General features: G+C 45.4%; 3 protein-coding genes across 3 annotated transcripts; 2 read left to right on the top strand and 1 right to left on the bottom strand.

The window, feature by feature from the left end:
* Positions 1–4,131: 4,131 nt before the first annotated feature.
* On the top strand, positions 4,132–5,462 carry mc2r (melanocortin 2 receptor). The gene has a single exon (XM_071395201.1). It carries the CDS (start codon positions 4,259–4,261, stop codon positions 5,174–5,176), a length of 918 nt encoding a protein of 305 aa, XP_071251302.1. The 5' UTR covers positions 4,132–4,258; the 3' UTR covers positions 5,177–5,462.
* A 7,974-nt stretch (positions 5,463–13,436) lies between these two features.
* Positions 13,437–18,902, top strand: LOC139572829 (uncharacterized protein C18orf19 homolog B-like). The gene is made up of 5 exons (XM_071395626.1): positions 13,437–13,593; positions 14,213–14,247; positions 14,404–14,878; positions 16,059–16,170; positions 17,313–18,902. Coding segments are annotated over exons 1-5 (1,164 nt in total). The 5' UTR covers positions 13,437–13,591; the 3' UTR covers positions 17,853–18,902.
* Positions 18,903–33,780: 14,878 nt separating this feature from the next.
* On the bottom strand, positions 33,781–60,095 carry ldlrad4b (low density lipoprotein receptor class A domain containing 4b). Its single transcript, XM_071395625.1, has 4 exons — positions 59,672–60,095; positions 39,790–39,944; positions 36,639–36,689; positions 33,781–34,801 (listed from the first exon to the last, which is right to left on the bottom strand). Exons 1-4 carry the CDS (start codon positions 59,766–59,768, stop codon positions 34,274–34,276), a joined length of 831 nt encoding a protein of 276 aa, XP_071251726.1. The 5' UTR covers positions 59,769–60,095; the 3' UTR covers positions 33,781–34,273.
* Positions 60,096–72,089: the final 11,994 nt, after the last annotated feature.

The raw sequence follows: 72,089 nt of genomic DNA, 5'->3' as shown, positions 1-72,089 counted from the left end.
TAGATCTAGGACATAGACTATCACCTACACTTAGACATGTAGACTGTAGTTAATACCATAGACTGTAGTTAATACCATAGACTGTAGTTAATACCATAGACTATCACCTACACTTAGACATGACAGACTGTAGTTAATACCATAGACTGTAGTTAATACCATAGACTATCACCTACACTTTGACATGACAGACTAGTTAATACCATAGACTGTAGTTAATACCATAGACTGTAGTTAATACCATAGACTATCACCTACACTTAGACATGACAGACTGTAGTTAATACCATAGACTATCACCTACACTTTGACATGACAGACTGTAGTTAATACCATAGACTGTAGTTAATACCATAGACTATCACCTACACTTTGACATGACAGACTGTAGTTAATACCATAGACTGTAGTTAATACCATAGACTATCACCTACACTTAGACATGACAGACTGTAGTTAATACCACAGACTGTAGTTAATACCACAGACTACCACCTACACTTAGACATGACAGACTGTAGTTAATACCATAGACTGTAGTTAATACCACAGACTATCACCTACACTTTGACATGTAGACTAATTATTTATGTACATTTACATAAACGTATGTTTTTCTTAACAGAATAGCTCGTGTTTTTCAGTTTTCAAATCAGTATAATTGTCTGTTTTGGTCAATGGCCTTGGTGCCCTGGCAGATGGCCTTGGTGCCCTAGCAGATGGCCTTGGTGCCCTGGCAGGTGGCCTTGGTGCCCTATCAGATGGCCTTGTGCCCTGGCAGATGGCCTTGGTGCCCTGGCAGATGGCCTTGGTGCTCTAGCAGATGGCATTGGTGCCCTATCAGATGGCCTTGGTGCCCTATCAGATGGCCTTGGTGCCCTAGCAGATGGTCTTGGTGCCCAGGCACAAGGTTTCCCAACCTCGGTCCTGGGTGCATGTTTAGTTGTTTGCCCTAGCTCTACACAGCTGATTCAAATCATCAAAGCTTGATGATGAGTTGGTGCCCTATCAGAGGCCTTAGGCCTATATATCACGATGTCAAGGCCTTAGGGCTATATATCACGGTGTCAAGGCCTTAGGCCTATATATCCCAATGTCTCGGCCTTAGGCCTATATATCACGGTGTCAAGGCCTTAGGCATATATATCACGGTGTCAAGGCCTATATATCACGATGTCAAGGCCTTAAGCCTATATATCACAGTGTCAAGGCCTATATTACACGATGTCAAGGCCTTAGGCCTATATATCCCAATGTCTCGGCCTTAGGCCTATATATCACGATGTCAAGGCCTTAGGCCTATATATCACAGTGTCAAGGCCTATATATCACGATGTCAAGGCCTTAGGCCTATATATGCCAATGTCTCGGCCTTAGGCCTATATATCACGATGTCAAGGCCTTAGGCCTATATATCACGATGTCAAGGCCTTAGGGCTATATATCACGGTGTCAAGGCCTTAGGCCTATATATCCCAATGTCTCGGCCTTAAGCCTATATATCACAGTGTCAAGGCCTATATTACACGATGTCAAGGCCTTAGGCCTATATATCCCAATGTCTCGGCCTTAGGCCTATATATCACGATGTCAAGGCCTTAGGCCTATATATCACAGTGTCAAGGCCTATATATCACGATGTCAAGGCCTTAGGCCTATATATGCCAATGTCTCGGCCTTAGGCCTATATATCACGATGTCAAGGCCTTAGGCCTATATATCACGATGTCAAGGCCTTAGGCCTATATATCACGATGTCAAGGCCTTAGGCCTATATATCACGATGTCAAGGCCTTAGGCCTATATATCACGATGTCAAGGCCTTAGGCCTATATATCACAGTGTCAAGGCCTATATATCACGATGTCAAGGCCTTAGGCCTATATATCACAATGTCAAGGCCTTAGGCCTATATATCACAAGGCCTTAGGCCTATCTATCACAAGGCCTTAGGTCTATATATCACGATGTCAAGGCATATGAACTAACAGGTTATAGAGCAAATAACGCAATTATCACAACACATAGGTTGTAAAATGATATTTTTGGGGGGTGGGGGGGCTTGGCTTCCCCACACGTGCACATACACTACATACACACACACACGTACACACACACACACAAACACACACACACACACACTATCACACTCATCATGTGTTCAATTAAATTTGATGTAATTTCTTTCATGTTTTTGTTCTCTTTCCACAGGTGGGGTCATCTCCTCTCCAGAATCATCTCCTCTCCAGAATCATCTCCTCTCTAGAATCATCTCCTCTCTAGAATCATCTCCAGAATCGTCTCCTCTCTAGAATCGTCTCCTCTCTAGAATCGTCTCCTCTCCAGAATCGTCTCCTCTCCAGAATCATCTCCTCTCTAGAATCGTCTCCTCTCTAGAATCATCTCCTCTCTACAGTACCTGGTCTACTAAGGTGATCCATCACAACCCAACCACCACCCAGCAGGTCCATGCAGAGTGCCATCACACTGAGGAGACAGTACAGCCAACTGTCTGAACCAAACCTCACTAGACATTTCCGCCAACCGTCTGAACCAAAGATGAAACATTTCAGCTAACTGTCTGAACCAAAGATCTGACACTCCTGCTCTGCTTCTGCTCCTGTTCTATTCTGAAACACCCTGTTCTGATCTGGATGTTACTCTGAAACACCCTGTTCTGATCTGATCTGGACGTTATTCTGAAACACCCTGTTCTGATCTATTCTGAAACACCCTGTTCTGTTCTGATCTGGACGTTACTCTGAAACACCCTGTTCTGTTCTGATCTGGACGTTATTCTGAAACACCCTGTTCTGTTCTGATCTGGACGTTATTCTGAAACACCTTGTTCTGTTCTGATCTGGACGTTATTCTGAAACACCCTGTTCTGTTCTGATCTGGACGTTATTCTGAAACACCCTGTTCTGTTCTGATCTGGATGTTACTCTGAAACACCCTGTTCTGATCTGATCTGGACGTTATTCTGAAACACCCTGTTCTGATCTATTCTGAAACACCCTGTTCTGTTCTGATCTGGACGTTATTCTGAAACACCCTGTTCTGTTCTGATCTGGACGTTACTCTGAAACACCCTGTTCTGATCTGGACGTTACTCTGAAACACCCTGTTCTGTTCTGGACGTTACTCTGAAACACCCTGTTCTGATCTGATCTGGACGTTACTCTGAAACACCCTGTTCTGATCTGATCTGGACGTTACTCTGAAACACCCTGTTCTGTTCTGGATGTTACTCTGAAACACCCTGTTCTGTTCTGATCTGGACGTTATTCTGAAACACCCTGTTCTGATCTGGACGTTATTCTGAAACACCCTGTTCTGATCTGATCTGGACGTTACTCTGAAACACCCTGTTCTGATCTGATCTGGACGTTACTCTGAAACACCCTGTTCTGATCTGATCTGGACGTTACTCTGAAACACCCTGTTCTGTTCTGGATGTTACTCTGAAACACCCTGTTCTGATCTGATCTGGATGTTACTCTGAAACACCCTGTTCTGATCTGGACGTTACTCTGAAACACCCTGTTGTGATCTGGACGTTACTCTGAAACACCCTGTTCTGATCTGATCTGGACGTTACTCTGAAACACCCTGTTGTGATCTGGACGTTACTCTGAAACACCCTGTTCTGATCTGATCTGGATGTTACTCTGAAACACCCTGTTCTGATCTGGACGTTACTCTGAAACACCCTGTTCTGTTCTGATCTGGACGTTACTCTGAAACACCCTGTTCTGATCTGGACGTTACTCTGAAACACCCTGTTGTGATCTGGACGTTACTCTGAAACACCCTGTTCTGCTCTGATCTGGATGTTACTCTGAAACACCCTGTTCTGATCTGGACGTTACTCTGAAACACCCTGTTCTGTTCTGATCTGGACGTTACTCTGAAACACCCTGTTCTGATCTGATCTGGATGTTACTCTGAAACACCCTGTTCTGATCTGGACGTTACTCTGAAACACCCTGTTCTGATCTGGATGTTACTCTGAAACACCCTGTTCTGATCTGATCTGGACGTTACTCTGAAACACCCTGTTCTGATCTGATCTGGACGTTATTCTGAAACACCCTGTTCTGATCTATTCTGAAACACCCTGTTCTGTTCTGATCTGGACGTTACTCTGAAACACCCTGTTCTGATCTATTCTAAAACACCCTGTTCTGATCTATTCTGAAATACCCTGATCCGATCTACTGTGGACGTTGCTCTGACACTGTCTGTGGTCTCCATAATGAATGATGGCTCAGTTCTCCCCTCCAACCACACAGACTGTCAGGTGGTGAAGGTCCCCCACCTGGCGTTCTTCGTGTTGGGTATGGTGTCTCTCAGTGAGAACCTGTTGGTGGTGGTGGCCGTGGTGCGCAACAAGAACCTCCACTCCCCGATGTACATGTTTATCTGTAGCCTGGCCACGTTCAACACCATCTCCTCCCTCTCCAAGACCTGGGAGACCCTGATGATGGTGTTCAGCGATGTCGGACACCTGGACTCCCGAGGGGACTCCGTCCGGAGGGTGGACGACATCATAGACGCACTGCTCTGCATGTCCTTTATCGGTTGTATCTGTAGCTTCCTGGCCATCGCCGTGGACCGCTACGTCACCATCTTCCACGCGCTGCGCTACCACAACATCATGACCATGAGGCGAGCCGCCGCCGCCTTGGCGGGGATCTGGGCGCTGTGCGGCGTCGCCGGGACGGTCATGGTGGCATTCTGTGATGCCACGGTCATCAAGATCCTTTTCATCGTGCTCTTCCTCATCTCGCTGCTCCTCATCCTCTTCCTCTACGTCCACATGTTCCTGCTGGCTCGGTCCCACGCCAGGAAGATTGCGGCGCTGCCCGGGAGTGCCATGCCGCACCGCAGCCTCCGGGGGGCGCTCACGCTCACCATGCTATTCGGTGTGTTTGTTGTGTGCTGGGCACCTTTCTTCCTCCATCTCCTCCTCCTCATGGTGTGTGTAGAGAACCCCTACTGTGAGTGCTACCGCTCTCTGTTCCAGCTGAATTTGGTTCTGCTGATGAGTCACGCTGTGATAGACCCGGCCATCTACGCCTTCCGCAGCGCAGAGCTACGACACACCTTCAGGAAGATGCTGCTCTGCTCAGACTCACGACTCTGCTACGAGGTCAAAGCTCTGTTCCACTGAGGGGCTTTGGCTGCACCACTCTGCTACGAGGTCAAAGCTCTGTTCCACTGAGGGGCTTTGGCTGTACCCTATTCCCTAGATAATGCACAACTTTCCACCGGAGTGTTTGACCCCGTGGGTAGGGCACTATATGGTAGGGCACTATATGGGGAATAGGGCCTTGGTTAAAGGTAGGGCACTATATGGGGAATAGGGCCTTGGTTAAAGGTAGGGCCCTATATGGGGAATAGGGCCTTGGTTAAAGGTAGTTCCCTATATGGGGAATAGGGCCTTGGTTAAAGGTAGGGCACTATATGGGGAATAGGGCCTTGGTTAAAGGTAGGGCCCTATATGGGGAATAGGGCCTTGGTTAAAGGTAGAGCACTATATGGGGAATAGGGCCTTGGTTTAAGGTAGGGCACTATATGGGGAATAGGGCCTTGGTTAAAGGTAGGGCCCTATATGGGGAATAGGGCCTTGGTTAAAGGTAGTTCCCTATATGGGGAATGGGGCCTTGGTTAAAGGTAGAGCACTATATGGGGAATAGGGCCTTGGTTTAAGGTAGGGCACTATATGGGGAATAGGGCCTTGGTTAAAGGTAGGGCCCTATATGGGGAATAGGACCTTGGTTAAAGGTAGGGCACTATATGGGGAATAGGGCCTTGGTTAAAGGTAGGGCACTATATGGGGAATAGGGCCTTGGTTAAAGGTAGAGCACTATATGGGGAATAGGGCCTTGGTTAAAGGTAGGGCACTATATGGGGAATAGGGCCTTGGTTAAAGGTAGGGCCCTATATGGGGAATAGGGCCTTGGTTAAAGGTAGAGCACTATATGGGGAATAGGGCCTTGGTTTAAGGTAGGGCACTATATGGGGAATAGGGCCTTGGTTAAAGGTAGGGCCCTATATGGGGAATAGGGCCTTGGTTAAAGGTAGGGCACTATATGGGGAATAGGGCCTTGGTTAAAGGTAGGGCACTATATGGGGAATAGGGCCTTGGTTAAAGGTAGAGCACTATATGTGGAATAGGGCCTTGGTTAAAGGTAGGGCACTATATGGGGAATTACCCCATAATGACAAAGCAAAACAGGTTTTTTGAAATGTTTGCACATTTATAACAAATAAAAAAAAGAAATACCTTATTTACATAAGTATTCAGACCCTTTGCTATGAGACTTGAAATTGAGCTCAGGTGCATTTGGAAAGCCACACCTGTCTATATAAGGTCCCGTAGTTGACAGTGCATGTCAGAGCAAAAACCATGTCAAAGAAAGTGTCCGTAGAGCTTCGAGACAGGATTGTGTTGAGGCACATGTCTGGGGAAGGGTACCAAAACATGTCTGCAGCATTGAAGGTCCCCAAGAACACAGTGTCCTCCATCATTCTTAAATGGAACAAGTTTGGAACCACCAAGACTCTTCCTAGAGCTGGCTGCCTTGCCAAACAGAGCAATCGGGGAGAAAGGCCTTGTTCAAGGAGGTGACCAAGAACCCAATGGTCACACTGACAGTGTGGAGATGGGAGAACCTTCCAGAAGGACAACCATCTCTGCAGCACTCCACCAATCAGTCCTTTATTGTAGAGTGGCCAGACGGATGCCACTCCTCAGTAAAAGGCACATGACAGCCCACTTGGAGTTTGCCAAAAGGCACCTAAAAGACTGTCTGGCTGAATAACCGATTGGCAAACCTACTGCAAATTGAGAAATCATGTGACTAAACGGAACAAAAGGAAGAAGAAACTATACTAAAAAAACAAAGACAAATTATATAAAGAATGACAGTAAAAAGCTTTGGAACACCTTAAATGAAATTTTGGGCAAAAAGTCAAACTCAACTCATTGAATTAGATGGCTCATTCATCACAAAACCCACTGATATTGCCAACTACTTGAATGATTTTTTTAATTGGCAAGATTAGCAAACTTAGGCATGACATTCGGCCAAAAGCCGAACCTCCACATCCAAGTAAAACTGACCAAAATATGAAAGACAAGCATTGTAATTTTGAATTCCGTAAAGTGAGTGTGGAAGAGGTGAAAAAACTATTGAAAAGCCACCGGGGTCTGATAACTTGGATGGAAAATTACTGAGGATAATAGCAGACGATATTGCCACTTCTATTTGCCATATCTTCAATCTAAGCTTACAAAAAAGTGTGTGCCCTCAGGTCTGGATGGAAGCAAAAGTCATTCCGCTATCCATAGCAAATCACCCTTTACTGGCTCAAATAGCCGACCAATCCGCCTGTTACCAACCCTTCGTAAACTTTTGGGAAAATGTGTGTTTGACCAGATACAATGCTATTTTACAGTAAATAAATGAACAACAGATTTACAGCACGCTGATAGGGAAGGACATTCAACATGCACACCACTTACACAAATGACTGATGATTGGCTGAGAGAAAGTGATGATAAAAGATTTTGGGAGCTGTTTTGTTAGACTTCAGTGCGGCTTTTGTCATTATCGATTATAGTCTAGCTTTACACCCCCTGCTATATTGTGGATAAAGAGTTATCTGTCTAACAGAATACAGAGAGGGTTCTTTAATGGAAGCCTCTCCAACATAATCCAGGTAGAATCAGGAATTCCCCAGGGCAGCTGTCTAGGCCACTTACTGGTAGAATCAGGAATTCCCCAGGGCAGCTGTCTAGGCCCCTTACTTTTTTCAATCTTTACTAATGACATGCTGTCTGTCTGATTAAATGTCAAGACATGATGATCTAAAGGCTTTCATAACAAAGACTACATGCAGCGGTGTATTTAACGAGACTGATAATATACTTCTTTAAAATTATTGCAGTGACTCATGGGTCGTTCCACCAAATGAGTGCCTTTTGCGTCCCTTTGATATTTCAAGTGGGAAATTGTCCACCGAATATTGAATTTTAAAAGCTTAAAATATTAAATGAAGTGGCCTTTAATATTGACCATTCAATAAATCACATTTATAAAGGCTGCTACAGTGCCAAAATGTATAATTTTTATATCTCTCTGTCAACCCTTTGTCACTTCTAGGAAGATTCTAACCCACTTAATCCTCTTTACGTGAACAGAACTCTCGTTTTAATATGGTGGAAATATTCCTTTTTTAATATAAAAAATTGTCTGGTGTTTGGCCATTGTCTGGTGTTTGGCCATTATCTGGTGTTTGGCCATTGTCTGGTGTTTGGCCATTGTCTGGTGTTTAAAGCCATTGTCTGGTGTTTGGCCATTGTCTGGTGTTTAAAGCCATTGTCTGGTGTTTGGCCATTGTCTGGTGTTAAGCCATTGTCTGGTGTTTGGCCATTATCTGGTGTTTGGCCATTATCTGGTGTTTGGCCATTGTCTGGTGTTTAAAGCCATTGTCTGGTGTTTAAAGCCATTGTCTGGTGTTTAAAGCCATTGTCTGGTGTTTGGCCATTGTCTGGTGTTAAGCCATTGTCTGGTGTTAAGCCATTGTCTGGTGTTTGGCCATTATCTGGTGTTTGGCCATTGTCTGGTGTTTAAAGCCATTGTCTGGTGTTTAAAGCCATTGTCTGATGTTTGGCCATTATCTGGTGTTTGGCCATTGTCTGGTGTTTGGCCATTGTTTGGTGTATGGCCATTGTCTGGTGTATGGCCATTGTCTGGTGTTTGGCCATTGTCTGGTGGTTGACCATTGTCTGGTGTATGGCCATTGTCTGGTGTTTGGCCATTATCTGGTGTTTGGCCATTATCTGGTGATTGGCCATTGTCTGGTGTTTGGCCATTATCTGGTGTTTGGCCATTGTCTGATGTTTGGCCATTGTCTGGTGTTAGGCCATTGTCTGGTGGTTGACCATTGTCTGGTGGTTGGCCATTGTCTGGTGTTTGGCCATTGTTAACCCTGTTACCCATAGATGGACAGGCCAGAAATGTTTAAACAATGTATTTTTTGGGGGTGAAGCTTGCATTCAGTTGCCCCTCCCTGTTGCACACAACAAACCTCCATTCCCCTGTCACAAGGGGATTGATGACTGATTTAGGATGAGATCGTCAACCCATCAATATAAAGTAGATCACTTATGATCATTCTGTTGCCATTGTCTATATTATTTAATGTCAGCTGGTAGTGCTTCACCACCTCAGCCCTGCCCCAGCCCACTGTCTATATTATTTAATGTCAGCTGGTAGTGCTTCGCCACCTCAGCCCTGCCCCAGCCCACTGTCTATATTATTTAATGCCAGCTGGTTGAGCTTCGCCACCTCAGCCCTGCCCCAGCCCACTGTCGTCATAGGGGACCATGAGAGGCAACCATTACCACAAAGTTATTCTATTCTACAGAGGGAGTTTTCACCTCATCCAATGTGCAAAAGGCTAAATAGCTCTGGTTCCCAGCTGTCCACTGTAAACCACAGAAGAGTCTCACACAATATTGGCCTTTATTTTAAGAAAGCGATACCACCATCTGTTGGTAGCACTGCAGGCTGGTAGTCTACTGTGAATAACCACATCACAGGTGTGAGTTCCACAGTTCACATATTTATTAAGGACCTGTGGTTGGACGTGGTAAAGTTGAAATGGTTATTTATTAAGGACTTGTGGTTGGACGTGGTAAAGTTGAATTGGTTATTTATTAAGGACTTGTGGTTGGACGTGGTAAAGTTGGATTGGTTATTTATTAAGGACTTGTGGTTGGACGTGGTAAAGTTGAAATGGTTATTTATTAAGGACTTGTGGTTGGACGTGGTAAAGTTGAATTGGTTATTAAGGACTTGTGGTTGGACGTGGTAAAGTTGGATTGGTTATTTATTAAGGACTTGTGGTTGGACGTGGTAAAGTTGGATTGGTTATTTATTAAGGACTTGTGGTTGGACGTGGTAAAGTTGGATTGGTTAATTATTAAGGACTTGTGGTTGGACGTGGTAAAGTTGGATTGGTTATTTATTAAGGACTTGTGGTTGGACGTGGTAAAGTTGGATTGGTTAATTATTAAGGACTTGTGGTTGGACGTGGTAAAGGTGGATTGGTTAATTATTAAGGACCTGTGGTTGGACGTGGTAAAGTTGGATTGGTTAATTATTAAGGACTTGTGGTTGGACGTGGTAAAGGTGGATTGGTTAATTATTAAGGACCTGTGGTTGGACGTGGTAAAGTTGGATTGGTTAATTATTAAGGACTTGTGGTTGGACGTGGTAAAGGTGGATTGGTTATTAAGGACCTGTGGTTGGACGTGGTAAAGTTGGATTGGTTAATTATTAAGGACCTGTGGTTGGACGTGGTAAAGGTGGATTGGTTATTTATTAAGGACTTGTGGTTGGACGTGGTAAAGGTGGATTGGTTATTAAGGACCTGTGGTTGGACGTGGTAAAGTTGGATTGGTTAATTATTAAGGACCTGTGGTTGGACGTGGTAAAGGTGGATTGGTTATTTATTAAGGACTTGTGGTTGGACGTGGTAAAGGTGGATTGGTTATTAAGGACCTGTGGTTGGACGTGGTAAAGTTGGATTGGTTATTTATTAAGGACTTGTGGTTGGACGTGGTAAAGTTGGATTGGTTAATTATTAAGGACTTGTGGTTGGACGTGGTAAAGGTGGATTGGTTATTAAGGACCTGTGGTTGGACGTGGTAAAGTTGGATTGGTTAATTATTAAGGACCTGTGGTTGGACGTGGTAAAGGTGGATTGGTTATTTATTAAGGACTTGTGGTTGGACGTGGTAAAGGTGGATTGGTTATTAAGGACCTGTGGTTGGACGTGGTAAAGTTGGATTGGTTAATTATTAAGGACCTGTGGTTGGACGTGGTAAAGGTGGATTGGTTATTTATTAAGGACTTGTGGTTGGACGTGGTAAAGGTGGATTGGTTATTAAGGACCTGTGGTTGGACGTGGTAAAGTTGGATTGGTTATTTATTAAGGACTTGTGGTTGGACGTGGTAAAGTTGGATTGGTTATTTATTAAGGACTTGTGGTTGGACGTGGTAAAGTTGGATTGGTTATTTATTAAGGACTTGTGGTTGGACGTGGTAAAGTTGGATTGGTTATTTATTAAGGACTAGTGGTTGGATGTGGTAAAGTTGGATTGGTTATTTATTAAGGACTTGTGGTTCGGCGTGGTAAAGGTGGTGTGTGGTTCTGCAACAGGGCAGACATGATAAGCAGGTTGCAGGTAAAGGTGAAGGTAAAGGTGACAAGGATAAATCTATTAAACCAATACATCTCAAATAAGGAAAATAAGGAAATTACGTGACATCTCAACGTAATGATTAACTAAAATATACATGAAAATAGGAAACAAACGACCTCTTAACTTGGAAGCAAACAACAAAGACTTACAAAACTACACCACTGAGTATAACAGGGTAAATCTGCAACTATAGCTACACATCTTCCTTTAGACTTTTCCTTTGTCTAATGGCTGGAAGGCCTCATCATAAATAGTATTTAGTGGGTTACCTCTCTCTCTGCTGGACATAATACATTCCTATGGGATTTTAACTCAGCACAGCCAGAAGAGGACTGGCCACCCCTCATAGCCTGGTTCCTCTCTTGGTTTCTTCCTAGGTTCTGGCCTTTCTAGGGAGTTTTTCCTAGCCACCGTGCTTCTACACCTGCATTGCTTGCTGTTTGGGGTTTTAGGCTGGGTTTCTGTACAGCACTTTGAGATATCAGCTGATGTAATAAGGGCTTTATAAATACATTTGATTTGATTTGACCTAAAGTGACGTGTACAGGGCAGGTTTCCTGTAATTTGTATTAAAATTTACACAAAAAAATATGTCATTATATGTCATTGCAATCTGTAAACTTCAGGGAACACCAATGTGTATATATATATTACTTTTTAGAGTGTTTACGTGTAAACTATTGGAACTAGCCACGAAAACATTTACAAAAAGCAGTAATTTGGCACTCGCTTTCACCATTTTCTACTAAACGTTTAAAGGATATGTATATATGGCATTTTGGGGCCTTTTGATCATTTTTTTTTACATGACCCCCTCAAACATTTAAAGTCATCATTGGGCCGTATGTACCAATTATGTGTGGAGATATGGCCAAGTGAATCTAGTCCAATATGACCCCCTGCAGCTGAATGGCCGCCATATTGGAAATGGCCGCCAGGGGGTAATGGACTAAATCTGTGATGGCACTACAGCCAAAAAATACTTCCTTTAGACATGCCCCAGCTGTGTGTGAAATGTGGTGGCTCTATCAGAAAGTCCACAATTCTTTCCGTAGCTGCTAGACTATGGTCAAAATGACCTCAATATGACCCCCGTAAGGTCTTCCCAGACAGCACACATACATCTCGCCGACGTCGGCTCGATGTATACATTATACATTGGGCTGATGTAGTATGGAGAGCGTTGGCACATTGGCAAGATGACGTCACCATTAGATCATATTTGCCCTTCAGCCGCTGTTTGGTCGACGCACGTCAAAGCTGCTAAGTTATACTGGTGTAACAGTATAACTTTACGTCGTCCCCTCGCCCCGACACGGGCGCGAACCAGGGACCCTCTGCACACATCAACAACTGACACCCACGAAGCGTCGTTACCCATCGCTCCACAAAAGCCGCGGCCTTTGCAGAGCAAGGGGCAACACTACATCTAGGTTTCAGAGCAAGTGACGTAACTGATTGAAACGCTACTAGCACGTACCCGCTAACTAGCTAGCCATTTCACATCCGTTACACTGGCAATAATTTAAAAAAACAATATGCTTTACATTCAGCAGACACCACTTACATTAGTGAGTGCATACATTTATGTACTTTTTATTTGTTCATACTTCACCCCCGTGGGAATCAAACCCACAACCTTGGTATTACAAGCACCATGCGCTACCACCTGAGATACAGGGGACTATACCTAGACTATAAGTGATTTTGTTTGTGGGTAAAATGAAGAGAGACCATTCAAGTTAATGTCAAGTTTATTCGGCTTTTGCTATACCATCAAGTTGTTTTAAAAGATCTGCAGCACAGAGACGAGAGAAACAAGGAACAGAGAAACATCACATTGAATATAAGAGAGAATGTGCAGTTAGTTCCATAAAGACGGACTTAAGGTTTTATTACAGACTAAGTGCAGTGAATATGTGATGACTATATTTACAAAATAAAAAGGTAACATTTGAGTGTTAGTGTACCAAGTTTGATACTTGCAACAGAAAGTGGAACGATCTTTGGGTATATTTGGTTGTTATCCGCTGGACTAGAGGTTTGTATCTCTTTCATAGAAATGGAAATTCTGACCGAAAGGTTTTAGGCATTTCGGGAAGTGTTGTTTTTACCCAGTTTACAGACACCAAATCTCGCGACAAATGAACTAGGAATCCCATGATGCATTGCGCGGCCCGAGGACACGCGGATCCCCTCTATCTCTGCTGTAAGGTCTTCTACTGACCGGACGGTCATTCTATGTACTTATGGCTCATACAACTACAGAAAACACTTTTGACTGGATCAAACACCTCTTGAATTTCAATGTATGTATTCCGTTACGTGTGAGCTTTGTCACGTAGTTTTACAACTTCCCGAAAAATGTAAACAACTACTTTGCCAAGTGTCGGCTAGCTAACTTAGCTAGCAAGCAAAACAACCCGAGTTGGCTTTCTGTCAGAATCAGGCATTAGCCAGACAACTAACGTTAGCTAACCATATCTAAAACTGGCCCGTGTTTACACTGGGTTGTTCTGGAAGCTTTATAAGTGAAGGAAGTTTGCCGTCCTCCAGACCCCCCCCCAATGTCAACCACACAGAAGCCACTGCGTATGTGACAGCTAGCCAGACAGCTAGCTCTAGAAAGATAACTAGATGTTTTGCAAGTTCTGTAGTGAACCTTTGCACATGTAACTTGGCTAGATAGCCACTTAGCTAGCTGACTAGCTACTTACTATAGTTGGCTTGCTAGCTATTTTTTTTATTTGCCTTGTTAGCTATATATCCGAACATGGCTGTGTGTAGCTAGTAAACGTAGTTAAACCAGAACTTTGGTTGTTTTGCTGAGAATCATCCACAGTAGTGTCCACTGGATTAGTCTGTTGTGGCTAACTTCTGTGCTTAGATTGTGTTTATAATATTTTTATTTGGACGTTTTCATTTCAGGTGCTGGATTAATGGTTGTCCTACTCTAGTTGGAGGTATGTTTTGGTATTATGTCTTATCATACCATCAGATACGTTTCTTCACTCTGATTATAACGTTTCCTAACTTAATATATACTTATCAACATAAATGATTACTCCTCTTGTAATTGATAGTCATTTGTAAACTCTGATGATGTGTGCTGTCTGCAGCCTCTGTGGTCAAACGTCTCAGGGAGGAGGAGATGCATCGTGTTCTGTCCCAGGGTGCATTGCGGCAGATGGCCTACGTGCGGTCCGTGGTCGTGGGCCTGTCGGTGTGTGAGGCTCGCCTGGCCGTGTCGGTGTGTATTGTAGGCCGCCTGCCCACCGGGCCCGTCCAGCGTTGGGTCAGTACCTCAGCCTTTAACAGGGCAGTGGAACGGCCCAAGCTCCAACCGGAGGACCAGGACCCACCCGGCCTGGCTGGAACAGAGCCCGTCTACGGGGCAGACTCCTCCAAGCTGCCTGTGGAGGCCCTGCCGGAGGCCCCGCCGGAGGCCCCAGAGATAGACCCTCTGCAGGACAAGTCCATTGGTCTGGTCCAGAGATTCAAGAAGACCTTTAAGCAGTACGGGAAGGTGATGATACCTGTCCATCTCCTGACCTCCAGCGTCTGGTTCGGGACCTTCTACTACGCTGCTATGCAGTGAGTCACCTGTCTGGTCTAATCTCCCTGGGGATTCCATTATATGTGGGGCTAGGACAGTCAATTAGTCTGACATAATGTGGGGCTAGGACAGTCAATTAGTCTGACATAATGTGGCGCTAGGACAGTCAATTAGTCTGACATAATGTGGGGCTAGGACAGTCAATTAGTCTGACAATGTGGGGCTAGGACAGTCAATTAGTCTGACAATGTGGGGCTAGGACAGTCAATTAGTCTGACATAATGTGGGGCTAGGACATTCAATTAGTCTGACATAATGTGGGGCGATGACAGTCAATTAGTCTGACAATGTGGGGCTAGGACAGTCAATTAGTCTGACATAATGTGGGGCTAGGACAGTCAATTAGTCTGACATAATGTGGGGCTAGGACAGTCAATTAGTCTGACATAATGTGGGGCTAGGACAGTCAATTAGTCTGACATAATGTGGCGCTAGGACAGTCAATTAGTCTGACATAATGTGGGGCTAGGACAGTCAATTAGTCTGACAATGTGGGGCTAGGACAGTCAATTAGTCTGACAATGTGGGGCTAGGACAGTCAATTAGTCTGACAATGTGGGGCTAGGACAGTCAATTAGTCTGACATAATGTGGGGCGATGACAGTCAATTAGTCTGACATAATGTGGGGCGATGACAGTCAATTAGTCTGACATAATGTGGGGCTAGGACAGTCAATTAGTCTGACATAATGTGGGGCTAGGACAGTCAATTAGTCTGACATAATGTGGGGCTAGGACAGTCAATTAGTCTGACATAATGTGGGGCGATGACAGTCAATTAGTCTGACATAATGTGGGGCGATGACAGTCAATTAGTCTGACAATGTGGGGCTAGGACAGTCAATTAGTCTGACAATGTGGGGCTAGGACAGTCAATTAGTCTGACAATGTGGGGCGATGACAGTCAATTAGTCTGACATAATGTGGCGCTAGGACAGTCAATTAGTCTGACATAATGTGGAGCGATGACAGTCAATTAGTCTGACTTGTTTTTTCCCCAGTCGAACGTCTGTCTGCCACGGTCATGTGACTCACTGTTTTATAGAAGCTAACCGTTTTGGTGAGCAGGGTGGTGTACCTAATAAACTGGCCACTGAGTGTTTCACGGGAAGGCGCAGTATCTGGCCTTAGTTAATAACCTCACTGTGTATTTCACAGGGGAGTGAATGTGGTGCCTTTTCTGGAGTTTATTGGTTTACCAGAGAAGATTGTTGGTCTGCTGAATCACTCTTCTGGTGGCTACGCCCTCACTGCCTACGCCATGTACAAGGTAAGATAACTCACTGCCTACGCCATGTACAAGGTAAGATAACTCACTGCCTACGCCTTGTACAAGGTAAGATAACTCACTGCCTACGCCATGTACAAGGTAAGATAACTCACTGCCTACGCCATGTACAAGGTAAGATAACTCACTGCCTACGCCATGTACAAGGTAAGATAGCTCACTGCCTACGCCATGTACAAGGTAAGATAACTCACTGCCTACGCCATGTACAAGGTAAGATAACTCACGGACTATGACTTGTACAAGGTAAGATAACTCACTGCCTACGCCATGTACAAGGTAAGATAGCTCACTGCCTACGCCATGTACAAGGTAAGATAACTCACTGCCTACGCCTTGTACATGGTAAGAATACTCACTGCCTACGCCTTGTACAAGGTAAGATAACTCACTGCCTACGCCTTGTACAAGGTAAGATAACTCACTGCCTACGCCATGTACAAGGTAAGATAACTCACTGCCTACGCCTTGTACAAGGTAAGATAACTCACTGCCTACGCCATGTACAAGGTAAGATAACTCACTGCCTACGCCATGTACAAGGTAAGATAACTCACTGCCTACGCCATGTACAAGGTAAGATAACTCACTGCCTACGCCATGTACAAGGTAAGATAACTCACTGCCTACGCCTTGTACATGGTAAGAATACTCACTGCCTACGCCTTGTACAAGGTAAGATAACTCACTGCCTACGCCTTGTACAAGGTAAGATAACTCACTGCCTACGCCATGTACAAGGTAAGATAACTCACGGACTATGACTTGTACAAGGTAAGATAACTCACTGCCTACGCCATGTACAAGGTAAGATAACTCACGGACTATGACTTGTACAAGATAAGATAACTCACTGCCTACGCCTTGTACAAGGTAAGATAACTCACTGCCTACGCCATGTACAAGGTAAGATAACTCACGGACTATGACTTGTATAAGATAACTCACTGCCTACGCCTTGTACAAGGTAAGAATACTCACGGACTATGACTTGTACAAGGTAAAAGGACTTGTACATACGACGCCCTGTTCAGGGTGAGCAGAAATACTCAGATTGCAACATCAGCTTCAATTCACTTGTCTCTACTGAATTTGATGGCTTTCTTTATCCTGATTTCCTTCAGATTGCAACACCTGCCAGATACACAGTGACTCTGGGTGGGACGTCCTTCTCAGTGCAGTACCTCCGTAAACACGGCTACTTCTCTACCCCGCCGCCTGTCAAAGACTACCTGCAGGACCGGATGGAAGAGACCAGGGAGAAACTCACAGAGAAAATGGAGGAGACTAAGGAACTGTTCTCTGAAAAAATGGAGGAAACTAAAGAACTACTCTCGGGGAAAATGGAAGATACGAAAGAACGATTGTCTGGTATTTCCGAAAAGATGGAGGAGACGAAAGAACGTCTCTCTGGAAAGATGGAGGAGACGAAAGAACGTTTCTCTGGAAAGATGGAGGAGACGAAAGAACGTTTCTCTGGAAAGGTGGAGGAGACGAAAGAACGTCTCTCTGGAAAGATGGAGGAGACGAAAGAACGTTTCTCTGGAAAGATGGGGGAGACGAAAGAACGTTTCTCTGGAAAGATGGGGGAGACTAAAGACATGTTCTCTGATAAACTACAGGAAACCAAAGACAAAGTATCTTACCGAAAGAAGCTAGATTAGTCTTGTTTACAAGTGGTTGTGAATAAACACACGTTTGGTGTCTTCAATGTGGTTGGGGTCAAAGACAGAATTAAGGCACGTATTATGAACCTGTTGAGAGACGAATGAGTCCAGACACTGTCCTTCTGCCATCCTGACTGCCCCAGCTAGTACCATTATACCTGCTATAAGGAGGAGGCATTTCTCAGTTCTATTAGAATACACTGAGGAGCATTTATGAATTCTGGGTATGAAACAAACTTCCTGTTCAATTCAACATCGTCCATCAAAGCCTCATTGAGGCTGTAACTGCTTGTGTGTCTTTCAATCACGTTTTCTAATGTCTTTTTTTATCCAATACCCAAAGTTTAATATATTGTGTATTATTTTTGTGTTCCTAATGTCTAATCAACTGAGAATTGTGCCTATAATAGGAAGTGTGATTAGAGAAGTCGGTTGATTGGTTCCTTAAAGGGATTCTTCTGGATGTTGGCAATGAGGCCCTTTATCTACTTCCACAGAGTCAGATGTTGACAATGAGGCCCTTTATCTACTTCCACAGAGTCAGATGTTGGTAATGAGGCCCTTTATCTACTTCCACAGAGTCAGATGTTGACAATGAGGCCCTTTATCTACTTCCACAGAGTCAGATGTTGACAATGAGGCCCTTTATCTACTTCCACAGAGTCAGATGTTGGTAATGAGGCCCTTTATCTACTTCCACAGAGTCAGATGTTGACAATGAGGCCCTTTATCTACTTCCACAGAGTCAGATGTTGACAATGAGGCCCTTTATCTACTGCCACAGAGTCAGATGTTGACAATGAGGCCCTTTATCTACTTCCACAGAGTCAGATGAACTCATGGCCAAAATCCAGAAGTATCCTTCTAAGTTGCTCCGTGGATATTACAGAAATATAAAGCCGAAATGCAATAGAATGAAAACCCACAGTCTGAACAGAGGGGTGTTGGGTACTGTAGTACCAGTTATTGGACTGTTACTGTCATTTAAAATCATGTCTGGTATGATCACAATTTACAATAAAGCAGAATATTGAGCTTCTAAACATCGTTCAGGTTCCTGTCTTCATTCCATGTTCTGAGTACTGTACTATGGAACGGTTCACTCCAAAATCATGTTTGGAATTGAAAGCCCAACAACTGATTACCAGCAGCCTTGATAAAGGCTAAAGCTGTCGCTTTCAAGGCGAGAGACACTAATCCCTGACGCTTATTAGAAATCCTGCTACGCCGTCAAACAGTCAAGACGTCAATACAGGACGAAGATCGGAAGCATACCATGCCGGCTCTGACGCTCGTCGGATGTGGCAGGGCTTACAAACTATCACAGATTACAGAGGGAAACAGCTGCGAGCTGCCCAGTGACGCGAGCCTACCATACGAGCTAAATCCGCATTGAGGAAAGCAACACTGAACCATACATGAGAGCACCAGCTGTTCCGAACGACTGTGTGATCTTGCTCACCATAGCCAATGTGAGTAAGACCTTGGAACAGGTTAACATTCACAAGGCCGCGCTAACATCTGGCAAGTGTCTTCACTGACCTCTCCCTGACCCAGTCTGTAATACATACGTTTCAAGCAGACCACCATAGTACCTGTGCCCAAGAACGCCAAGGTATCGCGTCTAAATGATTATCATCCCGTAGCACTCACATCTGTAGCCATAAAATGCTTTGAAAGGCTGGTCATGGCTCACATCCACACCATCATCCCAGACACCCCGGACGCACTCCAATTTGCATACCGCCCCAACAGATCCACATAGGATGCAATCTATTGCTGTCCACACTGCCCTTTTCCACCTGGACAAGAGAAACCCCTACGAGAGAATGTTGTTCATTGACTACAGCTCAGCATTCAACACCATAGTGCCCTCCAAGCTCATTACTAAGCTCAGGACCCTGTGACTGAACACCTCCATCTGCAACTGGATCCTGGACTTCCTGACGGGCCGCCCTCAGGTGGTGAGGGTAGGCACCAACACATCGGCCACGCTGACCCCCAACACAGGGGTGTGTGCTTAGTCCCCTCCTGTACTCCCTGTTCACCCTTGACTGCGTGGCCGCGCACGACTCCAACACAATTATTACGTTTGCGGACGACACAACGGTGGTAGGCCTGATCACCGACAACGAGGAGACAGCCTATAGGGAGGAGGTCAGAGACATGGCAGTGTGGTGCCAGGACAACAACCTCTTCCTCAACGTCAGCAACGTCAGCAAGACAACCGCTGACCGTGGACTACAGGAAATGGAAGGCCAAGTCCGCCCCCATCCACATCGACAAGGCTGTAGTAGAGCGGGTCGAGAGCTTCAAGTGTATATAGCCATGTTATTACCTCGTACCCCTGCACATTGACTCAGTACTGGTACCCAGTGTATATAGCCATGTTATCATTGACTCTGTTCTGGTACCCAGTGTATATAGCCAAGTTATCATTACTCAGTATTGGTACCCAGTGTATATAGCCATGTTATTACCTGGTACCCCTGCCCATTGACCCAGTACTGGTACCCAGTGTATATAGCCATGTTATCATTGACCCAGTACTGGTACCCAGTGTATATAGCCATGTTATCATTGACTCAGAACTGGTATCCCTTGTATATAGCCATGTTATTACCTGGTACCCCTGCCCATTGACCCAGTACTGGTACCCAGTGTATATAGCCATGTTATCATTGACCCAGTACTGGTACCCAGTGTATATAGCCATGTTATCATTGACTCAGAACTGGTATCCCTTGTATATAGCCATGTTATTACCTGGTACCCCTGCCCATTGACCCAGTACTGGTACCCAGTGTATATAGCCATGTTATCATTGACCCAGTACTGTTACCCAGTGTATATAGCCATGTTATCATTGACTCAGAGAATTAATAACATGAGCAATAAATAAACACTATGTTCCTTCTCTGCGTTGTTGGAAAAGGACCCGCCAGGAAGCATTTCACTGTTAGTCTCCAGCTGTTGTTTACCAAGCATGTGACCAATAACATTTGATTTGATATAGTTCATGCAGAGTGTGGGATATACTGAAGAAGTGGCTGAGGTAAGGAATAACCATTGACGTATTTACACACCTGGAGACATTTACTGAGGAAACAGGTGCAACCTTGACTGCTGCTGCTGCAAACCAAGGTTGATATTTTCTCATTACAGTATTTTAAAGTTGCATTATAAAAATCACTTCCAGACACATTAGTGGTTGACTTTTAAAGTCGTATTAATCTGCAGTTTGACCACGTCATATAAATCGAAGCGTCACATCTTGGACTACAACAGCGCTTGGAGATACATTTTGCCATTTTCTGTAAAAGTATTGCGATAACAGACCTTAGGCCTAAAACCTAGTACATCACAAGAGCAACAACACAAAGAGGCAAACTAGCTTTACCTCTATTCGTGTATATATATACATATATATTTGTATATTTGTGACTATATACATATATATTTGTATATTTGTGACTATATACATATATATTTGTATATTTGTGACTATATACAGGTATATATATGACCCCGAGACGGGGTCATAATGTAAATAAATCAGATATTACAAAACCCAAGATGGGAGCAGTCCTGTCTGGTGACTGTCTGACTGTTCAGACAGGATTCAACACTAAAAACAGCTACTGACTGTTCAGACAGGATTCAACACTAAAAACAGCTTCTGTCTAACTGTCTGACTCTTCAGACAGGATTCAACATTACAAACAGCTACTGTCTGTCTGTCTAACTGTTCAGACAGGATTCAACATTTAAAACAGCTACTGTCTGTCTGTCTAACTGTTCAGACAGGATTCAACATTACAAACAGCTGCTGTCTGTCTGTCTAACTGTTCAGACAGGATTCAACATTAAAAACAGCTACTGTCTGTCTGTCTGTCTGTTCAGACAGGATTCAACATTAAAAACAGCTTCTGTCTAACTCTTCAGGCAGGATTCAACATTACAAACAGCTTCTGTCTGTCTAACTGTCCAGACAGGATTCAACATTAAAAACAGCTTCTGTCTAACTGTTCAGACAGGATTCAACATTACAAACAGCTTCTGTCTGTCTGTCTAACTGTCCAGACAGGACTCAACATTAAAAACAGCTTCTGTCTAACTGTTCAGACAGGATTCAACATTACAAACAGCTACTGTGTGTCTGTCTAACTGTTCAGACAGGATTCAACAATAAAAACAGCTACTGTCTGTCTAACTGTTCAGACAGGATTCAACATGACAAACAGCTACTGTCTGTCTGTCTAACTGTCCAGACAGGATTCAACATTACAAACAGCTACTGTCTGTCTGTCTAACTGTCCAGACAGGATTCAACATTTAAAACAGCTACTGTCTGTCTGTTCAGACAGGATTCAACATTACAAACAGCTACTGTCTGTCTGTTCAGACAGGATTCAACATTACAAACAGCTACTGTCTGTCTGTTCAGACAGGATTCAACATTACAAACAGCTACTGTCTGGTGACTGTCTAACTGTTCAGACAGGATTCAACATTACAAACAGCTACTGTCTAACTGTCCAGACAGGATTCAACATTACAAACAGCTACTGTCTGGTGACTGTCTAACTGTTCAGACAGGATTCAACATTACAAACAGCTACTGTCTGTCTGTCTAACTGTTCAGACAGGATTCAACATTACAAACAGCTACTGTCTAACTGTCCAGACAGGATTCAACATTACAAACAGCTACTGTGTGTCAGTGTGACAGACTCTGTCGACTGGGAAAAGGAGTGGACTGCAGGAGATCAGTGCACAGCCCGACGTTAGTTCTTCAACCTAGTGCAACGTAGAAAGTCTACAGTCTGTGGCTTGAACAAGAATTACAATGAATAGATCATCTGTGAAAACAACGTTTGCCACTCATCTGGTGCTTTTGAAAATGGTATTGTTATGAACATGACCTGTAATTCAGAATGGCCATGCTCAACGGTTATCGTACAGTGGAGTCTTAGTACAGGAATAATGGAAGCATGGCCATGCTTAACGGGTATCGTACAGTGGAGTCTTAGTACAGGAATAATGGAAGCATGGCCATGCGTAACGGGTATCGTACAGTGGAGTCTTAGTACAGGAATAATGGAAGCAGTTAAACATGACTTGTGGTCCACTACTGTGGGCCACATTCACATAATAACAGAAAATGACAGTTTGTTGAGCGGTATCATCCACTCAGTGTACTTTCACCTGGTTATCACCTGGTTATCACTTTCCATATCATCACCTGGTTATCACCTGTCATAATATCACCTGTCATATCATCACCTGGTTATTACCTTTCATAACATCACCTGGTTATCACCTGTCATAACATCACTTGGTTATCACCTTTCATAATATCACCTGGTTATCACCTGTCATATCACCTGGTTATTACCTTTCATAACATCACCTGGTTATCACCTGTCATAACATCACTTGGTTATCACCTTTCATAACATCACCTGGTTATCACCTGTCATAACATCACCTGGTTATCACCTTTCATAACATCACCTGGTTATCACCTTTCATAACATCACCTGGTTATCACCTTTCATAACATCACCTGGTTATCACCTTTCATATCATCACCTGGTTATCACCTTTCATAACATCACCTGGTTATCACCTTTCATAACATCGTCTGGTTATCACCTTTGATATCATCACCTGGTTATCACCTTTCATAACATCACCTGGTTATCACCTTTCATAACATCACCTGGTTATCACCTTTCATAACATCACCTGGTTATCACCTGTCATATCATCACCCAGTTATCACCTTTCATAACATCACCTGGTTATCACCTGTCATAATATCACCTGGTTATCACCTTTCATAACATCACCTGGTTATCACCTTTCATAACATCGTCTGGTTATCACCTTTGATATCATCACCTGGTTATCACCTTTCATAACATCACCTGATTATCACCTTTCATATATCACCTGGTTATCACCTTTCATAACATCACTTGGTTAACATCACCTGGTTATCACCTTTCATAACATCACTTGGTTAACATCACCTGGTTATCACCTTTCATAACATCGTCTGGTTATCACCTTTCATAACATCGTCTGGTTATCACCTGTCATAACATCACCTGGTTATCACCTTTCATAACATCGTCTGGTTATCACCTTTGATATCATCACCTGGTTATCACCTTTCATAACATCACCTGATTATCACCTTTCATATATCACCTGGTTATCACCTTTCATAACATCACTTGGTTAACATCACCTGGTTATCACCTTTCATAACATCACTTGGTTAACATCACCTGGTTATCACCTTTCATAACATCGTCTGGTTATCACCTGTCATAACATCACCTGGTTATCACCTTTCATAACATCGTCTGGTTATCACCTGTCATAACATCACCTGGTTATCACCTTTCATAACATCGTCTGGTTATCACCTTTGATATCATCACCTGGTTAACATCACCTGGTTATCACCTTTCATAACATCGCCTGGTTATCACCTTTCATAACATCACCTGGTTATCACCTTCCATAACATCACCTGGTTATCACCTTTCATAACATCACCTGGTTATCACCTTTCATAACATCCCCTTTCATAACATCACCTGGTTATCACCTTCCATAACATCGCCTGGTTATCACCTTTCATATCATCACCTGGTTATCACCTTCCATATCATCACCTGGTTATCACTTTCCATCACATCACCTGGTTATCACCTTTCATAACATCACCTGGTTATCACCTTCCATAACATCACCTGGTTATCACCTTTCATAACATCACCTGGTTATCACCTTCCATATCATCACCTGGTTATCACTTTCCATCACATCACCTGGTTATCACCTTTCATAACATCACCTGGTTATCACCTGTCATAACATCACCTGGTTATCACCTTTCATAACATCACCTGGTTATCACCTGTCATAACATCACTGTCCTCCACAGGAATGAATGACCACTTTGTTCTGGCTGGTTTCTATTTATTAAAACGCTTTCAAATAAAGTATCACTTCTCAAATCCTCATTGTGTTCAAATACTCTACAGTTGTCAATGCCTCTACTGAGAGCGATTCTACATTTCAAAATAACTCCATTAAAAATGGCCTCTGTAAGACTTAAACCAAAACTCTGACTTGAGATAACAATGCACCAAACTAAAATCTTTGACCATATCCTTTCCTGGTTGACAGGCTCTGCTTACTTACACAACAGTGCAGCATCTTGGTGTTATTATTATCTCTGGTCAGTGTGGTTGACAGGCTCTGCTTCTTTACACAAATCAAATCAAATCAAATGTATTTATAAAGCCCTTCTTACATCAGCTGATATCTCAAAGTGCTGTACAGGAACCCAGCCTAAAACCCCAAACAGCAAGCAATGCAGGTGTAGAAGCACGGTGGCTAGGAAAAACTCCCTAGACAGGCTAAAACCTAGGAAGAAACCTAGAGAGGAACCAGGCTATGAGGGGTGGCCAGTTCTCTTCTGGCTGTGCCGGGTGGAGATTATAACAGAACATGGCCAAGATGTTCAAATGTTCATAGATGACCAGCAGGGTCAAATAATAATAATCCCAGTAGTTGTCGAGGGTGCAACAAGTCAGCACCTCAGGAGTAAATGTCACAACAGTGTAGCATCTTGGTGTCATTATTATCTCAGTGTCAGCCTGGGCTGACGTGCTACACTAGAGAATGTCCTGTCAGAGAGGTGATGCTGAGCATGTAGTTTAACGCAGAGACACACAACTGAACCTAGTCGTCTAAATCTGTTGCAGTTGTTGACTGTAGAGAAGCACTACGACACCAGTCAATCTATTTGATGTGCAAAGCTCATTGAATAAAACGCGGAAAGATCACCTTTGTCCAACAGCCTCTTCTGTGAGTTATATTCTCTGTTATAGAAGTGTCTCTTATATAACTATATTTACATTTGTTAATCATGGTAAATACTAGTAACAAAAAAAACAGCAGTTGACCGATATCTGAATAATACCAAACTCTGTTTTGTTGAAGATAAACTATAACAGGGATTAATATTCTGTTAAACCCTTTCCTTCATCCAGAATGATGTCATCCTGTATCATAACAGACTATTAGTTACAGGAAAATATTATAAGTAGTCATTTGTATTCATTTTGCATTTTCGTATTTAAGCATTACTTTACAAACCTTTTTCTTGTTCATTAAAAGGAGCACATTTGATGCTGCCTTAAAATGTTGATATAATCTAGACATTATATTGACAATGTTTTCTGTGGTTTTCTACCACTGGGCAGGATATGTAATATATTACAGTTATATACAGCACCTTACTAACAAAGACAGACTAGTGAAAAAGCACCATTGCAAGTGAGGCACAACAAAGGTGGGAGCTTTTGAGTGTCTGCTCATAACATGACATTAGGGTTCCTATGTCTGCTCATAACATGACATTAGGGTTCCTATGTCTTCTCAACAAGGACATTAGGGGTTCCTATGTCTGTTCATAACATGACATTAGGGTTCCTATGTCTTCTCAATAAGGACACTAGGGGGTCCTATGTCTGTTCATAACAGGTCATTAGGTTTCCTTTGTCTGCTCCTAACATGACATTAGGGTTCCTATGTCTTCTCAACAAGGACATTAGGGGTCCTATGACTGTTCATAACATGACATTAGGGTTCCTATGCCTGCTTAAACATGACATTAGGCACCTTATTTATATTATAGCTGGTTACTGTGTGGTAGTGGGACTGATAGATACTAGGCTGGGTTCTACAGGGTAGCTGGTTACTGTGTGGTAGTGGGACTGATAGATACTAGGCTGGGTTCTACAGGGTAGTTGGTTACTGTGTGGTAGTGGGACTGATAGATACTAGGCTGGGTTCTACAGGGTAGTTGGTTACTGTGTGGTAGTGGGACCGATAGACACTAGGCTGGGTTCTACAGGGTAGCTGGTTACTGTGTGGTAGTGGGACTGATAGATACTAGGCTGGGTTCTACAGGGTAGCTGGTTATTGTGTGGTAGTGGGACCGATATATACTAGGCTGGGTTCTACAGGGTAGTTGGTTACTGTGTGGTAGTGAGACTGATAGATACTAGGCTGGGTTCTACAGGGTAGTTGGTTACTGTGTGGTAGTGGGACCGATAGATACTAGGCTGGGTTCTACAGGGTAGTTGGTTACTGTGTGGTAGTGGGACCGATAGATACTAGGCTGGGTTCTACAGGGTAGCTGGTTACTGTGTGGTAGTGGGACCGATAGATACTAGGCTGGGTTCTACAGGGTAGTTGGTTACTGTGTGGTAGTGGGACTGATAGATACTAGGCTGGGTTCTACAGGGTAGTTGGTTACTGTGTGGTAGTGGGACTGATAGACACTAGGCTGGGTTCTACAGGGTAGCTGGTTACTGTGTGGTAGTGGGATTGATAGATACTAGGCTGGGTTCTACAGGGTAGTTGGTTACTGTGTGGTAGTGGGACTGATAGATACTAGGCTGGGTTCTACAGGGTAGTTGGTTACTGTGTGGTAGTGGGACTGATAGATACTAGGCTGGGTTCTACAGGGTAGTTGGTTACTGTGTGGTAGTGGGACTGATAGATACTAGGCTGGGTTCTACAGGGTAGTTGGTTACTGTGTGGTAGTGGGACCGATAGATACTAGGCTGGGTTCTACAGGGTAGTTGGTTACTGTGTGGTAGTGGGACTGATAGATACTAGGCTGGGTTCTACAGGGTAGTTGGTTACTGTGTGGTAGTGGGACTGATAGATACTAGGCTGGGTTCTACAGGGTAGCTGGTTACTGTGTGGTAGTGGGACCGATAGATACTAGGCTGGGTTCTACAGGGTAGTTGGTTACTGTGTGGTAGTGGGACTGATAGATACTAGGCTGGGTTCTACAGGGTAGCTGGTTACTGTGTGGTAGTGGGACTGATAGATACTAGGCTGGGTTCTACAGGGTAGCTGGTTACTGTGTGGTAGTGGGACTGATAGATACTAGGCTGGGTTCTACAGGGTAGCTGGTTATTGTGTGGTAGTGGGACCGATAGATACTAGGCTGGGTTCTACAGGGTAGCTGGTTACTGTGTGGTAGTGGGACTGATAGATACTAGGCTGGGTTCTACAGGGTAGTTGGTTACTGTGTGGTAGTGGGACTGATAGATACTAGGCTGGGTTCTACAGGGTAGTTGGTTACTGTGTGGTAGTGGGACCGATAGATACTAGGCTGGGTTCTACAGGGTAGTTGGTTACTGTGTGGTAGTGGGACCGATAGATACTAGGCTGGGTTCTACAGGGTAGTTGGTTACTGTGTGGTAGTGGGACTGATAGATACTAGGCTGGGTTCTACAGGGTAGTTGGTTACTGTGTGGTAGTGGGACCGATAGATACTAGGCTGGGTTCTACAGGGTAGTTGGTTACTGTGTGGTAGTGGGACCGATAGACACTAGGCTGGGTTCTACAGGGTAGTTGGTTACTGTGTGGTAGTGGGACTGATAGATACTAGGCTGGGTTCTACAGGGTAGCTGGTTACTGTGTGGTAGTGGGACTGATAGATACTAGGCTGGGTTCTACAGGGTAGTTGGTTACTGTGTGGTAGTGGGACTGATAGACACTAGGCTGGGTTCTACAGGGTAGTTGGTTACTGTGTGGTAGTGGGACTGATAGATACTAGGCTGGGTTCTACAGGGTAGCTGGTTACTGTGTGGTAGTGGGACTGATAGATACTAGGCTGGGTTCTACAGGGTAGTTGGTTACTGTGTGGTAGTGGGACCGATAGATACTAGGCTGGGTTCTACAGGGTAGTTGGTTACTGTGTGGTAGTGGGACCGATAGATACTAGGCTGGGTTCTACAGGGTAGTTGGTTACTGTGTGGTAGTGGGACCGATAGACACTAGGCTGGGTTCTACAGGGTAGTTGGTTACTGTGTGGTAGTGGGACCGATAGATACTAGGCTGGGTTCTACAGGGTAGTTGGTTACTGTGTGGTAGTGGGACCGATAGACACTAGGCTGGGTTCTACAGGGTAGTTGGTTACTTTGTGGTAGTGGGACTGATAGATACTAGGCTGGGTTCTACAGGGTAGTTGGTTACTGTGTGGTAGTGGGACTGATAGATACTAGGCTGGGTTCTACAGGGTAGTTGGTTACTGTGTGGTAGTGGGACTGATAGACACTAGGCTGGGTTCTACAGGGTAGTTGGTTACTGTGTGGTAGTGGGACCGATAGACACTAGGCTGGGTTCTACAGGGTAGTTGGTTACTGTGTGGTAGTGGGACTGATAGATACTAGGCTGGGTTCTACAGGGTAGTTGGTTACTTTGTGGTAGTGGGACTGATAGATACTAGGCTGGGTTCTACAGGGTAGTTGGTTACTGTGTGGTAGTGGGACCGATAGATAATAGGCTGTTGGTGCTCCAATAGAAAGAGGCCTGGCCCTACCATCTGCTCCTCCCTTACCTTTGGAGCCAGAGTTCAACCAACCAATCAACCAATCCATCCACTCCTGACAGGACAACAACACACATCATCACATCTAGTGTTTCTCTCTTTACGCTTCAACAAGTAGACAATACAACTTCATATAACGATTTTTTTTTTTAATGTTAGTTACTTAGACAAGTCAGTTCCCCTCCTCTGTTTCCACGGTAACCGTGGCACTAAGATTTCGATGTTTGAGTCGTTCCTCCTCCATCTTGGTTGAACCCTGACCCCTCAGTCCGGCGGGTCGGTACTGACCCTGGTCTGTATAAAACCCCTCAGTCCAGTGGGTCGGTACTGACCCTGGTCTGTATAAACCCCTCAGTCCAGTGGGTCGGTACTGACCCTGGTCTGTATAAAACCCCTCAGTCCAGGGGGTCGGTACTGACCCTGGTCTGTATAAAACCCCTCAGTCCAGGGGGTCGGTACTGACCCTGGTCTGTATAAAGCCCCTCAGTCCAGGGGGTCGGTACTGACCCTGGTCTGTATAAAACCCCTCAGTCCAGCGGGTCGGTACTGACCCTGGTCTGTATAAACCCCTCAGTCCAGCGGGTCGGTACTGACCCTGGTCTGTATAAAGCCCCTCAGTCCAGCGGGTCGGTACTGACCCTGGTCTGTATAAAACCCCTCAGTCCAGCGGGTCGGTACAGACCCTGGTCTGTATAAAACCCCTCAGTCCGGCGGGTCGGTACTGACCCTGGTCTGTATAAAACCCCTCAGTCCGGCGGGTCGGTACTGACCCTGGTCTGTATAAAACCCCTCAGTCCAGCTCGGGGTCGGTACTGACCCTGGTCTGTATAAAACCCCTCAGTCCAGTGGGTCGGTACTGACCCTGGTCTGTATAAAACCCCTCAGTCCAGCGGGTCGGTACTGACCCTGGTCTGTATAAAACCCCTCAGTCCAGACCCTGGTCTGTATAAAACCCCTCAGTCCAGTGGGTCGGTACTGACCCTGGTCTGTATAAAACCCCTCAGTCCAGGGGGTCGGTACTGACCCTGGTCTGTATAAAACCCCTCAGTCCAGGGGGTCGGTACTGACCCTGGTCTGTATAAAACCCCTCAGTCCAGGGGGTCGGTACTGACCCTGGTCTGTATAAAACCCCTCAGTCCGGCGGGTCGGTACTGACCCTGGTCTGTATAAAACCCCTCAGTCCGGCGGGTCGGTACAGACTTTCAATTAATGAAAAAATAAATGTATTCATGCTTGGTTCCTCTCTGTGTTTGTTTAGTTGTAACAGGTTGATAATGTTGTGTTTAGTTGTAGCAGGTTGATAATGTTGTGTTTAGTTGTAGCAGGTGGATAATGTTGTGTTTAGTTGTAACAGGTTGATAATGTTGTGTTTAGTTGTAGCAGGTGGATAATGTTGTGTTTAGTTGTAGCAGGTGGATAATGTTGTGTTTAGTTGTAGCAGGTTGATAATGTTGTGTTTAGTTGTAGCAGGTGGATAATGTTGTGTTTAGTTGTAGCAGGTTGATAATGTTGTGTTTAGTTGTAACACGTTGGTAATGTTGTGTTTAGTTGTAGCAGGTGGATAATGTTGTGTTTAGTTGTAGCAGGTTGATAATGTTGTGTTTAGTTGTAACAGGTGGATAATGTTGTGTTTAGTTGTAGCAGGTTGATAATGTTGTGTTTAGTTGTAGCAGGTGGATAATGTTGTGTTTAGTTGTAGCAGGTGGATAATGTTGTGTTTAGTTGTAGCAGGTTGATAATGTTGTGTTTAGTTGTAACAGGTGGATAATGTTGTGTTTAGTTGTAACAGGTTGATAATGTTGTGTTTAGTTGTAGCAGGTTGGTAATGTTGTCTTTAGTTGTAACAGGTTGATAATGTTGTGTTTAGTTGTAGCAGGTTGATAATGTTGTGTTTAGTTGTAGCAGGTGGATAATGTTGTGTTTAGTTGTAACAGGTTGATAATGTTGTGTTTAGTTGTAGCAGGTGGATAATGTTGTGTTTAGTTGTAGCAGGTGGATAATGTTGTGTTTAGTTGTAGCAGGTTGATAATGTTGTGTTTAGTTGTAGCAGGTGGATAATGTTGTGTTTAGTTGTAGCAGGTTGATAATGTTGTGTTTAGTTGTAACACGTTGGTAATGTTGTGTTTAGTTGTAGCAGGTGGATAATGTTGTGTTTAGTTGTAGCAGGTTGGTAATGTTGTGTTTAGTTGTAGCAGGTTGATAATGTTGTGTTTAGTTGTAGCAGGTGGATAATGTTGTGTTTAGTTGTAGCAGGTGGATAATGTTGTGTTTAGTTGTAGCAGGTGGATAATGTTGTGTTTAGTTGTAGCAGGTTGATAATGTTGTGTTTAGTTGTAACACGTTGGTAATGTTGTGTTTAGTTGTAACAGGTTGATAATGTTGTGTTTAGTTGTAACAGGTGGATAATGTTGTGTTTAGTTGTAGCAGGTTGATAATGTTGTGTTTAGTTGTAACAGGTTGGTAATGTTGTGTTTAGTTGTAACAGGTTGATAATGTTGTGTTTAGTTGTAGCAGGTTGATAATGTTGTGTTTAGTTGTAGCAGGTGGATAATGTTGTGTTTAGTTGTAACAGGTTGATAATGTTGTGTTTAGTTGTAGCAGGTTGATAATGTTGTGTTTAGTTGTAGCAGGTTGATAATGTTGTGTTTAGTTGTAACAGGTTGATAATGTTGTGTTTAGTTGTAGCAGGTTGATAATGTTGTGTTTAGTTGTAGCAGGTTGATAATGTTGTGTTTAGTTGTAGCAGGTTGATAATGTGTTGTAACAGGTTGATAATGTTGTGTTTAGTTGTAACAGGTGGATAATGTTGTGTTTAGTTGTAGCAGGTTGGTAATGTTGTGTTTAGTTGTAGCAGGTTGATAATGTTGTGTTTAGTTGTAGCAGGTTGATAATGTTGTGTTTAGTTGTAACAGGTTGGTAATGTTGTGTTTAGTTGTAACATGTTGATAATGTTGTGTTTAGTTGTAACAGGTTGATAATGTTGTGTTTAGTTGTAACAGGTTGGTAATGTTGTGTTTAGTTGTAGCAGGTTGGTAATGTTGTCTTTAGTTGTAACAGGTTGATAATGTTGTCTTTAGTTGTAACAGGTTGATAATGTTGTGTTGTAGCAGGTTGGTAATGTTGTGTTTAGTTGTAGCAGGTTGATAATGTTGTGTTTGGTTGTAGCAGGTTGATAATGTTGTCTTTAGTTGTAACAGGTTGATAATGTTGTCTTTAGTTGTAGCAGGTGGATAATGTTGTGTTGTAACAGGTTGATAATGTTGTGTTTAGTTGTAGCAGGTTGATAATGTTGTCTTTAGTTGTAACAGGTTGATAATGTTGTCTTTAGTTGTAGCAGGTGGATAATGTTGTGTTTAGTTGTAGCAGGTTGGTAATGTTGTGTTTAGTTGTAGCAGGTTGATAATGTTGTGTTTAGTTGTAGCAGGTTGATAATGTTGTCTTTAGTTGTAACAGGTTGATAATGTTGTCTTTAGTTGTAGCAGGTGGATAATGTTGTGTTTAGTTGTAACAGGTTGATAATGTTGTGTGTAGTTGTAGCAGGTGGATAATGTTGTGTATAGTTGTAACAGGTGGATAATGTTGTGTTTAGTTGTAGCAGGTTGATAATGTTGTGATTAGTTGTAACAGGTTGGTAATGTTGTGTTTAGTTGTAGCAGGTTGGTAATGTTGTCTTTAGTTGTAACAGGTTGATAATGTTGTCTTTAGTTGTAACAGGTTGATAATGTTGTCTTTAGTTGTAGCAGGTGGATAATGTTGTGTTGTAACAGGTTGATAATGTTGTGTTTAGTTGTAACAGGTTGATAATGTTGTGTGTAGTTGTAGCAGGTGGATAATGTTGTGTTGTAACAGATTGATAATGTTGTGTATAGTTGTAACAGGTTGATAATGTTGTGTTTAGTTGTAGCAGGTTGATAATGTTGTGTTTAGTTGTAACAGGTTGGTAATGTTGTGTTTAGTTGTAACAGGTTGGTAATGTTGTGTTTAGTTGTAACAGGTTGCTAATGTTGTGTTTAGTTGTAGCAGGTTGGTAATGTTGTCTTTAGTTGTAGCAGGTGGATAATGTTGTGTTGTAGCAGGTTGGTAATGTTGTGTTTAGTTGTAGCAGGTTGATAATGTTGTGTTTAGTTGTAACAGGTTGATAATGTTGTGTTTAGTTGTAGCAGGTTGGTATTGTTGTCTTTAGTTGTAGCAGGTGGATAATGTTGTGTTGTAGCAGGTTGGTAATGTTGTCTTTAGTTGTAGCAGGTGGATAATGTTGTGTTGTAGCAGGTTGGTAATGTTGTGTTTAGTTGTAGCAGGTTGATAATGTTGTGTTTAGTTGTAGCAGGTTGATAATGTTGTCTTTAGTTGTAACAGGTTGATAATGTTGTCTTTAGTTGTAGCAGGTGGATAATGTTGTGTTTAGTTGTAGCAGGTGGATAATGTTGTGTTGAGTTGGAGCAGGTTGGTAATGTTGTAGTTTAGTTGTAGCAGGTTGATTAATGTTGTGTTTAGTTGTAACAGGTGGATAATGTTGTGTTGTAGCAGGTGGATAATGTTGTGTTTAGTTGTAACAGGTTGATAATGTTGTGTTTAGTTGTAGCAGGTGATTAATGTTGTGTTTAGTTGTAACAGGTGGATAATGTTGTGTTGTAGCAGGTGGATAATGTTGTGTTTAGTTGTAACAGGTTGATAATGTTGTGTTGTAACAGGTTGATAATGTTGTGTTTAGTTGTAACAGGTGGATAATGTTGTGTTTAGTTGTAGCAGGTTGATAATGTTGTGTTTAGTTGTAGCAGGTGGATAATGTTGTGTTTAGTTGTAGCAGGTTGATAATGTTGTGTTTAGTTGTAGCAGGTGGATAATGTTGTGTTTAGTTGTAACAGGTTGATAATGTTGTGTTTAGTTGTGCATCCTGGGAGTGTCGGTCCATAGAGAGATTGGCCACACCTCTTTACAGGGGGGGAGGAGTCTCAGGCAGCGTAGTTCCTCCTCCATCTCACCTCAGCTCCTCCCCTTTCCTGGCCTTGGCAGGTATTGTGCTTTCTGATTGGCCCTGCTGGCTGGTCCCGCCCCCGGTCCAGGTCCCGAGTGGGTTATTGCTGTGCAGGTGGTGAAAAAAGCCAGGGTAGTGCTGACCAATCACCTCGCAATATGCCGGAGGCAGGCGTTCCATGCGTCCGTGGCTGCTGCTATTAGCTACGCTGATACCAGAGTTACTGCTGGGTGGTCTTGGCCCTCCTCCCCCCACTCCACTGTCTATCACATCACTGTGGAAGATGGTTCTGTTGGGGGGGGCCCTGACCGACTCTCTGTTCAACTCCAGCTGCTGCTCTGGGTCCCTCAGCTGTAAGGTACAGGGGCCCTGGTAGGGCGGGGGCTCCTCTCCGTCAGACAGGGAGATGCTGGGGGGAAGGTGGATGTCGTGGGTCAGGTAGGGGTAGGTGGGCTGGAAGAGACTGAAACGCTCCCGGTACATAAAGGAGGGGGCTGTGAACCTCTCTCTGGCCTGGGGCACATACAGCACCTAGACACAGAGATAGATAGAGAGTTAGATAGGGTACACCACCTAGACACACAGACAGACAGACAGATAGATAGAGGGTTAGATAGATACAGCACCTAGACACCTAGACACACAGACAGGCAGATAGAGGGTTAGAAAATTATTATAATAATTATCAATACGGAACAATGGGGTCCATTACTAAACAGATTGTCTCCAGTGGGGTCCATTACTAAACAGATTGTCTCCAGTGGGGTCCATTACTAAACAGATTGTCTGCAGTGGGGTCCATTACTAAACAGATTGTCTCCAGTGGGGTCCATTACTAAACAGATTGGCTCCAGTGGGGTCCATTACTAAACAGATTGGCTGCAGTGGGGTCCATTACTAAACAGATTGTCTCCAGTGGGGTCCATTACTAAACAGATTGTCTCCAGTGGGGTCCATTACTAAACAGATTGGCTGCAGTGGGGTCCATTACTAAACAGATTGGCTCCAGTGGGGTCCATTACTAAACAGATTGTCTCCAGTGTGGTCCATTACTAAACAGATTGGCTGCAGTGGGGTCCATTACTAAACAGATTGGCTCCAGTGGGGTCCATTACTAAACAGATTGTCTCCAGTGGGGTCCATTACTAAACAGATTGTCTCCAGTGGGGTCCATTACTAAACAGATTGGCTCCAGTGGGGTCCATTACTAAACAGATTGTCTCCAGTGGGGTCCATTACTAAACAGATTGTCTCCGGGGGGGGTCCATTACTAAACAGATTGGCTGCAGTGGGGTCCATTACTAAACAGATTGTCTCCAGTGGGGTCCATTACTAAACAGATTGGCTCCAGTGGGGTCCATTACTAAACAGATTGGCTCCAGTGGGGTCCATTACTAAACAGATTGTCTCCAGTGGGGTCCATTACTAAACAGATTGTCTCCAGTGGGGTCCATTACTAAACAGATTGGCTCCAGTGGGGTCCATTACTAAACAGATTGTCTCCAGTGGGGTCCATTACTAAACAGATTGGCTCCAGTGGGGTCCATTACTAAACAGATTGTCTCCAGTGGGGTCCATTACTAAACAGATTGTCTCCAGTGGGGTCCATTACTAAACAGATTGTCTCCAGTGGGGTCCATTACTAAACAGATTGTCTGCAGTGGGGTCCATTACTAAACAGATTGGCTCCAGTGGGGTCCATTACTAAACAGATTGGCTCCAGTGGGGTCCATTACTAAACAGATTGTCTCCAGTGGGGTCCATTACTAAACAGATTGGCTGCAGTGGGGTCCATTACTAAACAGATTGTCTCCAGTGGGGTCCATTACTAAACAGATTGGCTGCAGTGGGATCCATTACTAAACAGATTGTCTGCAGTGGGGTCCATTACTAAACAGATTGGCTGCAGTGGGATCCATTACTAAACAGATTGTCTCCAGTGAGGTCCATTACTAAACAGATTGGCTGCAGTGGGGTCCATTACTAAACAGATTGGCTCCAGTGGGGTCCATTACTAAACAGATTGTCTCCAGTGGGGTCCATTACTAAACAGATTGTCTCCAGTGGGGTCCATTACTAAACAGATTGGCTCCAGTGACTCAGGGACTGTGTGTCTGGATAATGGACAGTAATGTCCTCATCATATCAGACAGACTGATGTCAGTGACTGCCAAGTAGACCTGTCTCGCTCTTCATGCTGTGCGCGCACACACACACACACACACACACACACACACACACACACACACACACACACACACACACACACACACACACACACACACACACACACACACACACACACACACACACACACACACACACACACACACACACACACACACACACACACTTCCTGGATTATTACCTCGGAGGCACCTTGTCGAGAGCCGCTGTCCGGCGGCCAGAGACACACATCCTGATAACAGAAAGAGACAGGATGAATATTTAACCTGTGGAGGAAACCATTAACTTAATGGCCATCGAATATCGGTCTGCTTGACTCAGGAAGACATGTTAGAAGAAGAACCATCTGGTGTACAGGGGCAGCTGTCTAGACAGGTGTCTGGTGAACAGGGGCAGCTGTCTAGACAGGTGTCTGGTGAACAGGGGCAGCTGTCTAGACAGGTGTCTGGTGAACAGGGGCAGCTGTCTAGACAGGTGTCTGGTGAACAGGGGCAGCTGTCTAGACAGGTGTCTGGTGAACAGGGGCAGCTGTCTAGACAGGTGTCTGGTGGACAGGGGCAGCTGTCTAGACAGGTGTCTGGTGTACAGGGGCAGCTGTCTAGACAGGTGTCTGGTGAACAGGGGCAGCTGTCTAGACAGGTGTCTGGTGTACAGGGGCAGCTGTCTATACAGGTGTCTGGTGAACAGGGGCAGCTGTCTAGACAGGTGTCTGGTGTACAGGGGCAGCTGTCTAGACAGGTGTCTGGTGAACAGGGGCAGCTGTCTATACAGGTGTCTGGTGAACAGGGTCAGCTGTCTAGACAGGTGTCTGGTGTACAGGGGCAGCTGTCTAGACAGGTGTCTGGTGAACAGGGGCAGCTGTCTAGACAGGTGTCTGGTGTACAGGGGCAGCTGTCTAGACAGGTGTCTGGTGTACAGGGGCAGCTGTCTAGACAGGTGTCTGGTGAACAGGGGCAGCTGTCTAGACAGGTGTCTGGTGAACAGGGGCAGCTGTCTAGACAGGTGTCTGGTGAACAGGGGCAGCTGTCTAGACAGGTGTCTGGTGTACAGGGGCAGCTGTCTAGACAGGTGTCTGGTGTACAGGGGCAGCTGTCTAGACAGGTGTCTGGTGTACAGGGTCAGCTGTCTAGACAGGTGTCTGGTGAACAGGGGCAGCTGTCTAGACAGGTGTCTGGTGAACAGGGTCAGCTGTCTAGACAGGTGTCTGGTGTACAGGGGCAGCTGTCTAGACAGGTGTCTGGTGAACAGGGTCAGCTGTCTAGACAGGTGTCTGGTGTACAGGGGCAGCTGTCTAGACAGGTGTCTGGTGTACAGGGGCAGCTGTCTAGACAGGTGTCTGGTGAACAGGGTCAGCTGTCTAGACAGGTGTCTGGTGAACAGGGTCAGCTGTCTAGACAGGTGTCTGGTGAACAGGGGCAGCTGTCTAGACAGGTGTCTGGTGAACAGGGGCAGCTGTCTAGACAGGTGTCTGGTGAACAGGGGCAGCTGTCTAGACAGGTGTCTGGTGAACAGGGGCAGCTGTCTAGACAGGTGTCTGGTGTACAGGGGCAGCTGTCTAGACAGGTGTCTGGTGTACAGGGGCAGCTGTCTAGACAGGTGTCTGGTGAACAGGGGCAGCTGTCTAGACAGGTGTCTGGTGAACAGGGGCAGCTGTCTAGACAGGTGTCTGGTGAACAGGGGCAGCTGTCTAGACAGGTGTCTGGTGAACAGGGGCAGCTGTCTAGACAGGTGTCTGGTGTACAGGGGCAGCTGTCTAGACAGGTGTCTGGTGGACAGGGGCAGCTGTCTAGACAGGTGTCTGGTGTACAGGGGCAGCTGTCTAGACAGGTGTCTGGTGAACAGGGTCAGCTGTCTGGACAGGTATCTGGTGAACAGGGGCAGCTGTCTAGACAGGTGTCTGGTGAACAGGGGCAGCTGTCTAGACAGGTGTCTGGTGTACAGGGGCAGCTGTCTAGACAGGTGTCTGGTGTACAGGGGCAGCTGTCTAGACAGGTGTCTGGTGTACAGGGTCAGCTGTCTAGACAGGTGTCTGGTGAACAGGGGCAGCTGTCTAGACAGGTGTCTGGTGAACAGGGTCAGCTGTCTAGACAGGTGTCTGGTGTACAGGGGCAGCTGTCTAGACAGGTGTCTGGTGAACAGGGGCAGCTGTCTAGACATGTGTCTGGTGTACAGGGGCAGCTGTCTAGACATGTGTCTGGTGTACAGGGGCAGCTGTCTAGACAGGTGTCTGGTGTACAGGGTCAGCTGTCTAGACAGGTGTCTGGTGAACAGGGTCAGCTGTCTAGACAGGTGTCTGGTGAACAGGGGCAGCTGTCTAGACAGGTGTCTGATGAACAGGGGCAGCTGTCTAGACAGGTGTCTGGTGAACAGGGGCAGCTGTCTAGACAGGTGTCTGGTGAACAGGGGCAGCTGTCTAGACAGGTGTCTGGTGTACAGGGGCAGCTGTCTAGACAGGTGTCTGGTGTACAGGGGCAGCTGTCTAGACAGGTGTCTGGTGAACAGGGGCAGCTGTCTAGACAGGTGTCTGGTGAACAGGGGCAGCTGTCTAGACAGGTGTCTGGTGAACAGGGGCAGCTGTCTAGACAGGTGTCTGGTGTACAGGGGCAGCTGTCTAGACAGGTGTCTGGTGTACAGGGGCAGCTGTCTAGACAGGTGTCTGGTGTACAGGGTCAGCTGTCTAGACAGGTGTCTGGTGTACAGGGTCAGCTGTCTAGACAGGTGTCTGGTGTACAGGGTCAGCTGTCTAGACAGGTGTCTGGTGAACAGGGGCAGCTGTCTAGACAGGTGTCTGGTGAACAGGGGCAGCTGTCTAGACAGGTGTCTGGTGTACAGGGTCAGCTGTCTAGACAGGTGTCTGGTGTACAGGGGCAGCTGTCTACACAGGTGTCTGGTGAACAGGGGCAGCTGTCTAGACAGGTGTCTGGTGTACAGGGTCAGCTGTCTAGACAGGTGTCTGGTGAATTACACATGAAGAGGGGAGAGGTGTCTGGAGGACTGGGTATATATGCATGCACACACAGACACACAGACACACACACACACACACACACACACACACACACACACACACACACACACACACACACACACACACACACACACACACACACACACACACACACACAGAGAGAGAAATCACAGGAGGGTGATGGCATCTTAATTGGGGAGGACAGGCTGGTTGTAATGACTGGATCGGAACTGGTGGAATGGAACCAGGCACGTCAAACACACTGTTTCCATGGTTTCCAGGGGTTTGATGCCATTCGCTCCGTTCCGGACATTATTAAGAGCCGTCCTCCCCTCAGCAGCCCCCACTGACACACTGTCCTGACCTGCTGCAGGTGTTGCGCTTGCCTCCTGGCCCGGCTCTGTCTGGTTGTCAAGGAGCAGGCAGACAGTTTGTAGTGGTTCAACAGACAGCCAATCACCAGCAGCGTTACCGTCATCAGGACCAGGATGATGAGGATCTGAGCAGACTGCAGGACAGCTGGAGGACAGAGAGGAGAGACACGGAGAGAAAGAGACAACAGGTTTGAGGATTCACAACATGCTGATAATTAATCACTGTCAATGTCTGTCGATACCGTTTGGGGCGACAGGTAGCCTAGTGGTTTAGAGCGTTGGACTAGTAACCAAAAGGTTGCAAGATCGAATCCCCGAGTTGACAAGGTAAAAATATGTCATTCTGCCCCTGAACAAGGCAGTTAACCCACTGTTCCTAGGCCGTCAATGAAAATAAGAATTGGTTCTTAACTGACCTGCCTAGTTAAATAAAAGGTAAAATAAATAAATGTTGGATGACGGCATTAAGAAAGCATATATTGGGATGATGGGTTATTTTTCCTTTCCCCCACCAGGTGGAAGCAGAGGTCAACATGTGAAGCTCATTCAGAGACTCAGAGAGCTTCAGTCTACAGGCCACACAGACAGGAAGATAGATACAGAGACTCAGAGAGCTTCAGTCTACAGGCTCTTCATGAACTAAGACTGACCCTCTTCTCTTCATGAACTAAGACTGACCCTCTTCTCTTCATGAACTAAGACTGACCCTCTCCTCTTCATGAACTAAGACTGACCCTCTCCTCTTCATGAACTAAGACTGACCCTCTACTCTTCATGAACTAAGACTGACCCTCTTCTCTTCATGAACTAAGACTGACCCTCTTCTCTTCATGAACTAAGACTGACCCTCTTCTCTTCATGAACTAAGACTGACCCTCTCCTCTTCATGAACTAAGACTGACCCTCTTCTCTTCATGAACTAAGACTGACCCTCCTCTCTTCATGAACTAAGACTGACCCTCTTCTCTTCACATGAACTAAGACTGACCCTCTTCTCTTCATGAACTAAGACTGACCCTCTTCTCTTCATGAACTAAGACTGACCCTCTACTCTTCATATGAACTAAGACTGACCCTCTTCTCTTCATGAACTAAGACTGACCCTCTCCTCTTCATGAACTAAGACTGACCCTCTTCTCTTCACATGAACTAAGACTGACCCTCTTCTCTTCATGAACTAAGACTGACCCTCTTCTCTTCACATGAACTAAGACTGACCCTCTTCTCTTCTCATGAACTAAGACTGACCCTCTCTTCACATGAACTAAGACTGACCCTCTTCTCTTCACATGAACTAAGACTGACCCTCTTCTCTTCTCATGAACTAAGACTGACCCTCTCCTCTTCATGAACTAAGACTGACCCTCTTCTCTTCATGAACTAAGACTGACCCTCTCCTCTTCATGAACTAAGACTGACCCTCTTCTCTTCACATGAACTAAGACTGACCCTCTTCTCTTCATGAACTAAGACTGACCCTCTACTCTTCATGAACTAAGACTGACCCTCTTCTCTTCATGAACTAAGACTGACCCTCTTCTCCTCATGAACTAAGACTGACCCTCTTCTCTTCATGAACTAAGACTGACCCTCTTCTCTTCATGAACTAAGACTGACCCTCTTCTCTTCATGAACTAAGACTGACCCTCTTCTCTTCATGAACTAAGACTGACCCTCTTCTCCTCATGAACTAAGACTGACCCTCTTCTCTTTTTGAACTAAGACTGACCCTCTTCTCCTCATGAACTAAGACTGACCCTCTTCTCTTCATGAACTAAGACTGACCCTCTTCTCTTCATGAACTAAGACTGACCCTCTTCTCTTCATGAACTAAGACTGACCCTCTTCTCTTCATGAACTAAGACTGACCCTCTTCTCTTCATGAACTAAGACTGACCCTCTCCTCTTCATGAACTAAGACTGACCCTCTTCTCTTCATGAACTAAGACTGACCCTCTTCTCTTCATGAACTAAGACTGACCCTCTTCTCTTCATGAACTAAGACTGACCCTCTACTCTTCATGAACTAAGACTGACCCTCTCCTCTTCATGAACTAAGACTGACCCTCTCCTCTTCATGAACTAAGACTGACCCTCTTCTCTTCATGAACTAAGACTGACCCTCTTCTCATGAACTAAGACTGACCCTCTTCTCTTCATGAACTAAGACTGACCCTCTACTCTTCATGAACTAAGACTGACCCTCTCCTCTTCATCAACTAAGACTGACCCTCTTCTCTTCATGAACTAAGACTGACCCTCTACTCTTCATGAACTAAGACTGACCCTCTCCTCTTCATGAACTAAGACTGACCCTCTTCTCTTCATGAACTAAGACTGACCCTCTACTCTTCATGAACTAAGACTGACCCTCTTCTCTTCATGAAGTAAGACTGACCCTCTTCTCTTCATGAACTAAGACTGACCCTCTTCTCTTCATGAACTAAGACTGACCCTCTCCTCTTCATGAACTAAGACTGACCCTCTACTCTTCATGAACTAAGACTGACCCTCTCCTCTTCATCAACTAAGACTGACCCTCTTCTCTTCATGAACTAAGACTGACCCTCTTCTCTTCATGAACTAAGACTGACCCTCTCCTCTTCATGAACTAAGACTGACCCTCTCCTCTTCATGAACTAAGACTGACCCTCTTCTCTTCATATGAACTAAGACTGACCCTCTTCTCTTCATGAACTAAGACTGACCCTCTCCTCTTCATGAACTAAGACTGACCCTCTTCTCTTCATGAACTAAGACTGACCCTCTCCTCTTCATGAACTAAGACTGACCCTCTCCTCTTCATGAACTAAGACTGACCCTCTTCTCTTCATGAACTAAGACTGACCCTCTTCTCTTCATGAACTAAGACTGACCCTCTACTCTTCATGAACTAAGACTGACCCTCTTCTCTTCATGAACTAAGACTGACCCTCTACTCTTCATGAACTAAGACTGACCCTCTTCTCTTCTCATGAACTAAGACTGACCCTCTTCTCTTTATGAACTAAGACTGACCCTCTTCTCTTCATGAACTAAGACTGACCCTCTCCTCTTCATGAACTAAGACTGACCCTCTCCTCTTCATGAACTAAGACTGACCCTCTTCTCTTCTCATGAACTAAGACTGACCCTCTTCTCTTTATGAACTAAGACTGACCCTCCTCTCTTCATGAACTAAGACTGACCCTCTACTCTTCATGAACTAAGACTGACCCTCTCCTCTTCATGAACTAAGACTGACCCTCTTCTCTTCATGAACTAAGACTGACCCTCTCCTCTTCATGAACTAAGACTGACCCTCTCCTCTTCATGAACTAAGACTGACCCTCTTCTCTTCACATGAACTAAGACTGACCCTCTTCTCTTCACATGAACTAAGACTGACCCTCTTCTCTTCATGAACTAAGACTGACCCTCCTCTCTTCATGAACTAAGACTGACCCTCTTCTCTTCATGAACTAAGACTGACCCTCTCCTCTTCATGAACTAAGACTGACCCTCTTCTCCTCATGAACTAAGACTGACCCTCTTCTCTTCATGAACTAAGACTGACCCTCTTCTCTTCATGAACTAAGACTGACCCTCTCCTCTTCATGAACTAAGACTGACCCTCTTCTCCTCATGAACTAAGACTGACCCTCTTCTCTTCATGAACTAAGACTGACCCTCTTCTCTTCATGAACTAAGACTGACCCTCTCCTCTTCATGAACTAAGACTGACCCTCTCCTCTTCATGAACTAAGACTGACCCTCTTCTCTTCACATGAACTAAGACTGACCCTCTTCTCTTCACATGAACTAAGACTGACCCTCTTCTCTTCATGAACTAAGACTGACCCTCCTCTCTTCATGAACTAAGACTGACCCTCTTCTCTTCATGAACTAAGACTGACCCTCTCCTCTTCATGAACTAAGACTGACCCTCTTCTCCTCATGAACTAAGACTGACCCTCTTCTCTTCATGAACTAAGACTGACCCTCTTCTCTTCATGAACTAAGACTGACCCTCTCCTCTTCATGAACTAAGACTGACCCTCTTCTCCTCATGAACTAAGACTGACCCTCTTCTCTTCATGAACTAAGACTGACCCTCTTCTCTTCATGAACTAAGACTGACCCTCTCCTCTTCATGAACTAAGACTGACCCTCTTCTCTTCATGAACTAAGACTGACCCTCTTCTCCTCATGAACTAAGACTGACCCTCTTCTCTTCATGAACTAAGACTGACCCTCTTCTCTTCATGAACTAAGACTGACCCTCTCCTCTTCATGAACTAAGACTGACCCTCTTCTCTTCATGAACTAAGACTGACCCTCTTCTCCTCATGAACTAAGACTGACCCTCTACTCTTCATGAACTAAGACTGACCCTCTCCTCTTCATGAACTAAGACTGACCCTCTTCTCTTCATGAACTAAGACTGACCCTCTTCTCTTCATGAACTAAGACTGACCCTCTTCTCTTCAATGAACTAAGACTGACCCTCTTCTCTTCATGAACTAAGACTGACCCTCTTCTCTTCACATGAACTAAGACTGACCCTCTTCTCTTCATGAACTAAGACTGACCCTCTCCTCTTCATGAACTAAGACTGACCCTCCTCTCTTCACATGAACTAAGACTGACCCTCTTCTCTTCATGAACTAAGACTGACCCTCTCCTCTTCATGAACTAAGACTGACCCTCTCCTCTTCATGAACTAAGACTGACCCTCTTCTCTTCACATGAACTAAGACTGACCCTCTTCTCTTCATGAACTAAGACTGACCCTCTCCTCTTCATGAACTAAGACTGACCCTCTTCTCTTCATGAACTAAGACTGACCCTCTCCTCTTCATGAACTAAGACTGACCCTCTTCTCTTCATGAACTAAGACTGACCCTCTCCTCTTCATGAACTAAGACTGACCCTCTTCTCTTCACATGAACTAAGACTGACCCTCTTCTCTTCATGAACTAAGACTGACCCTCTTCTCTTCACATGAACTAAGACTGACCCTCTTCTCTTCATGAACTAAGACTGACCCTCTCCTCCTCATGAACTAAGACTGACCCTCTTCTCTTCATGAACTAAGACTGACCCTCTTCTCTTCAATGAACTAAGACTGACCCTCTTCTCTTCATGAACTAAGACTGACCCTCTTCTCCTCATGAACTAAGACTGACCCTCTTCTCTTTATGAAGTAAGACTGACCCTCTTCTCTTCACATGAACTAAGACTGACCCTCTTCTCTTCAATGAACTAAGACTGACCCTCTTCTCTTCATGAACTAAGACTGACCCTCTTCTCCTCATGAACTAAGACTGACCCTCTTCTCTTCATGAACTAAGACTGACCCTCTTCTCCTCATGAACTAAGACTGACCCTCTTCTCTTCATGAACTAAGACTGACCCTCTTCTCTTCACATGAACTAAGACTGACCCTCTTCTCTTCAATGAACTAAGACTGACCCTCTTCTCTTCACATGAACTAAGACTGACCCTCTTCTCTTTATGAAGTAAGACTGACCCTCTTCTCTTCATGAACTAAGACTGACCCTCTCCTCTTCATGAACTAAGACTGACCCTCTTCTCTTCATGAACTAAGACTGACCCTCTCCTCTTCATGAACTAAGACTGACCCTCTTCTCTTTATGAAGTAAGACTGACCCTCTTCTCTTCATGAACTAAGACTGACCCTCTTCTCTTCATGAACTAAGACTGACCCTCTTCTCTTCATGAACTAAGACTGACCCTCTCCTCTTCATGAACTAAGACTGACCCTCTACTCTTCATGAACTAAGACTGACCCTCTCCTCTTCACATGAACTAAGACTGACCCTCTCCTCTTCATGAACTAAGACTGACCCTCTCCTCTTCATGAACTAAGACTGACCCTCTCCTCTTCATGAACTAAGACTGACCCTCCTCTCTTCATGAACTAAGACTGACCCTCTTCTCTTCATGAACTAAGACTGACCCTCTTCTCTTCATGAACTAAGACTGACCCTCTTCTCTTCATGAACTAAGACTGACCCTCTACTCTTCATGAACTAAGACTGACCCTCTTCTCTTCATGAACTAAGACTGACCCTCTCCTCTTCATGAACTAAGACTGACCCTCTTCTCTTCATGAACTAAGACTGACCCTCTTCTCTTCATGAACTAAGACTGACCCTCTCCTCTTCACATGAACTAAGACTGACCCTCTCCTCTTCACATGAACTAAGACTGACCCTCTCCTCTTCATGAACTAAGACTGACCCTCTACTCTTCATGAACTAAGACTGACCCTCTACTCTTCATGAACTAAGACTGACCCTCTTCTCTTCATGAACTAAGACTGACCCTCTTCTCTTCATGAACTAAGACTGACCCTCTTCTCTTCATGAACTAAGACTGACCCTCTTCTCTTCATGAACTAAGACTGACCCTCTACTCTTCATGAACTAAGACTGACCCTCTACTCTTCATGAACTAAGACTGACCCTCCTCTCTTCATGAACTAAGACTGACCCTCTTCTCTTCATGAACTAAGACTGACCCTCTTCTCTTCATGAACTAAGACTGACCCTCTCCTCTTCATGAACTAAGACTGACCCTCTCCTCTTCATGAACTAAGACTGACCCTCTCCTCTTCATGAACTAAGACTGACCCTCTTCTCTTCATGAACTAAGACTGACCCTCTCCTCTTCATGAACTAAGACTGACCCTCTCCTCTTCATGAACTAAGACTGACCCTCTCCTCTTCATGAACTAAGACTGACCCTCTTCTCTTCATGAACTAAGACTGACCCTCTCCTCTTCATGAACTAAGACTGACCCTCTCCTCTTCATGAACTAAGACTGACCCTCTCCTCTTCATGAACTAAGACTGACCCTCTTCTCTTCATGAACTAAGACTGACCCTCTCCTCTTCATGAACTAAGACTGACCCTCTTCTCTTCATGAACTAAGACTGACCCTCTTCTCTTCATGAACTAAGACTGACCCTCTTCTCTTCATGAACTAAGACTGACCCTCTCCTCTTCATGAACTAAGACTGACCCTCTCCTCTTCATGAACTAAGACTGACCCTCTCCTCTTCATGAACTAAGACTGACCCTCTACTCTTCATGAACTAAGACTGACCCTCTCCTCTTCATGAACTAAGACTGACCCTCTTCTCTTCATGAACTAAGACTGACCCTCTCCTCTTCATGAACTAAGACTGACCCTCTTCTCTTCATGAACTAAGACTGACCCTCTTCTCTTCATGAACTAAGACTGACCCTCTCCTCTTCATGAACTAAGACTGACCCTCTTCTCTTCATGAACTAAGACTGACCCTCTTCTCTTCATGAACTAAGACTGACCCTCTCCTCTTCATGAACTAAGACTGACCCTCCTCTCTTCATGAACTAAGACTGACCCTCTTCTCTTCATGAACTAAGACTGACTAATTTTATCTTGTCTAACTATATTATCTTGTCTAACTATATTGTCTTGTCTAACTATATTGTCTTGTCTAACTATATTATCTTGTCTAACTATTATTATAGATGTCACACTGTGGTATTTCACCCAGTAGATATGGGAGTTTATCAAAATTGGGTTTGTTTTCTAATTTTTTGTGGATCTGTGTAATCTGAGGGAAATATGTGTCTCTAATATGGTTGTACATTTGGCAGGAGGTTAGGAAGTGCAGCTCAGTTTCCACATCATTTTGTTGGCAGTGTGCACATAGCCTGTTTTCTCTCTCTTCTCTCTCCTTCTCTCTCTCCCTCCAGACAGTAGACCAGCCTCTCTCCTTCTCTCTCTCCCTCCAGACAGTAGACCAGCCTCTCTCCTTCTCTCTCTCCCTCCAGACAGTAGACCAGCCAGCCTCTCTCCTTCTCTCTCTCCCTCCAGACAGTAGACCAGCCTCTCTCCTTCTCTCTCTCCTTCCAGACAGTAGACCAGCCAGCCTCTCTCCTTCTCTCTCTCCCTCCAGACAGTAGACCAGCCTCTCTCCTCCTCTCTCTCCCTCCAGACAGTAGACCAGCCTCTCTCCTTCTCTCTCTCCCTCCAGACAGTAGACCAGCCTCTCTCCTTCTCTCTCTCCCTCCAGACAGTAGACCAGCCTCTCTCCTTCTCTCTCTCCCTCCAGACAGTAGACCAGCCTCTCTCCTTCTCTCTCTCCCTCCAGACAGTAGACCAGCCTCTCTCCTTCTCTCTCTCCCTCCAGACAGTAGACCAGCCTCTCTCCTCCTCTCTCTCCCTCCAGACAGTAGACCAGCCTCTCTCCTTCTCTCTCTCCCTCCAGACAGTAGACCAGCCTCTCTCCTCCTCTCTCTCCCTCCAGACAGTAGACCAGCCTCTCTCCTTCTCTCTCTCCCTCCAGACAGTAGACCAGCCTCTCTCCTCCTCTCTCTCCCTCCAGACAGTAGACCAGCCTCTCTCCTCCTCTCTCTCCCTCCAGACAGTAGACCAGCCAGCCTCTCTCCTTCTCTCTCTCCCTCCAGACAGTAGACCAGCCTCTCTCCTCCTCTCTCTCCCTCCAGACAGTAGACCAGCCTCTCTCCTTCTCTCTCTCCCTCCAGACAGTAGACCAGCCTCTCTCCTCCTCTCTCTCCCTCCAGACAGTAGACCAGCCTCTCTCCTTCTCTCTCTCCCTCCAGACAGTAGACCAGCCTCTCTCCTCCTCTCTCTCCCTCCAGACAGTAGACCAGCCTCTCTCCTTCTCTCTCTCCCTCCAGACAGTAGACCAGCCTCTCTCCTCCTCTCTCTCCCTCCAGACAGTAGACCAGCCTCTCTCCTCCTCTCTCTCCCTCCAGACAGTAGACCAGCCTCTCTCCTTTTCTCTCTCTCCCTCCAGACAGTAGACCAGCCAGCCTCTCTCCTCCTCTCTCTCCCTCCAGACAGTAGACCAGCCAGCCTCTCTCCTCCTCTCTCTCCCTCCAGACAGTAGACCAGCCTCTCTCCTCCTCTCTCTCCCTCCAGACAGTAGACCAGTCTCTCTCCTTCTCTCTCTCCCTCCAGACAGTAGACCAGCCTCTCTCCTCCTCTCTCTCCCTCCAGACAGTAGACCAGCCTCTCTCCTTCTCTCTCTCCCTCCAGACAGTAGACCAGCCTCTCTCCTTCTCTCTCTCCCTCCAGACAGTAGACCAGCCTCTCTCCTCCTCTCTCTCCCTCCAGACAGTAGACCAGCCTCTCTCCTTCTCTCTCTCCCTCCAGACAGTAGACCAGCCTCTCTCCTTCTCTCTCTCCCTCCAGACAGTAGAACAGCCAGCCTCTCTCCTTCTCTCTCTCCCTCCAGACAGTAGACCAGCCTCTCTCCTCCTCTCTCTCCCTCCAGACAGTAGACCATCCTCTCTCCTTCTCTCTCTCCCTCCAGACAGTAGACCAGCCTCTCTCCTCCTCTCTCTCCCTCCAGACAGTAGACCAGCCTCTCTCCTCCTCTCTCTCCCTCCAGACAGTAGACCAGCCAGTCTCTCTCCTCCTCTCTCTCCCTCCAGACAGTAGACCAGCCTCTCTCCTTCTCTCTCTCCCTCCAGACAGTAGACCAGCCTCTCTCCTTCTCTCTCTCCCTCCAGACAGTAGACCAGCCTCTCTCCTCCTCTCTCTCCCTCCAGACAGTAGACCAGCCAGCCTCTCTCCTCCTCTCTCTCCCTCCAGACAGTAGACCAGCCTCTCTCCTTCTCTCTCTCCCTCCAGACAGTAGACCAGCCTCTCTCCTTCTCTCTCTCCCTCCAGACAGTAGACCAGCCAGCCTCTCTCCTTCTCTCTCTCCCTCCAGACAGTAGACCAGCCTCTCTCCTTCTCTCTCTCCCTCCAGACAGTAGACCAGCCTCTCTCCTCCTCTCTCTCCCTCCAGACAGTAGACCAGCCAGCCTCTCTCCTCCTCTCTCTCCCTCCAGACAGTAGACCAGCCTCTCTCCTCCTCTCTCTCCCTCCAGACAGTAGACCAGCCTCTCTCCTTCTCTCTCTCCCTCCAGACAGTAGACCAGCCTCTCTCCTCCTCTCTCTCCCTCCAGACAGTAGACCAGCCTCTCTCCTTCTCTCTCTCCCTCCAGACAGTAGACCAGCCTCTCTCCTTCTCTCTCTCCCTCCAGACAGTAGACCAGCCTCTCTCCTTCTCTCTCTCCCTCCAGACAGTAGACCAGCCTCTCTCCTCCTCTCTCTCACCCTCCAGACAGTAGACCAGCCTCTCTCCTTCTCTCTCTCCCTCCAGACAGTAGACCAGCCAGCCTCTCTCCTTCTCTCTCTCCCTCCAGACAGTAGACCAGCCTCTCTCCTTCTCTCTCTCCCTCCAGACAGTAGACCAGCCTCTCTCCTCCTCTCTCTCCCTCCAGACAGTAGACCAGCCTCTCTCCTTCTCTCTCTCCCTCCAGACAGTAGACCAGCCAGCCTCTCTCCTTCTCTCTCTCCCTCCAGACAGTAGACCAGTCTCTCTCCTTCTCTCTCTCCCTCCAGACAGTAGACCAGCCAGCCTCTCTCCTTCTCTCTCTCCCTCCAGACAGTAGACCAGCCTCTCTCCTTCTCTCTCTCCCTCCAGACAGTAGACCAGCCTCTCTCCTTCTCTCTCTCCCTCCAGACAGTAGACCAGCCTCTCTCCTCCTCTCTCTCCCTCCAGACAGTAGACCAGCCAGCCTCTCTCCTCCTCTCTCTCCCTCCAGACAGTAGACCAGCCTCTCTCCTTCTCTCTCTCCCTCCAGACAGTAGACCAGCCTCTCTCCTTCTCTCTCTCCCTCCAGACAGTAGACCAGCCAGCCTCTCTCCTTCTCTCTCTCCCTCCAGACAGTAGACCAGCCTCTCTCCTTCTCTCTCTCCCTCCAGACAGTAGACCAGCCTCTCTCCTCCTCTCTCTCCCTCCAGACAGTAGACCAGCCAGCCTCTCTCCTCCTCTCTCTCCCTCCAGACAGTAGACCAGCCTCTCTCCTCCTCTCTCTCCCTCCAGACAGTAGACCAGCCTCTCTCCTTCTCTCTCTCCCTCCAGACAGTAGACCAGCCTCTCTCCTCCTCTCTCTCCCTCCAGACAGTAGACCAGCCTCTCTCCTTCTCTCTCTCCCTCCAGACAGTAGACCAGCCTCTCTCCTTCTCTCTCTCCCTCCAGACAGTAGACCAGCCTCTCTCCTTCTCTCTCTCCCTCCAGACAGTAGACCAGCCTCTCTCCTCCTCTCTCTCACCCTCCAGACAGTAGACCAGCCTCTCTCCTTCTCTCTCTCCCTCCAGACAGTAGACCAGCCAGCCTCTCTCCTTCTCTCTCTCCCTCCAGACAGTAGACCAGCCTCTCTCCTTCTCTCTCTCCCTCCAGACAGTAGACCAGCCTCTCTCCTCCTCTCTCTCCCTCCAGACAGTAGACCAGCCTCTCTCCTTCTCTCTCTCCCTCCAGACAGTAGACCAGCCAGCCTCTCTCCTTCTCTCTCTCCCTCCAGACAGTAGACCAGTCTCTCTCCTTCTCTCTCTCCCTCCAGACAGTAGACCAGCCAGCCTCTCTCCTTCTCTCTCTCCCTCCAGACAGTAGACCAGCCAGCCTCTCTCCTTCTCCCGGGGCCCTCAGTTCAGCAGTCTGCTGGAAGGGGGGAAGGGGCCTTCACCAGAACAGACATTTCAATTTGAGTCTTTAGCAGACGCTTTTATCCAGAGAGATATAAAGTTGTCAGTGCATTTTTGTGCAGACACACTGCTCTCCCTCCCTCCAGACAATAGACCAGTCAGCCCCTCTTCCTCTATCTCTCCCTCCAGACAATAGACCAGTCAGCCCCTCTTCCTCTGTCTCTCTCCCTCTACCCCAGGGCCCTGGGGTCAGCAGTCAGCTGGTGGGGGGGAGGGGGAGGTAGTCTAGAGCAGCCAGACAGCAGGGGAGGAGGCTGCAGTCTGGGGGAGAGGTGGTTGACAGTCAGACACCCTCTGAATCACGGATGAATACAGAGGACAACTCCAGACACCACAAATATCCCAGATCAGCCAAATGGCAAACTAGTACCGAGTAGTACCCTACGCTATAGGGAATAGGGTGCCGTTAACTAGTACCGAGTAGTACCCTACGCTATAGGGAATAGGATGCCGTTGGGATGCACCCAGGGCATTACAACTGTACTAACACAACCCAGTGTGTGTTATCTGTCACGTACAGGGCCCAGTGAGAGGATCTCCTATCTGTCACGTACAGGGCCCAGTGAGAGGATCTCCTACCTGTCACGTACAGGGCCCAGTGAGAGGATCTCATATCTGTCACGTACAGGGCCCAGTGAGAGGATCTCATATCTGTCACGTACAGGGCCCAGTGAGAGGATCTCATATCTGTCACGTACAGGGCCCAGTGAGAGGATCTCATATCTGTCACGTACAGGGCCCAGTGAGAGGATCTCATATCTGTCACGTACAGGGCCCAGTGATAGGATCTCATATCTGTCACGTACAGGGCCCAGTGAGAGGATCTCCTATCTGTCACGTACAGGGCCCAGTGAGAGGATCTCCTATCTGTCATGTACAGGGCCCAGTGAGAGGATCTCCTATCTCCTACCTGTCACGTACAGGGCCCAGTGAGAGGATCTCCTATCTCCTACCTGTCACGTACAGGGCCCAGTGAGAGGATCTCCTATCTGTCACGTACAGGGCCCAGTGAGAGGATCTCCTATCTCCTACCTGTCACGTACAGGGCCCAGTGAGAGGATCTCCTATCTGTCATGTACAGGGCCCAGTGAGAGGATCTCATATCTCCTACCTGTCACGTTCAGGGCCCAGTGAGAGGATCTCATATCTCCTACCTGTCACGTTCTGGGCCCAGTGAGAGGATCTCATATCTGTCACGTACAGGGCCCAGTGAGAGGGTCTCCTATCTGTCACGTACAGGGCCCAGTGAGAGGATCTCATATCTGTCACGTACAGGGCCCAGTGAGAGGATCTCCTACCTGTCACGTACAGGGCCCAGTGAGAGGATCTCATATCTGTAATGTCCAGTAAGAATCCCCGAGCTGACAAGATAAAAATCTGTCGTTCTGCCCCTGAACAAGGCAGTTAACCCACTGTTCCCCGGTAGGCCGTCATTGAAAATAATAATTTGTTCTTAACTGACCTGCCTCGTTAAATGAAGGTAACATTTAAAGAAGAAGCTACCCAGAGATCAGGTTGAAACGTCCTGTAAGGAGGAGAGAGGAAACGTCCTGTAAGGAGGAGAGAGGAAACGTCCTGTAAGGAGGAGAGAGGAAACGTCCTGTAAGGAGGAGAGAGGAAACGTCCTGTAAGGAGAGAGGAAGGAGGAGAAAGGAAACGTCCTGTAAGGAGGAGAAAGGAAACGTCCTGTAAGGAGGAGAGAGGAAACGTCCTGTAAGGAGAGAGGAAGGAGGAGAAAGGAAACGTCCTGTAAGGAGAGAGGTAAGGAGGAGAAAGGAAACGTCCTGTAAGGAGGAGAAAGGAAACGTCCTGTAAGGAGGAGAAAGGAAACGTCCTGTAAGGAGGAGAGAGGAAACGTCCTGTAAGGAGGAGAAAGGAAACGTCCTGTAAGGAGGAGAGAGGAAACGTCCTGTAAGGAGAGAGGAAGGAGGAGAAAGGAAACGTCCTGTAAGGAGGAGAGAGGAAACGTCCTGTAAGGAGGAGAGAGGAAACGTCCTGTAAGGAGGAGAGAGGAAACGTCCTGTAAGGAGGAGAGAGGAAACGTCCTGTAAGGAGGAGAAAGGAAACGTCCTGTAAGGAGGAGAAAGGAAACGTCCTGTAAGGAGGAGAGAGGAAACGTCCTGTAAGGAGGAGAGAGGAAACGTCCTGTAAGGAGGAGAGAGGAAACGTCCTGTAAGGAGGAGAGAGGAAACGTCCTGTAAGGAGAGAGGAAGGAGGAGAAAGGAAACGTCCTGTAAGGAGGAGAAAGGAAACGTCCTGTAAGGAGGAGAGAGGAAACGTCCTGTAAGGAGGAGAGAGGAAACGTCCTGTAAGGAGGAGAAAGGAAACGTCCTGTAAGGAGGAGAAAGGAAACGTCCTGTAAGGAGGAGAGAGGAAACGTCCTGTAAGGAGAGAGGAAGGAGGAGAAAGGAAACGTCCTGTAAGGAGGAGAAAGGAAACGTCCTGTAAGGAGAGAGGAAGGAGGAGAAAGGAAACGTCCTGTAAGGAGGAGAAAGGAAACGTCCTGTAAGGAGGAGAGAGGAAACGTCCTGTAAGGAGGAGAGAGGAAACGTCCTGTAAGGAGGAGAAAGGAAACGTCCTGTAAGGAGGAGAAAGGAAACGTCCTGTAAGGAGGAGAAAGGAAACGTCCTGTAAGGAGGAGAAAGGAAACGTCCTGTAAGGAGGAGAAAGGAAACGTCCTGTAAGGAGGAGAGAGGAAACGTCCTGTAAGGAGGAGAGAGGAAACGTCCTGTAAGGAGGAGAGAGGAAACGTCCTGTAAGGAGGAGAAAGGAAACGTCCTGTAAGGAGGAGAAAGGAAACGTCCTGTAAGGAGGAGAAAGGAAACGTCCTGTAAGGAGGAGAGAGGAAACGTCCTGTAAGGAGAAAGGAAACGTCCTGTAAGGAGGAGAAAGGAAATGCACTACTTTTGACCCACCAACCAAGAATTCACAAAATGGGACAAACACCAAATTGAGACTCTGCAGGCAGAATTCTGCTAAAACATCCTTTGTGTACAACGTAGAACACCAAATAATGCACGCAGAGCAGCATTAGGACGATACCCGCTAATTATCAAAATCCAGAAAAGAGCTATTCAATTCTACAACCTCCTAAAAGGAAGCGATTCCCAAATCTTCCATAACAAAGCCATCACCTACAGAGAGATGAACCTGGAGAAGAGTCCCCTAAGCAAGCTGGTCCTGGGGCTCTGTTCACAAACACAAACAGACCCCACAGAGCCCCAGGACAGCATCACAATTAGACCCAACCACATTATGAGAAAAAACAGAAAGATAATTACTTGACACATTGGAAAGAATTAACAAAAAACTGAGCAAACTAGAATGCTATTTGGCCCTAAACAGAGACACAGTGGCAGAATAGACACCGTTATCGCCTCGGACAGCGTTATCGCCTCGGACAGCGTTATCGCCTCGGACAGCGTTATCGCCTCGGACAGCGTTATCGCCTCGGACAGCGTTATCGCCTCGGACAGCGTTATCCCCTCGGACAGCGTTATCACCTCGGACAGCGTTATCACCTCGGACAGCGTTATCACCTCGGACAGCGTTATCACCTCGGACAGCGTTATCACCTCGGACAGCGTTATCACCTCGGACAGCGTTATCGCCTCGGACAGCGTTATCACCTCGGACAGCTAACAGACACAGACTTATTATGGTCCACTACTAACAGCTAATATTGGTATGGGAGTGAGGGATCCTAACTAATATTGGTATGGGAGTGAGGGATCCTAACTAATATTGGTATGGGAGTGAGGGATCCTAACTAATATTGGACAGGGGAGTGAGGGATCCTAACTAATATTGGACAGGGGAGTGAGGGATCCTAACTAATATTGGTATGGGAGTGAGGGATCCTAACTAATATTGGTATGGGAGTGAGGGATCCTAACTAATATTGGTATGGGAGTGAGGGATCCTAACTAATATTGGACAGGGGAGTGAGGGATCCTAACTAATATTGGACAGGGGAGTGAGGGATCCTAACTAATATTGGTATGGGAGTGAGGGATCCTAACTAATATTGGTATGGGAGTGAGGGATCCTAACTAATATTGGACAGGGGAGTGAGGGATCCTAACTAATATTGGTATGGGAGTGAGGGATCCTATCTAATATTGGACAGGGGAGTGAGGGATCCTAACTAATATTGGTATGGGAGTGAGGGATCCTAACTAATATTGGTATGGGAGTGAGGGATCCTAACTAATATTGGTATGGGAGTGAGGGATCCTAACTAATATTGGTATGGGAGTGAGGGATCCTAACTAATATTGGTATGGGAGTGAGGGATCCTAACTAATATTGGTATGGGAGTGAGGGATCCTAACTAATATTGGACAGGGGAGTGAGGGATCCTAACTAATATTGGACAGGGGAGTGAGGGATCCTAACTAATATTGGACAGGGGAGTGAGGGATCCTAACTAATATTGGTATGGGAGTGAGGGATCCTAACTAATATTGGTATGGGAGTGAGGGATCCTAACTAATATTGGACAGGGGAGTGAGGGATCCTAACTAATATTGGACAGGGGAGTGAGGGATCCTAACTAATATTGGACAGGGGAGTGAGGGATCCTATCTAATATTGGTATGGGAGTGAGGGATCCTAACTAATATTGGTATGGGAGTGAGGGATCCTAACTAATATTGGACAGGGGAGTGAGGGATCCTAACTCATATTGGACAGGGGAGTGAGGGATCCTAACTAATATTGGTATGGGAGTGAGGGATCCTATCTAATATTGGTATGGGAGTGAGGGATCCTAACTAATATTGGACAGGGGAGTGAGGGATCCTAACTAATATTGGACAGAGGAGTGAGGGATCCTAACTAATATTGGACAGAGGAGTGAGGGATCCTAACTAATATTGGTATGGGAGTGAGGGATCCTAACTAATATTGGTATGGGAGTGAGGGATCCTTACTAATATTGGTATGGGAGTGAGGGATCCTAACTAATATTGGTATGGGAGTGAGGGATCCTAACTAATATTGGTATGGGAGTGAGGGTCAACTAGTGAGTCACAGGAGTGAGTCACCTCGACACCTGAACAAACTGCAACACTGACACCAGTCTGCCCGCCAGAGGACCTGGTCTACAGGTGATGGCTGTCTGACAACAGAAGACACCAGAGGACCTGGTCTACAGGTGATGGCTGTCTGACAACAGAAGACACCAGAGGAGCTGGTCTACAGGTGATGGCTGTCTGACAACAGAAGACACCAGAGGACCTGGTCTACAGGTGATGGCTGTCTGACAACAGAAGACACCAGAGGACCTGGTCTACAGGTGATGCCTGTCTGACAACAGAAGACACCAGAGGACGTGGTCTACAGGTGATGGCTGTCTGACAACAGAAGACACCAGAGGACGTGGTCTACAGGTGATGGCTGTCTGACAACAGAAGACACCAGAGGACCTGGTCTACGGGTGATGGCTGTCTGACAACAGAAGACACCAGAGGACCTGGTCTACAGGTGATGGCTGTCTGACAACAGAAGACACCAGAGGACCTGGTCTACAGGTGATGGCTGTCTGACAACAGAAGACACCAGAGGACCTGGTCTACAGGTGATGGCTGTCTGACAACAGAAGACACCAGAGGACCTGGTCTACAGGTGATGGCTGTCTGACAACAGAAGACACCAGAGGACCTGGTCTACAGGTGATGGCTGTCTGACAACAGAAGACACCAGAGGACGTGATCTACAGGTGATGCCTGTCTGACAACAGAAGACACCAGAGGACCTGGTCTACAGGTGATGGCTGTCTGACAACAGAAGACACCAGAGGACCTGGTCTACAGGTGATGGCTGTCTGACAACAGAAGACACCAGAGGACCTGGTCTACAGGTGATGGCTGTCTGACAACAGAAGACACCAGAGGACCTGGTCTACAGGTGATGCCTGTCTGACAACAGAAGACACCAGAGGACCTGGTCTACAGGTGATGGCTGTCTGACAACAGAAGACACCAGAGGACCTGGTCTACAGGTGATGGCTGTCTGACAACAGAAGACACCAGAGGACCTGGTCTACAGGTGATGGCTGTCTGACAACAGAAGACACCAGAGGACCTGGTCTACAGGTGATGGCTGTCTGACAACAGAAGACACCAGAGGACCTGGTCTACAGGTGATGGCTGTCTGACAACAGAAGACACCAGAGGACCTGGTCTACAGGTGATGGCTGTCTGACAACAGAAGACACCAGAGGACGTGATCTACAGGTGATGCCTGTCTGACAACAGAAGACACCAGAGGACCTGGTCTACAGGTGATGCCTGTCTGACAACAGAAGACACCAGAGGACCTGGTCTACAGGTGATGCCTGTCTGACAACAGAAGACACGTCAACAAACAGGAGACTTCCTTCTAATGAAGGATGCACAACAACAACAAACATTATCTATGGTCTATTTATTCTCAACTAGCTATGTTAGACTTCTTTGTGTCCTTTCCTGGCAAGATGACATGGAGCAGCAGACCAGACAGACCGTAGCAGACAGTGACAGTGGTCTTTTGGATACATGATGGCGTCAGTTCATCCCAGCCTAACTGCCAAATCACCATCTAATATATCCTGCTGCCTTCCTGTTCACGTTGTGTCGCTGTCTGGCCCTGGTCCCAGGGGAAATGACACATCACACTGTAACACTACCCGTCTGTCTGTCTGTCTGTCTGTCTGTCTGTCTGTCTGTCTGTCTGTCTGTCTGTCTGTCTGTCTGGCCCTGGTCCCAGGGGAAATGACACATCACACTGTAACACTACCCGTCTGTCTGTCTGTCTGTCTGTCTGTCTGTCTGTCTATCTGTCTGTCTGTTACACAACACACTGTAACTGTCTGTCTGTCTGTCTGTCTGTCTGTCTGTCTGTCTGTCTGTCTGTCACACAACACACTATAACTGTCTGTCTGTCTGTCACACAACACACTGTAACTGTCTGTCTGTCTGTCTGTCTGTCTGTCTGTCTGTCTGTCTGTCTGTCTGTCTGTCTGTCTGTCTGTCTGTCTGTCTGTCTGTCTGTCACACAACACACTATAACTGTCTGTCTGTCTGTCACACAACACACTGTAACTGTCTGTCTGTCTGTTACACAACACACTGTAACTGTCTGTCTGTCTGTCTGTCTGTCTGTCTGTCTGTTACACAACACACTATATCTGTCTGTCTGTTACACAACACACTGTAACTGTCTGTCTGTCTGTCTGTCTGTCTGTCTGTCTGTCTGTCTGTCTGTCTGTCTGTCTGTCTGTCTGTCTGTCTGTCTGTCTGTCTGTCTGTCTGTCTGTCTGTCTGTCTGTCACACAACACACTATAACTGTCTGTCTGTCTGTCACACAACACACTGTAACTGTCTGTCTGTCTGTCTGTCTGTCTGTCTGTCTGTCTGTCTGTCTGTCTGTCTGTCTGTCTGTCTGTCACACAACACACTATAACTGTCTGTCTGTCTGTCACACAACACACTGTAACTGTCTGTCTGTCTGTTACACAACACACTGTAACTGTCTGTCTGTCTGTCTGTCTGTCTGTCTGTCTGTTACACAACACACTATAACTGTCTGTCTGTCACACAACACAATGTAACTATCTGTCTGTCTGTCTGTCTGTCTGTCTGTCTGTCTGTCTGTCTGTCACACTGTAACTGTCTGTATGTCTGCCTGTCTGTTACACATCACAATGTAACTGTCTGTCTGTCTGTCTGTCTGTCTGTCTGTCACACTGTAACGGTCTGTCTAGTCTTCTGTAATGAAATCAGTAGAACTGTCTACATTCCATTCAAACAACATGTCTGTCTGTCTGTCTGTCTGTCTGTATGTCACACTGTAACGGTCTGTCTAGTCTTCTGTAATGAAATCAGTAGAGCTGTCTACATTCCATTCAAACAACATCTCAACACAACAACGTAACCCAGTAAGCCCCATGAAACTGTCAACTATCTTCCTTCATAGCGTATTTCGTCTAACTGTTTTACAGTGTTGGAGTATGTGGCAGAAACGATTGCCAGTCTATGTCAATTACCGAACGACGACAGCAAGACGGTAACGTAACCGCAAACGACTGACAGCGAACACACCAGAACACCAACCAAACACGGATATTTGACTGATAAAAAGTTCCCAAACCATAACCAAATTGTATTTTAATAATCCCCTACAATGTGCACCTCTCGTTTATAAACACGTCGTTGTTTACATGCGCGTAATCGATGCGTAAAATGTAACGTCGTGATAAATCACAGTAGTACAACAGACATCATTTCGTTTTCCAAAGCGTTTCGTTTTCCACTACAATAATACTTACATATCTCCATTCCCTCCGGTTGGGGACCGGTGCAGTTGCAGGAGCAAATGACATCAGAGTTGTTGTTGGGGCTGCCGGGTACCGTTATGTTTTGCATGGGGCTACCCGGGAAAATGGGACGCCGGTAATAAACACCGGACCGGGGAAGAGGCGCCGTGATCGGCCCTTCAAAACTTCCAGCCTGAGTCTGTCTCCGGTACCAGCTCACATTCCCTTGACAACGACATAATCCATATTGCTACCAAGTTAAAGTAATTTGTTTTTAAAGTGTATCCGCATGCCATTCCTTCAGACTAGTACATTCTCAGACAGAGTGAGTAACGTTATCCGACTGGCGGTGTAGTTCCTCTCTCTCCGCTGTACTACTGGGGAAAACAGCTCACCGATCCGCTGAAGGCTTCACGGACTATGGCCCACCCCCCAAACAAGGAAGCTACTCTCTCCGAACAGACGTGCAGGAGGGGAGAGGAGGGTAGGGGAGGAGGAGAGGAGGGTAGGGGAGGAGGAGAGGAGGGTAGGGGAGGAGGAGAGGAGGGGAGGGGAGGGGAGGAGGAGAGGAGGGGAGGGGAGGGGAGGAGGAGAGGAGAGGAGGAGAGGAGGGGAGGAGGAGAGGAGGGGAGGGGAGGAGGAGAGGAGGGGAGAGGAGGAGGAGAGGAGGGTAGGGGAGGAGGAGAGGGGAGGAGGAGAGGAGGGTAGGGGAGAGGAGGAGGAGAGGAGGGTAGGGGAGAAGGAGAGGAGGGTAGGGGAGGAGGAGAGGAGGGTAGGGGAGGAGGAGAGGAGGGGAGGAGGAGAGGAAGCTAGGGGCGACTCGGAGCAGACTGGTGAGGTAGTGACAATAAGGGGGTTCGTTTATCTGGCCCGGGTTACCCCAGTGGGAGGAGTTTACATCGGATGAAATTGGATTGAGGCCCCTCACTAGGGGGCCCGTGTAGGCGTGTTGTGCACTCTGTCTGGCTGTCTGTTACACATCACAACGGGCAAAGAGGGATACCTAGTCAGTTGTAAAGGGGGATACCTAGTCAGTTGTAAAGGGGGATACCTAGTCAGTTGTAAAGGGGGATACCTAGTCAGTTGTAAAGGGGGATACCTAGTCAGTTGTAAAGGGGGATACCTAGTCAGTTGTAAAGGGGGATACCTAGTCAGTTGTAAAGGGGGATACCTAGTCAGTTGTAAAGGGGGATACCTAGTCAGTTGTAAAGGGGGATACCTAGTCAGTTGTAAAGGGGGATACCTAGTCAGTTGTAAAGGGGGATACCTAGTCAGTTGTAAAGGGGGATACCTAGTCAGTTGTAAAGGGGGATACCTAGTCAGTTGTAAAGGGGGGATACCTAGTCAGTTGTAAAGGGGGATACCTATTATAGACCACACCTACTATAACCCTGACCACATCTACTATAACCCTGACCACATCTACTATAGACCACATCTACTATAACCCTGACCACATCTACTATAACCCTGACCACATCTACTATAGACCACATTTACTATAACCCTGACCACATCTAATATAGACCACATCTAATATAGACCACATCTACTATAGACCACATCTACTATAACCCTGACACATTCTACTATAGACCACATCTACTATAACCCTGACCGTATCTACTATAGACCACATCTACATTAACCCTGACCATATCTACTATAACCCTGACCACATCTACTATAACCCTGACCACATCTACTATAGAGAACATCTACTATAACCCTGACCAAATCTACTATAGACCACATCTACTATAACCCTGACCACATCTACTATAGACCACATCTACTATAACCCTGACCACATCTACTATAGACCACATCTACTATAACCATGACTACATCTACTATAACCCTGACCACATCTACTATAGACCATATCTACTATAACCCTGACCATATCTACTATAACCCTGACCACATCTACTATACACCACATCTACTATAACCCTGACCACATCTACTATAACCTTGACCACATCTACTATAACCCTGACCACATCTACTATAACCCTGACCACATCTACTATAACCCTGACCACATCTATTATAACCCTGACCGCATCTACTATAGACCACATTTACTATAACCCTGACCACATCTACTATAGACCACATCTACTATAACCCTGACCACATCTACTATAACCCTGACCACATCTATTATAACCCTGACTGCATTTACTATAAACCACATCTACTATAACCCTGACCACATCTATTATAACCCTGACCACATCTACTATAGACCACATTTACTATAGACCACATCTACTATAACCCTGACCACATCTACTATAGATCACATCTACTATAGACCACATCTACTATAACCCTGACCACATCTACTATAGATCACATCTACTATAGACCACATCTACTGTAGCCCTGACCACATCTACTATAACCCTGACCACATCTACTATAACCCTGACCACATCTACTATAACCCTGACCACATCTACTATAGACCGCATCTACTATAACCCTGACCACATCGACTATAACCCTGACCACATCTACTTTAACCCTGACCACATCTACTATAACCCTGACCACATCTACTATAGACCAGATCTACTATAGACCATATCTACTATAACACTGACCACATCTACTATAACCCTGACCACATCAACTATAACCCTGACCACATCTACTATAACCCTGACCACATCTACTATAACCCTGACCACATCTACTATAACCCTGACCACATCTACTATAGACCACATCTACTATAACCCTGACCACATCTACTATAACCCTGACCACATCTACTATAGACCGCATCTACTATAACCCTGACCACATCGACTTTAACCCTGACCACATCTACTATAACCCTGACCACATCTACTTTAACCCTGACCACATCTACTATAACCCTGACCACATCTACTATAGACCAGATCTACTATAGACCATATCTACTATAACACTGACCACATCTACTATAACCCTGACCACATCAACTATAACCCTGACCACATCTACTATAACCCTGACCACATCTACTATAACCCTGACCACATCTACTATAACCCTGACCACATCTACTATAGACCACATCTACTATAACCCTGACCACATCTACTATAACCCTGACCACATCTACTATAGACCACATCTACTATAACCCTGACCACATCTACTATAACCCTGACCACATCTACTATAGACCACATCTACTATAACCCTGACCACATCTACTATAACCCTGACCACATCTACTATAGACCACATCTACTATAACCCTGACCACATCTACTATAACCCTGACCACATCTACTATAACCCTGACCACATCTACTATAACCCTGACCACATCTACTATAACCCTGACCACATCTACTATAACTCTGACCACCTCTACTATAACCCTGACCACATCTACTATAGACCAGATCTACTATAGACCATATCTACTATAACCCTGACCACATCTACTATAACCCTGACCACATCTATTATAACCCTGACCACATCTACTATAACCCTGACCACATCGACTATAACCCTGACCACATCTACTATAACCCTGACCACATCTACTATAACCCTGACCACATTTACTATAAACCACATCTACTATTATCCTGACCACATCTACTATAATCCTGACCACATCTACTATAACCCTGACCACATCGACTATAACCCTGACCACATCTACTATAACCCTGACCACATCTACTATAACCCTGACCACATCTACTATAACCCTGACCACATCTACTATAACCCTGACCACATCTACTATAGACCAGATCTACTATAGACCATATCTACTATAACACTGACCACATCTACTATAACCCTGACCACATCAACTATAACCCTGACCACATCTACTATAACCCTGACCACATCTACTATAACCCTGACCACATCTACTATAACCCTGACCACATCTACTATAACCCTGACCACATCGACTTTAACCCTGACCACATCTACTATAACCCTGACCACATCTACTTTAACCCTGACCACATCTACTATAACCCTGACCACATCTACTATAGACCAGATCTACTATAGACCATATCTACTATAACACTGACCACATCTACTATAACCCTGACCATATCTGCTATAACCCTGACCACATCTACTATAACCCTGACCACATCTACTATAACCCTGACCACATCTACTATAACCCTGACCACATCTACTATAACCCTGACCACATCTACTATAACCCTGACCACATCTACTATAACCCTGACCACATCTACTATAACCCTGACCACATCTACTATAACCCTGACCACATCTACTATAACCCTGACCACATCTACTATAACTCTGACCACCTCTACTATAACCCTGACCACATCTACTATAGACCAGATCTACTATAGACCATATCTACTATAACCCTGACCACATCTACTATAACCCTGACCACATCTATTATAACCCTGACCACATCTACTATAACCCTGACCACATCGACTATAACCCTGACCACATCTACTATAACCCTGACCACATCTACTATAACCCTGACCACATTTACTATAAACCACATCTACTATTATCGTGACCACATCTACTATAACCCTGACCACATCTACTATAACCCTGACCACATCGCCTATAGACAACATCTACTATAGACCATATCTACTTTAACCCTGACCACATCTACTATATCCCTGACCACATCGACTATAGACCACATCTACTATAGACCACATCTACTATAACCCTGACCACATCTACTATAACCCTGACCACATCTACTATAACCCTGACCACATCGACTATAACCCTGACCACATCTACTATAGACCACATCTACTACAATCCTGACCACATCTACTATAACCCTGACCACATCTACTATAACCCTGAACACATCTACTATAACCCTGACCACATCTACTATAACCCTGACCACATCTACTATAGACCGCATCTACTATAACCCTGACCACATCAACTTTAACCCTGACCACATCTACTATAACCCTGACCACATCTACTTTAACCCTGACCACATCTACTATAACCCTGACCACATCTACTATAGACCAGATCTACTATAGACCATATCTACTATAACCCTGACCACATCTACTATAACCCTGACCACATCTACTATAACCCTGACAACATCTACTTTAACCCTGACCACATCTACTATAACCCTGACCACATCTACTATAGACCAGATCTACTATAGACCATATCTACTATAACACTGACCACATCTACTATAGACCATATCTACTATAACCCTGACCACATCTACTATAACCCTGACCACATCAACTATAACCCTGACCACATCTACTATAGACCACATCTACTATAACCCTGACCACATCTACTATAACCCTGACCACATCTACTATAGACCACATCTACTATAACCCTGACCACATCTACTATAACCCTGACCACATCTACTATAACCCTGACCACATCTACTATAACCCTGACCACATCTACTATAACCCTGACCACATCTACTATAACCCTGACCACATCTACTATAACCCTGACCACATCTACTATAACTCTGACCACCTCTACTATAACACTGACCACATCTACTATAGACCATATCTACTATAACCCTGACAGCATCAACTATAACCCTGACCACATCTACTATAGACCACATCTACTATAACCCTGACCACATCTACTATAACCCTGACCACATCTACTATAGACCACATCTACTATAACCCTGACCACATCTACTATAACCCTGACCACATCTACTATAACCCTGACCACATCTATTATAACCCTGACCACATCTACTATAACCCTGACCACATCGACTATAACCCTGACCACATCTACTATAACCCTGACCACATCTACTATAGACCACATCTACTATAACCCTGACCACATCTACTATAACCCTGACCACATCTATTATAACCCTGACCACATCTATTATAACCCTGACCACATCTACTATAACCCTGACCACATCGACTATAACCCTGACCACATCTACTATAACCCTGACCACATCTATTATAACCCTGACCACATCTACTATAACCCTGACCACATCGACTATAACCCTGACCACATCTACTATAACCCTGACCACATCTACTATAGACCACATCTACTATAACCCTGACCACATCTACTATAACCCTGACCACATCTACTATAACCCTGACCACATTTACTATAAACCACATCTACTATTATCCTGACCACATCTACTATAATCCTGACCACATCTACTATAACCCTGACCACATCGACTATAACCCTGACCACATCTACTATAACCCTGACCACATCTACTATAACCCTGACCACATCTACTATAACCCTGACCACATCGCCTATAGACCACATCTACTATAGACCATATCTACTTTAACCCTGACCACATCTACTATATCCCTGACCACATCGACTATAGACCACATCTACTATAGACCACATCTACTATAACCCTGACCACATCTACTATAACCCTGACCACATCTACTATAACCCTGACCACATCTACTATAACCCTGACCACATCGACTATAACCCTGACCACATCTACTATAGACCACATCTACTACAATCCTGACCACATCTACTATAACCCTGACCACATCTACTATAACCCTGAACACATCTACTATAACCCTGAACACATCTACTATAACCCAGACCACATCTACTATAACCCTGACCACATCTACTATAACCCTGACCACATCTACTATAACCCTAACCACATCTAATATAGACCATATCTACTTTAACCCTGACCACATCTACTATATCCCTGACCACATCGACTATAGACCACATCTACTATAGACCATATCTACTTTAACCCTGAACACATCTACTATAACCCTGACCACATCGACTATAACCCTGACCACATCTACTATAGACCACATCTACTACAATGACCACATCTACTATAACCCTATCTACTTAACCCTGAACACATCTACTATAACCCTGACCACATCTAATATAACCCTGACCACATCTAATATAACACTGACCACATCAACTATAACCCTGACCACATCTACTATAGACCACATCTACTATAACCCTGACCACATCTACTATAACCCTGACCACATCTACTATAGACCACATCTACTATAACCCTGACCACATCTACTATAACCCTGACCACATCTACTATAACCCTGACCACATCTACTATAACCCTGACCACATCTACTATAACCCTGACCACATCTACTATAACTCTGACCACCTCTACTATAACCCTGACCACATCTACTATAGACCAGATCTACTATAGACCATATCTACTATAACCCTGACCACATCTACTATAACCCTGACCACATCTACTATAACCCTGACCACATCTACTATAACCCTGACCACATCGACTATAACCCTGACCACATCTACTATAACCCTGACCACATTTACTATAAACCACATCTACTATTATCCTGACCACATCTACTATAATCCTGACCACATCTACTATATCCCTGACCACATCGACTATAACCCTGACCACATCTACTATAACCCTGACCACATCTACTATAACCCTGACCACATCTACTATAACCCTGACCACATCGCCTATAGACCACATCTACTATAGACCATATCTACTTTAACCCTGACCACATCTACTATATCCCTGACCACATCGACTATAGACCACATCTTCTATAGACCACATCTACTATAACCCTGACCACATCTACTATAACCCTGACCACATCTACTATAACCCTGACCACATCGACTATAACCCTGACCACATCTACTATAGACCACATCTACTACATTCCTGACCACATCTACTATAACCCTGACCAAATCTACTATAACCCTGACCACATCTACTATAACCCTGAACACATCTACTATAACCCTGACCACATCTACTATAACCCTGACCACATCTACTATAGACCGCATCTACTATAACCCTGACCACATCGACTTTAACCCTGACCACATCTACTATAACCCTGACCACATCTACTTTAACCCTGACCACATCTACTATAACCCTGACCACATCTACTATAGACCAGATCTACTATAGACCATATCTACTATAACCCTGACCACATCTTCTATAACCCTGACCACATCTACTATAACCCTGACAACATCTACTTTAACCCTGACCAAATCTACTATAACCCTGACCACATCTACTATAGACCAGATCTACTATAGACCATATCTACTATAACACTGACCACATCTACTATAACCCTGACCACATCTACTATAGACCATATCTACTATAACCCTGACCACATCAACTATAACCCTGACCACATCTACTATAGACCACATCTACTATAACCCTGACCACATCTACTATAACCCTGACCACATCTACTATAGACCACATCTACTATAACCCTGACCACATCTACTATAACCCTGACCACATCTACTATAACCCTGACCACATCTACTATAACCCTGACCACATCTACTATAACTCTGACCACCTCTACTATAACCCTGACCACATCTACTATAGACCAGATCTACTATAGACCATATCTACTATAACCCTGACCACATCTACTATAACCCTGACCACATCTATTATAACCCTGACCACATCTACTATAACCCTGACCACATCGACTATAACCCTGACCACATCTACTATAACCCTGACCACATCTACTATAACCCTGACCACATTTACTATAAACCACATCTACTATTATCCTGACCACATCTACTATAATCCTGACCACATCTACTATAACCCTGACCACATCGACTATAACCCTGACCACATCTACTATAACCCTGACCACATCTACTATAACCCTGACCACATCTACTATAACCCTGACCACATCGCCTATAGACCACATCTACTATAGACCATATCTACTTTAACCCTGACCACATCTACTATATCCCTGACCACATCGACTATAGACCACATCTACTATAACCCTGACCACATCTACTATAACCCTGACCACATCTACTATAACCCTGACCACATCGACTATAACCCTGACCACATCGACTATAGACCACATCTACTACAATCCTGACCACATCTACTATAACCCTGACCACATCTACTATAACCCTGAACACATCTACTATAACCCTGAACACATCTACTATAACCCTGACCATATCTACTATAACCCTGACCACATCTACTATAACCCTGACCACATCTACTATAACCCTAACCACATCTAATATAGACCAGATCTACTATAGACCATATCTACTTTAACCCTGACCACATCTACTATATCCCTGACCACATCGACTATAGACCACATCTACTATAGACCACATCTACTATAACCCTGACCACATCTACTATAACCCTGACCACATCGACTATAACCCTGACCACATCTACTATAGACCACATCTACTACAATCCTGACCACATCTACTATAACCCTGACCACATCTACTATAACCCTGAACACATCTACTATAACCCTGACCACATCTAATATAACCCTGACCACATCTAATATAACCCTGACCACATCTACTATAACCCTGACCACATCTACTTTAACCCTGACCACATCTACTATAGACCATATCTACTATAGACCATATCTACTATAGACCATATCTACTATAACCCTGACCACATCTACTATAACCCTGACCACATCTACTATAACCCTGACCACATCTACTATAACCCAAACCACATCTACTAAAGACCAAATCTACTATAACCCTGACCACATTTACTATAGACCATATCTACTATAACCCTGACCACATCTACTATAACCCTGACCACATCTACTATAACCCTGACCACATCAACTATAACCCTGACCACATCTACTATAGACCACATCTACTATAACCCTGACCACATCTACTATAACCCTGAGCACATCTACTATAACCCTGACCACATCTACTATACACCACATCTACTATAATCCTGACCACATCTACTATAACCCTGACCACATCTATTATAACCCTGACCACATCTACTATAGACCACATCTACTTTAACCTTGACGAAATCTACTTTAACCCTGACCACATCTACTATAGACCAGATCTACCATAGACCATATCTACTATAACACTGACCACATCTACTATAACCCTGACCACATCTACTATAACCCTGACAACATCTACTTTAACCCTGACCACATCTACTATAACCCTGACCACATCTACTATAGACCAGATCTACTATAGACCATATCTACTATAACACTGACCACATCTACTATAGACCATATCTACTATAACCCTGACCACATCAACTATAACCCTGACCACATCTACTATAGACCACATCTACTATAACCCTGACCACATCTACTATAACCCTGACCACATCTACTATAGACCACATCTACTATAACCCTGACCACATCTACTATAACCCTGACCACATCTACTATAACCCTGACCACATCTACTATAACCCTGACCACATCTACTATAACCCTGACCACATCTACTATAACTCTGACCACCTCTACTATAACACTGACCACATCTACTATAGACCATATCTACTATAACCCTGACAGCATCAACTATAACCCTGACCACATCTACTATAGACCACATCTACTATAACCCTGACCACATCTACTATAACCCTGACCACATCTACTATAGACCACATCTACTATAACCCTGACCACATCTACTATAACCCTGACCACATCTACTATAACCCTGACCACATCTATTATAACCCTGACCACATCTACTATAACCCTGACCACATCGACTATAACCCTGACCACATCTACTATAACCCTGACCACATCTACTATAGACCACATCTACTATAACCCTGACCACATCTACTATAACCCTGACCACATCTACTATAACCCTGACCACATCTATTATAACCCTGACCACATCTACTATAACCCTGACCACATCGACTATAACCCTGACCACATCTACTATAACCCTGACCACATCTATTATAACCCTGACCACATCTACTATAACCCTGACCACATCGACTATAACCCTGACCACATCTACTATAGACCACATCTACTATAGACCACATCTACTATAACCCTGACCACATCTACTATAACCCTGACCACATCTACTATAACCCTGACCACATTTACTATAAACCACATCTACTATTATCCTGACCACATCTACTATAATCCTGACCACATCTACTATAACCCTGACCACATCGACTATAACCCTGACCACATCTACTATAACCCTGACCACATCTACTATAACCCTGACCACATCTACTATAACCCTGACCACATCGCCTATAGACCACATCTACTATAGACCATATCTACTTTAACCCTGACCACATCTACTATATCCCTGACCACATCGACTATAGACCACATCTACTATAGACCACATCTACTATAACCCTGACCACATCTACTATAACCCTGACCACATCTACTATAACCCTGACCACATCTACTATAACCCTGACCACATCGACTATAACCCTGACCACATCTACTATAGACCACATCTACTACAATCCTGACCACATCTACTATAACCCTGACCACATCTACTATAACCCTGAACACATCTACTATAACCCTGAACACATCTACTATAACCCTGACCACATCTACTATAACCCTGACCACATCTACTATAACCCTAACCACATCTAATACAGACCATATCTACTTTAACCCTGACCACATCTACTATATCCCTGACCACATCGACTATAGACCACATCTACTATAGACCACATCTACTATAACCCTGACCACATCTACTATAACCCTGACCACATCGACTATAACCCTGACCACATCTACTATAGACCACATCTACTACAATCCTGACCACATCTACTATAACCCTGACCACATCTACTATAACCCTGAACACATCTACTATAACCCTGACCACATCTAATATAACCCTGACCACATCTAATATAACACTGACCACATCAACTATAACCCTGACCACATCTACTATAGACCACATCTACTATAACCCTGACCACATCTACTATAACCCTGACCACATCTACTATAACCCTGACCACATCTACTATAACCCTGACCACATCTACTATAACCCTGACCACATCTACTATAACTCTGACCACCTCTACTATAACCCTGACCACATCTACTATAGACCAGATCTACTATAGACCATATCTACTATAACCCTGACCACATCTACTATAACCCTGACCACATCTATTATAACCCTGACCACATCTACTATAACCCTGACCACATCGACTATAACCCTGACCACATCTACTATAACCCTGACCACATCTACTATAACCCTGACCACATTTACTATAAACCACATCTACTATTATCCTGACCACATCTACTATAATCCTGACCACATCTACTATAACCCTGACCACATCGACTATAACCCTGACCACATCTACTATAACCCTGACCACATC

Source organism: Salvelinus alpinus, chromosome 4 (genome assembly GCF_045679555.1).
Source record: "Salvelinus alpinus chromosome 4, SLU_Salpinus.1, whole genome shotgun sequence".
Lineage (NCBI taxonomy): Eukaryota > Metazoa > Chordata > Actinopteri > Salmoniformes > Salmonidae > Salvelinus > Salvelinus alpinus.
Note: the sequence above shows the minus strand (reverse complement) of the source record. Positions and strands in the feature narration are given on the sequence as shown.

Excerpts from the sequence above, each read along its gene's own strand:
- mc2r (XM_071395201.1), top strand. The coding sequence starts at position 4,259 with ATGAATGATGGCTCAGTTCTCCCCTCCAACCACACAGACTGTCAGGTG.
- LOC139572829 (XM_071395626.1), top strand. Across the intron at positions 14,248-14,403 it reads TTGTCCTACTCTAGTTGGAG|CCTCTGTGGTCAAACGTCTC; the intron begins GTATGTTTTGGT and ends TGCTGTCTGCAG. Across the intron at positions 16,171-17,312 it reads CTGCCTACGCCATGTACAAG|ATTGCAACACCTGCCAGATA; the intron begins GTAAGATAACTC and ends GATTTCCTTCAG.
- ldlrad4b (XM_071395625.1), bottom strand. The coding sequence starts at position 59,768 with ATGCAAAACATAACGGTACCCGGCAGCCCCAACAACAACTCTGATGTC. Across the intron at positions 36,690-39,789 it reads AAGCGCAACACCTGCAGCAG|GATGTGTGTCTCTGGCCGCC; the intron begins GTCAGGACAGTG and ends TTCTGTTATCAG. Across the intron at positions 34,802-36,638 it reads CTCGACAAGGTGCCTCCGAG|GTGCTGTATGTGCCCCAGGC; the intron begins GTAATAATCCAG and ends CTCTGTGTCTAG.